This window comes from Neophocaena asiaeorientalis, unplaced genomic scaffold, assembly GCF_003031525.2.
Source record: "Neophocaena asiaeorientalis asiaeorientalis breed wild unplaced genomic scaffold, Neophocaena_asiaeorientalis_V1.1 scaffold26, whole genome shotgun sequence".
NCBI lineage: Eukaryota > Metazoa > Chordata > Mammalia > Artiodactyla > Phocoenidae > Neophocaena > Neophocaena asiaeorientalis.
Window position 1 is genome coordinate 5,497,181 of NW_020173108.1, and position 72,089 is coordinate 5,569,269.

Sequence of the window (72,089 nt, forward strand, 5' to 3'; positions counted from 1 at the left end):
ATCATAAAACTCATCCTTTTAAGATGTACAATTCAGTAGTTTTAAGTATATTCAAAAGATTGTGTAACCATGACATTTTATGTAGATCCAGAACATGGTAATCACCCATATTCGTTAGCAGTCACTCTCCATTCTCTCCTTCCTCAGCCCCTGGCAACTTCTAATCTACTCTCCACTTCTATGGATTTGCCTATTTTGGACATTTACTATAAATAAGATCAGGCGATATACGACTTTATGTGACTGGCTTCTTTCACTAGGCATAAGGTTTTCAAGGTTCATCCACGTTGCAGATGTATCAGTGTCTCATTGCTTTTTTATTGCTGCACAGTATTACATTGTGTGGCTATTTATCAGTTGATGGACACTTAAGCCATTTCTTCTTTTTGGCTAATATGAATAATGCTGCCATATACGTGTGTTTTGTGTACACATATTTTCAGTTCTTTGGCTGTACACCTAGGCATGGAATTGATGAGCAACACGCTAAGTCTACGTTTAACACCGTGTTGCATCCCCAAAAGCCACGTAAGAGTGTATAGGAAATGTAAAGGTTAAGGAAAAGGCTCTGCCATCTTAGACAAGCTATTCCACTCCGGGCTACTAATTATCCCTCAGCCGAGCTAATGATTCTGACCTGTATCACTGCAGAGGGGCCATATGTGAAGTGATATAAGTGGCAGCTCCTCAAGTGTCCTACACAGACAATGAGCAAGAGGCTATTTTTCACACTTCCCAGGAGCTGCTACCACACTTTTTAAATGTCCCTCTGAGCTAGCCCTCCTCAAGAACTCACATCAAATGCTCCTTCATTATCACATCTGACAAAGCAGATCCTAGCTGTTAATGACAAATTAGAGTATCCCAGTTACCCCTCTCTCCAAGAAAGCCGTGCCCCTTAGCTCTGCAGGGAACATTTGCTTTTCAGAAGCTAGCTTTGGGATTTGAAGGAGCGAGCCAGGGAAGCAGCCTCCGAAGAGGCCTGAGTGGCTACCCTTGCTTGCTCCCCTCTCCCAGTTCTCCAGAACCTTAGGTACAAACAGCCCAGGGAGACGAGGGAGGAGGAGGTCTAGGGCCTCTGAGAAAAGACGTGACTGTCTTCCTCCTTCTCAGGGGCACTGGGAACGACACTATGGTGAGGGGCGTACGGAGACTTGGCTCGGGACTGGGGCTGCCCCAAGTGTCAGGGAGCAGAGGGCAAGGGGCTCTACAGCAGCTGTAGGGACAGTAACGGGACCCCTGCTCCCTCAGCTTAGCTACGTCACAGGACACCCCGATGGCCAGCGAGCCATATAATGTGTCCCTGGTGTAAGCCTCCGCCCTTGATCCTTCCCAGACCTCGGCTATCATTTTTAAAAAAGAGCTGGGTCAGCCACAAACAAGGGTTCTTGTAAAAGGGCAATAGGGGCTTGAAAGCTCCAGAAAACAGATCACAGGGGAACTGGCTAAAGGAACTAAGGCAGTTCTGCCTGGAGGAGAAAAAGGTGAGGGAGCAGGACACGAAAGGCTGTTGTGTGGAAGAAAGAGCCCACTTAACCTCTGTAGCTCTGAGAACTCAGCTAGGACCAAAGGGTGGGTGGAAAGTAATACAAGCGTTAGGCTCATAAAGGTTCCAAGTAATAATTAAAGCTGCCTAACTTGAAGGATCAGCAAATTAATGCATTCTTAAGATTCTCTATTCCATGAGGCTTTCACGTTAGCTGCATGGGTCTCCCAGGGAAATAGCTAAGCTATGTGTTAATGGCACTGTGTACTGTGAGAGGGAATAGATCAATTTCACATTATTTCTATGTAGTTATGCTCAGAGGTAAGCCTAATGGACACACACACAATAAAAGAAGATGACCCCCTTTTTCTGCCCTGATGCCCATGCTGCCTGCCGCTCTATGGGCTTTTCTTCAGCAGTGCTGGGGTCCCAAGGACTCAAGGATTGGGAGCCTGCTGTATAACCCCACCTCTCACTGACCTGGGCCCCCTTCTCCTGTGACCACTGACCACCACCCCCGCCTTTTGGATATGCTAGATAGAGCTATAACAAAGTGTTTAAAAGAATTTGGAAGAAAAGGATTAGCAGTAAAGAGATTTGACCTTGTAAGGAAATGAAGTAAAGGCTCTGAGAAGAATTACCGACTTACTGAATTCGAAGCCCAGGAACACTGATCTCTGAGATCTTCCTCCTGCCATTTCCCTGTGCAGTAGGGCCTCGGTGGACCATGCACTGACAGGTAGTCTGGATCTTTCTTTCCCTTTGCCATCAAAATTCATTCCTGCTGTGTTCCCTGGGAGTCTTGTTCCCTGCAGTGCACTAAGTTCATGGCCAGCAAACTTCAAGGCTTCTTCATTCGGAAGACTAATGGGGGAATTCAGGCACTGGGGCTGGGTGAGAAGTATTTCTGGCCAAGAGTGAGTTCCTCAAAGCCCAGTGGATAGGTGGTTATCTAGCTCAGAGATCTTAAAACATTTTTATTCTAAAAATAGAGAATCTTAATAGAGTATTTCCATCATGCAATTTTTAAGTTAATAGTAAAGTTTTTCATCGTAAATTTAAATACTTTCAAAGGTTATAATTTGGAGTATATTGTAAATGTTTCTGTTTTAACATAAAAGTTGAATTTCTTTCATAAATGTATACAATAAAATCCAAGCACCATGCAATTGATAATCCATAATTTTATTTTTAAAAACAAACAATTCTTTAACTTGCAGAAATTTGACGTTTTCTTTCATGAACTTAAATTTCTATTCCAGTTCCCTCTAAGAATCTTATATTAATAAATATTGATCACCCTATCACATTTATCTGCAATAAAAAATGTATCTAAATTTTAAAACTTTTATCTTCTGTGACCATAAAACTGTAAGCATTAAAGAAATCTGTGTGGATGAATTAGCATTATTAGCAATTCACTACTAATTAAAACTACATGCATATATTATATTAATTATTAAACACAAAAATTGAAATTATAATGAAAATGCACCTCAATGAGACGATGAATTTTTTCGGTTAGTTCTAGTATCCGTGGATGAATATTACTTATTGCTAAAATGAGACAGGGGTTGTCATCAATTCTATTTCTTTTGTTTGTTTGTTTTTAAGCTATGAACTGTAGGAATTGAAAGTGTTTTATTATAGCAATGTAATTCAACTCTTTGATCTCCTTCCATGTTATATGCCAAAATTCATATAATGATCTATTATAAAAAAGTATTTCTAATCTCCTGTCACCTGACAACTTGATTAGGTCCTTCTGCATTTTTCTTACAAGCAACGAATTGGAAAGCACCCTGACTTGCAAAGAGATTTCTTCTCGTCATTAGAATCTAATTCACTTTCTCAATTTCTGGGGAGAAAGATCTTTGCTACGATTTACCAAATGATTGTTAATTATGCTGTAACGCTTTCACCTAGACCCACCTTTTTAAATCCCATGTCTTCAGAAATGAAAGGAAAACCAGATATATTACTAATTTCATTATACTTTTGGAAAATAATGCTTTTGGATAAACTATTTTGATCTTATTTCTTCCCTTAACCATATTACTGTTACCTTAGAGTTGCAGATTCAGCCCATTTACGGAACATGTCCATCACAAACCTCATTGGCAGAGCCAGTCTTCACTGTTAAACCAATTAGTCAAATCAGATTCACTTTCTGTCAGAAAAAAAACCTGTGACTTCATTTTTCAATTCAAATAGCTATTTTGGGGATTATTATAAAAATCAATGAGAATTAAAAGCATATCTTGTGAAACTGATCACTAAAACCAATCAGAATGAAAATGATATAGAGCTAATATAATTTATTGCATGCTTAAATAAGTTATAAAAACAAAATGATCCATACACTTTCTCAGTCAAGAAGAATGATGAAAGGCATGATGTCTCTCTAGTAAAGCTGTGTGAGGTTACTGAATGCTGCTGACTGACTTTGGAGAATAAGTAAGAACTAGTGTAAAAATCAGAAACACCACAAATAATAGAAAGGTTCTAGGCTGCTAAGCAGTCTAGCAGCACGTAATATTTTTTGTTGTTATGAAAAAGATATTAAACATTTTATAAGACAGGATATGATGAGAATTGACTATAATTGAAACAAATATTTCATGCTATGCTTTGATACCACAGATTTTTGATAATTTTATTAACTAATGCACATCAAGTCTGAAAGAATCCATATGAAAAGTTTTTATTCTTGAGTTTTATCCATTTTATCGTGTAAAAATGGAGTATTTTCAAAAGGCATCCTAATTGCATTGAAAATAATCAGCATTGCAAACCTATACTGCTTTAGCCGTTCTAAGTTACTTTCCTCCCAGGTAAGAAATATCCTAGGGATAAGTATGGAGAATAGTGGAAAAAAATTGCTTACAATCACATGAACAAGCCATTTTGGGTAGTTGATGTCTCCTACTGATTTTCTCTTTGCTTCACTCTCTCAGGACTCTCCCTCAAGTGCAAGGCATTCTTTGACAAGAGTCAGGAGGAGAAAGAGGAAAAAGCATTAAATAAAAATTGTCATTATTTCCATTACGCCACTTTACCAGTATTATCTGAGTTCTGAAAATCCAAATGAGTCCAAACACCTCACTTGCATATTTTCTAATCTATCAGTTTGTGTGTATAAGAAGGGAAAGCCCAGAGCACTATGGATTTATGATTAATCATTAAAGGAACCTTTCTCTTTGTTTGCCACATCTGGGGTTTTTGTGTCATATTAAGGCAATCTGTTATATTAAGAGTTGGGATGTATGAGAGCTGTATCTTTTTTTATATAATGTGGGGAGAGGACTATTGTGAATACAGACTCATTCTCAGCAGAACAATCTTAGGAACACGTCTAGTTTGCCTAGAGGATCTAGAAATGAGTTCCTTAAAACTATCCATGAGCATGTATGTACTCCCTGGAAAGACTTCACATACTCTGAGTTACACATACCCCGGCTTGAAAACCATGCATTTATCAGACCCGTATGTAGCCTAACCTAACCCAGTCCAAGATGTTATAGCCTGGGGATCTCAGTCACTGGAGGAGAGTAACTGAAAAGTTGAAAAGAGGGCCCAGAGGTGCAGAGGGAACTGCAGCAGCCCCTGTTTGGGGACCAGTAATGAGGAGCCTCTGTTTCCAGTCTGGTGTTCACAGACATGCATGTGCTCCAGCTATCAAACAAAAATTAGAAGATCCCCTGGCTCTTTGTTGGTGCAAATAAGCACATCACCATCTTCTGAAACTAGAAGTTTCATGTTGCAAACTCACAGGCCAACAGAGGGAGGCAGGTGATGTAAACGAACAAAGCAGATGGGGTCTGAGATTAGCGGTGTGAGACTGGATAATGGAGGAGCCAGGCCTCACCAGAGATGGAGGCTGCTACTCAGCTTCCATTTTTCAAGGGAAGCCAAAAACCTGAATTTTCATGTGAAATCTTCCAATTTGTAAATGTTGGCAATTAAATCAACATTTTTATAAAACACATTGCAGGCCAAACAGAACAAGTCTACAGGTCATATCTGGTCTGTGGTTGTTAGTTACCAATCTCTGTCCGCCCAAAGGCAACTGGGTGATATTTTTACCTCTAGAGAGAGAACAAAGCAGTCTTTAACTAAAGTTTGGGTCTCCCGCTCTGACTCCAGCTACTGCTCCAGTTTCTTAGCTCCAGATCCGCTTCAGCAGTTTATTAACCCTGAACAAGTCGTAGCTGATTCACACGTGGGTCCTGCAAGTTCAGAGTGAAGTGCATGGTCAATTATCTAGTATTTCAAGCTTCATGGGGACAGAGGGAGTTGTCATCATCAAACCCAAGCCATTTAGTTGGATGGACTTTTAAACATCATTTATTTCAGCTTCCCTGTTTTTACAGCTTCCATTAACATTTTCTATATATTCCTTTCAGGTCTGATAGCACTTGTATTAGTAAATAGTATTATAGTTCCTGGATGCTCTCCTCATTTGCCTTCAGTCTCTGGAGCTTCAAGGACTGTAAAACCTTCTTCAATCAAAGAAATAGCTATAGGTCTGCTCTCATCCGTTCTCACTTCCAGCCCCTGGCCTACAATTACCCTGAGGCTTTAACTTCAGATAGTGTGCTGGTTTTCCAATGTGTCCACAAATTCTTTGATACTCCTCCCTTCAGGAGGTAGAGCTTAATTCCCTCCCTGTGAATGTGAGCTATACTTAGTGACTTGTTTCTAATGAATAGAATATGATGGATGATAGTGATTCTGAGAATAGGTCACAGGCATTATGGCTTGCTCCCAGCTCTCTCTTGAATTACTCACTGCGGGGGAAGCCAGAGGTCATAAGGACACTTAAGTGGCCCTGTGGAGAAGCCCATGCATGGGGGAACTGAGTTCTCCTGCCAAGAGCCATGTGAGCAAGCCATACTGGGAGCAGATTCTCCAGCCCTGTTTAAGCCTTCAGATGACTGCAGCCTGCTCACCTCTTGACTGCAAACCCAGGACAGATCCTGTGCCATAAACACCAGCTCAACTGCTCCTGAATTCCTGACCAATGGAATCTGTGAGACAAGCAAATTTTGTTGTTCCAAGATGTCAAGTATGGCTGTAATTTGCTATGTGGCAATAGATTAACACAGAGGGGCATAAAGCAACCCAGCCTACCGTCCTCCTGGCCTGGCCTCATCACCTTTCCTGTTCCAGTTTAACCAGGGCAAGAAGACAAGATGTAACTCCTCCCAGCTGTGATGTTAGCTTATCATTTGCTAGATTCCAGGTAGCTGGCTATATATGAATTCATAATTTAAAATCCTATCTCAAATTTTTATCCACCTACAAGTGGATAAAGCCTTTTGTCTTATACATTTGTACACTTTTGTGTGTGTGTGTAAATATTCCATGAAGCAGCAAGGTCAGGTATCTTTTGAGATGGGTAAAGAATACCACAGAGTAGGTCTTTATGGCAAGGGGTAAAAAAGAATGTTTTGAGGTGTGTGGGAGTGCCCTGAAAGAGAAAAAATATAGAAATAAAAGGGTCTCGGTTTAATTCTCCTTTGTACCCAGAGGCAGCTCTGCAAATACCATCCTAATGAGCCACTGCCTAGCACCTAATCTCATAAAACCCTCAGAAGGGAAAATGCATGAAAGGCAGAGCTGATTCTATCTCTTTTGATATTTGTCCTTGGGTCTACTTTTGGGGCTCTGAGAGCACATGAATTAACATGAACAAGTGAAAGCATTCAAAAGTAGGCCTTTCCAATGACGAGCCAAGCCAGTTACCATACAGCTTGCATATTTATTGAATACTACTAAAATAGCTAAAATACATTGGGTACTTGTTGTGAGTGCATCAGTAAAGATCACATTGCTACAAAAGCCTGCATATTCAGCAGTACACAACTGCAACTCTACGGAAATGCCACAGATGCAAAATACTGTTTTCTTGCTCTATTTACACAGCGGATATACCTATTCTAACAAAGGAGGGTGGGGGGTAAATGCACAGGAAACTCAGGCCAATGGGGGAGCGAGAAGAGAACGAAGAAGTGCAGTGCATGCGTCGGTTGATGTGTAACAGTCAGAAGCGGGACAGTTCAGAACAAAGCCTGCCCTGTCAAAGGAAGAGCTAAAAGACAGTTATATAAAAATTAAGGTGGGCTTTCAGACTGGCTAACACAACAACATTCCATGAGTGGATGGTATTGTCTGATTGTATTTTTGTTTATCCATTTCATTGGGAGCAAGGACAAAAATGTAAAATCTACACCTTGCTTATCAGAACTGCCGAAAGAGAGTGCTCTGCCTTTAAAAAAAAAAAAAATTTTGTAAAAACATTTTTTTCCAACCTAATTTTTGGGAAAGGTCTAATTTTCATGTTCCTACTGAGATGTCAGTTTTTTAGATTTTTTTCAGAGGGCATTTGTTAAAAAAAAAAGTTTGCCCTTTCTTCCCCAAATATTCTTTCAAATGAAAAGAACCAAAAGAGACACCTAAAAATGCCTGTCAAATTATTGCTTTTCGTTCTCTAAGTGAGGCAGGCGAGGCTATGGAAAGGAAGAGATTTGGTAAGGAAATTACAGTTTTGTGATTGCTCCCGCTACAGTGACTGCGTGTCCAGGAGTGCCAGCCCATGAGACATGGGTCTCTACCGCTCTGTGGTGGCACTCACTCAACCTACAACGCTGAAGAAGAAAGCCACACTGAAGACACAAGGAGAACAAGTCAATCCAGTCTAGAGAACAACATTCGGGGAAACAGAGTACCAACACCTTCTTAGAACATGAAAATAAAAAATAACTCCATCAGAGCTACCTTGCCAAGGAGCATGTTGAAAGTCCAAAATAGCACCATTCATCAGTGTCTCAGGTCCTGTGGCAGCATCTCGGTCACTTACCACAAGGAAACAATGAGTTTCAAACTACTTCTATACATCGAAAGAGTACATGGATAAAATATAGAGATATACAGACAATTGATGAACATAAACTACTAGGCTTGTTACATCTAAATGAAAAAAAAAAAAAAAAATGGGGACTCTCAGCCTCTGCAAGAAGCAGTCGGGAGCTGTGTGAGTGAAAAGGCAGAAGTGGACCAGTTGTGTGAGAGCAGAGGGGGTTTGAGTTGTGGAAGACATCGTCGTAGCAAACCAGGCCTGAAGGCCCACCTGTAAGGGTTGTAAACGTGGATTCACAGTGTGAAATTCTGAGCGTTTTCACTTGAGTCAGAATGATTAAAAACTGGTTTGATGATACCTATTTGTCCACTGTAAATTCTCTAAAGCAAGGCTCAGAGTCCCATAGTTTCTTCTTATACTTGATGATTTACACAGAAAAAAATCCCATATATGATACCATGACCTCATCAATACCCATACACCATGTGTAATACAAATGGAGGTGATTAAAAAGAGAGGAGGTAACTGATTCCCGGGGAGTGGAGCTCACTGCTGCCAAGTGGATGCAGGGAGGCAGCCTCGGTCTGGCCATCCTTCTTGCGGCTCACTTCCTTTGGGACAGGAAGTCTTCCCTGAAGAGCACACAGACAGACACACACAGAAAAGAGACACACTGAGTCACGCTCCTAAAACCATTTGAAAACTTGCTTCTCTCTCCTGCCTTTTATCCCTGAACTCCTGGTGTTTTGCAGAGTTTACATATTAAGCACAGTTCACCTGAATGTAAATATTAGGTCTGTCGGGGCATGAAGTAATTAAACACTAGCCGCCGTGGCTGCAGTGCCATCAAGTGCGTCCCTAATGGCTGGGCCCAGCCATGTAGGAGACAGCATTCCCCAGAGTCAGGTTCCTGAAGACAGTTTCCAGGATCTGATAGGACCCCCGACAAAAGACTGGGTGAGAGGTGTTCCTAGGAGTGCTAACACTTTTTTTAAAAAGAGTTCAGCGGCCGTGGTGGGGATATTTGTTTTCTAATACATAATAAAAATATTTAAATCATGCCACAACTGCAATTTATGTACAGTTTATTCTAGAAGCAACTGGGACAGTCCCTATGGGCCTTACAGTAAGAACCAGAAGTAGGTACCAAAGGCAGGGGAATGTTTGGGAGGGAAATCATGTGGGCTGGGGGTGGGAAGGTGGTGGCTGCAGAAAAGAGGAGACTAGTGGGAAACCAAGGCGAGAAGAGAGTGAGATTCAGCTAGATTGGACTGACTGGGTCTTTTCTAGTCTCTCCTCACGATCCTGATGAGTGAGGGTTTCGTGTTTCTGACTAGGAGAATCCAAATGCACTGTGACTGATGATCCTTTGAGTACCCACAGGGAGAAGCTCCCTATCACAACCAAACAGCAAGAGGACAGGACAATGAAGCCCATTTGCCCAAACGATGATGCAAAATAAAGGTCTTATCACAACTAGACTTTATGCCTCATTCAGAAGTGAATACAGTGAACATTTGACAAGAGTCTCTTTTAGCCTAACACTTAATTACTGGAGTTGTCTTAAAAAAAATTATCCACTATGGTTTTAAAAGATCTGTTTTTTGTTTTCTTTTCCTTTTTGTTCAGGTCGCATGTTCTAACAGGATCGTTATAATAAGCCAATTTGACTGGATATAAGTACTTGGGTTAAAGTGATAAACTTGCTTTGTGATCTGCAAATTACTTTATTCGAATTTTTAAAATTCGGAAGTCAGGGCCTTCCAAGCCAACTTGAAACCAAATAAATGTTTTCAGCAGCCGCCAGAGTGAACTAAATGTAACAGATAATTCAACTTTAAGAAGTCTTATTTACTGTATAGGGTTCCCATATTAAACATCTGTTATACCTAAATATGCTTTAAAAATCTCAGACTTTGAGAGCATGTGACATTTTTAGAATGTACATGAAATCCAGTCAGTACGTACTTTAATGCTCCAGTCTCAGTTTGTGATTTAGAGGTTGTTTTGGTATTATTAAATACCAACAGGACCAAACCAGAAAATTAAATTAAAATATAATTCATCATTTGCACACACTTAAGGATCTAGATAAATATCCAAAAGCATTGTATTGGGCAGTTCCCTTCACTTGTGAAAATAATTTCAATCCTGAAATGTTGGCATGCAATCCCACTACTTAAAAAAAGAAATCCACTGTAATCCTGATGTCTTTAATGTCTGTTTCTCCTCCCCTATCAACCAGTTAGCATCATGGTTCAGGATATGACAAGCTTAAGTTTTGGACAAATGAAGAATTCAATGGCTGTTAACTGTCATAGGCCTAGAAAGGGAAATCAAAAGTTCATAACACATTTCACTCAACAGCTATACTCTTTGCATGGCTGGCCTTAACACTGCCTCCTTCAGACTTACTGTGAAGTGAATATATAGAACATCAGTTGGTCCTTATATAAGTCTCAGTTTTACTAATCTCTTATCTCCACAAAAAATATACAACAAAATGAAATAAAGAGCTGGGTGGGATCTGGGTAATGGGTAATTGGGAAAGAAGTCCTTTCAGGAAAAAAAATGTGAAGGAGATTATTTCAGATTTGAATTTATCATGTTTACTATTTTTTTCTCTTTCAAGGACCCAAAATGTTCACGCATGTCTTCCCTTCATTATTCATGTTTTGTGTGCCTACTATATGGATTGAGCACTCTATTGGATTTTAAGTCAACGGAGACAAAAGCAGTCCCTCCAGCCTGCCCTTAATTAACTTGCTGTATGGGAGACACCTAAATAACTGGAGGATAACAAGGCAGTGGTGGTAAACCATGCAGGGAGTTCTGCTATGAGGCACCCTGGGGAGCTCCTGGGGAGATAAAGTTCTGTGTATACTCTCTTTGGAGGCTGGAATTTACTAGATTTCAGTCCCTACCTCCTGTCCTTCATTAACAACAAAAAAAGATATTTCTGCCCCCATTAAAGGAATTTCAAGCTTCTGCAGCAAGGGGAGGAGGTATTTTGAAGAGGAGACACAAAGATGTCTTACTCCCCACAAGTAAGGCCTTGTAAGAATTCATACACACAGTGTCATATCTTCTTCCTCTATCATCCACCATATAATGGTCCCTACAGGACTGAGGAACTTGAGTAATCCAGAAGGCTGGAGGAGGGGGTGTGCTCCTAGATGTCCCTTCGCTGATGTACCTCAGGTAGGATGGCCCTCTCTGCTGATGACTGTTAGTACATGAATCCCCCAGTTACTCAATAATATGCTTTGGGCCAAGTAAGCCAAGATTGTTTTCCATATGATTATGCAAAGACGTGCTTTTCCAGAAGGCAACAGCTAGGAAAAGGACAAATATATTATGCTTGAAATACTATTCATATATTTAGAGAGGAAAGAACTCAAAATAACAGAAGACCTGAATTCCAGGATCCACTATGCCAGCCCCCTGGAGCATACCTCAATGCAGGGAAGGCCTAGGACACAGACTGGCCTTCCAGGAGGAAAGGGAGGCACTGTTGACCTCACTGAGGAACTTGCCCAGTCTTGCCCCTCTGGTTGATGCCACCAGTATCAAAGAGAGGACCTCTGGATGCCTCAATGGGGCAGGAACTAATGAAAAGACTATACTCTCCCCCTGCTCTTCCATAATCACATCTTCCCCTCAGCTACTCAGGGGAATTATGCCTTGAGGTGGCCCAGTAAAGAATGTCTAGACTACACAGCACCCCCGGTGGTGTGGTCCTGCTGAGGAGGTGGGGTGTGGGTGTGTTTTAAGTAAAGCTCCAGTGTTTTAGCGCAGCTCCACCCCAACTCTACAAGATCAGAACAACTCTAGGTCAGGCAGGGCCCAAATCATTTGGTTCACCTACTTTGCTGCCAATGATTTCGACCTTGACCTTCAGAAATTCTCTGGAAGATTAAAAGTGATTTAGAATTGTTTTCTTCCAGTGCAAACTGCCAGTAGACATAATCTCTTTAACTAATGTCTGCCTGTTAATAAAAGATAAGAAATTGCTGAAACCATTAAGGGTAAGTAAGATAGTTTCCCAAAGTTGAAATGACAGTAGTAGCTGGGGAGTCCTCTCCATTGGTCAATTACACTTAAGAAATTTTTAAATGGAAATTTTATTTTCAATGGACTCTATTTTTTTTTTTAATTGCAAAATCAATAGGTCAGTGGTAAAAAGTACAGTCCTCCTTGCTTAAGGTCAAATTGATATTTACCCTAACAGGAAAGTCCAAAGGTATCTACAGTAAAAACTGGTAAATGTTTTTGTTGTTGTTGTTGCTGTTCTGAAATGTTGCTAAAATCTAAAATGTAAATTTTACAAATTTTCTTAAGGCAGAGAATTGTCACGCCTTAAGATGTCTGAACGATGAAAGCATGTTTATAGAAAATATTTTTAGGCTAAAAATTAGAAGAAAAAATATAACATCTTTTTTATATTCTTTCTGTTTTGTTTCATGGGTAATCTTATCAGATAGTCAGGTATTATTACCAGACAAAACTATCACCATCTTATACTCTTAAGATATCTTTTAGTTAGATATCTTCATATTTGAGTTTATCCACCCAGGAATGGAACGGACAAATTAAAAACCTGTAAAAGGTACATTTGACAAATTGGTTCCATGATTCTTAAATGAAAATTTGCTTTGGACTTTGGACTTGTCAAGAAAGAAAGATACTATGAACTGTAAGAGTCACAGGACTTTAGGATATTCTTTTTCTTTTTGTAGTATATGTTATTTCCAAGGTCATAATAGTATCAGGTTAATGGATTATTATAGTAGACAATAATGAGTATTAAAATTAGAAATAATTGGGTTTTGAAATTGTTTCTAAATGGAAAAAAACCAAAAACCAAAAAAACCTTAACCAAATGTCAGCTAGAGATCTTACCTTAGGAAGCCTTCCCTCCATTTCCTTGTTTGGAAATGGTTCTTGACTGACCCAGACAGAAAGCTCTGGGTAATAAACCTAGAGAGACATAAAAGTACACACATTCAGATTAAAAACTGGATCCACTCTGAAACCACTTGGGAACAGCTTAATGAGCTCAATTTTCCTCAATGGTCACTTATTTGCCAATTGCAACTTAGAGTGCTGGGGAAGCCTGTCAGTTCTTCAGACTGTCCGTGTGCTTCTCAATGTACACTGCACTCAGGAGAGTTTTAGCTCCATGTCTTCCAAGACCAAGTCCAGCAGAGCAGAGATATCAATCAGTGCTATCTTTTAGCATGCAAAGTGGTAGCTTCATGGCTTACTGCCTGAGCAAACTAAGGCACTGGGGAGGCCTAATTTTCAAAGCAACCTGTGATAAGCATCCTTGCAAAACTCCATGTTTATGAGATAAATGTGTCATGTACCCACCAAACACTGTTAAATCCTGATTCATTTATTAGAAGGCTCAATTATGCACAAAACATATGGAGGAAAGGAAGAAGCAGCCTGTATCCTCCCCAGATCCACACGTCCGCTGACAACATACTCTGCCCAGCTGCCTGAAAGTAGCCAAGTGTCTCAGAGGGGCAGGGCAGGGGACTGGTGGCATCGCCATGAATGATTCAGAGAACGCTAGCTGTTGCATATGGGGGTGGGGCAGGGGTGGGACGAGGTGGAGAGAGTGAGTCCCACTGAGCAACTCTTCTTTTAATATTAAAAAGGGTTATGACCATCCTAAGAAGGTTGCTGACTAGCTGTTCTCCATCTCTGGTAAAGGCAGGAGAGGGGATAAGGACTTAAATTACAACTACAGATTTAGGTCAGCTGTAAGGAAGAACTTGGCATAAGAATTGTTAAATTACTAAAAGAATTTAGAGAGGAAAACTGTGAAATCTTCTTTAAGAAATTTAGAAACCGAATCCAACAACCATCTGTCAGGGCTAATTTACATTTGATACAGCCCTGCTTGAAGGGAGGGGAGAAAATTAGGTAAGATTCCCTCCAGATCTGATTCTCTAGATGCTGTAAATGAGCTTCACATTTAATAAATAATATTAAGAATTACACCTCATTAATTGGTTAACAGACTTGTATGTCTTTTTTTGTTTATTTTTGAAAGCACTAGATGTGGTAGCCTAATCATCAGGCTGACTGCAATGTTTTCAATGTCCCCATCAGTCACTTTAGTCAGGGGGTCTGAGGCACAAAATGTGACGGCTGTGCCTGTTTTGTGGGAGAGTCTAACAGAAACTATCTTTGCTCAATCCCAGGGACGTTTATGGCACATCCCACTGTACGAAGCAATCTTACATGCATTACCTAATTTATCCTGAAGATAGGTTGCAAATAGGTCTTATCATTACACAGAAGAGGAAACTGAAACTCAGAAAGGTCACATGACTTGCCCAAAGTCACACAGTGTAGGATAGGACTCAAACTCAAGCCAGGCTCCCAGGTTCTGAAGCTGGGTTCTTTCCGCCATCCTGATGCCCTCGAATTATCCCAGAATGCAAATTGCCTACCACCTCTCTTTCAAAATTACACCAGTCCACAGCCACCACACACATTTAGGTCTTAAATATTTGAGAGCTCATGCTGCAAGAACTGGGCCTGTTTTCTGACTTTGGACTGGGTCTGCTTTCTGGGCCATGCGGTTCCCCCAACCCCAAACTCCTGCCTCTTGCTCAGCTTTCCCTGCTCTGCTCAGCTCCTTCTAGGAGAACACCACCATCTGCCTTGTCTGGGACAAACAGCCACCACTGACATTCCCCTGAACCAGGAATGGGTGAAAAGAACAAAATTGCAATCTTAGATACACAAGCTTTGTTTAAGGTTTAAAAGAAGGTCACAGCACACAGGATCCCACTTTGGGAAATTATAGGAGATCTCAAATTGGGACCTACTGTAAATTCACTCAAATAAATAGATAAAAGACGATGACATCTCTACATTACTGCTTTTCAAGGCATGCTTTAAGTATAATTAAAAACATGACACGCATCAGCAAGAAATAATATTCTACTGTAAACCAAAAACATTGATAGAAATACATGTAGAAACATAGTAGGCACATGGATGCAATGAAAAGCAAAATCAAGTAAATGTTGTATCTGTTTTCTTATGCTTTTTTATGATATTCTACTTTAACAAAATGACACTACATTAGCATTTAACTTCTAGGTCTGAAACATGAATACTGAAGCCACCCAAGTCTGATCTGTAGGGAAAAATAGCTTACCCCTCAGAAATTATTATACTTACTGTTACAATACTTATTACAAGTTTTTTTCCAAGAACTTTCCTTTTTTTAAAGAAAAACAGCCAGCGACTGTATGCCAATGAGTATCTGCCAGCAAATCCATGACTAAGGAAACTTCCTTCCCTACTTCAAATTTGTTCTTTTGAAACATATTAATTCAGCTACAGATTGACCAAGGGCATTTCTAATTAGGCATTTTCTTAGTGTGTGAATCATAAAGTAATCAGTGTATATGTTAGGAAAAATAAATGTCACTTTGGCCTTGTGGTAAATTCATCTTGTCTCCTTCTGAGTCAGAATTTTAAGCCAAAAATGGCAGGGACATATAAGAATCTCAATTACATTCTTAACACCTGTCTGGCTGGTCTCTAAGAACTCAGTATATCCCTGGACACAGAATCTAAAGGGGAGTAGTTAAACTTTTATTTTTGGGCTTGGGGAAAAGGTGGTAGATTATTAGAAATATATGCTACCTACATTACAGCTTTGTTCATTCCTATTCCTGTGGTGTTTTGAAGACTCTTAACATGAAGGACTTAAGAGGAAAAAAATCAATGACAATCATTATTCTTACTCTCAAATAACTTAGAATACCTTTGTCCATGTGGGTATTCACCATGAGTTTGTGAAATACCCACAGCATGCTGCACACAGATAGACTCTGGATATCACAAGAAGAGAAATACAGTTCCTGACTCCTAGGAACTCAAATCAAGGGGCAGGGGAGGCAAACAGCAGGGGCGATAGATCCTCTAAAAGATCATTTTAAAGCATGTGCTATGGGCTGAACTGTGTTTCCCCCCAAATCCATACGTTGAAGTCTTAACCCCCAATACTTCAGAATGTAACTGTATTTGGAGATAGGGTAATAAAGAGGTAATTAAGTTAAAATGTGGTCATATGGGTGGGCCCTAATCCATTATGACTGGTGTACCTATAAAAGGAGGAAATCAGGACACATCTACACAGATGGAAGACCATGTGAAGACACAGGGAGAAGACAGCCATCTACAAGTCAAGGTGAGAGGCCTCAGAAGAAACCAACCCTGCTGACACCTTGACCTCAGATCTTGAGACTCCAGAATTGTGAGAAAACAAATTTCTGTTGTTTAAGCCACCTAGTCTGGGGTACTCTGTTTTGACAGCCCTAGGAAACTAACACAGTGTGTTTTAAGTGCAATTTTTAAAAATGCATAGGTTATGTCAACTGTAATAGTGGTTGGAATATCCATCAACAGATTTAAAAAAACAAACAAAACCAACATTTAGCAAGACATCCACTAGTGCTGTCAAGAGAGGAAGTATGGGTGGCAGCGAGGGATCTCGGAGGGTATGTGATGGCTGCCAGATGCAAGCCAAGGAAGACAGAAGGCTGAGGGGTAAGGATGTAATGAACTCTGTGGGGGGAGGCGCCTCCACGGCCAGATCTCGCTACAGCTCTCAGTGGCCACAATAGTAACGACACAGATGCAACCCCACAGGCTGCTTCTTACCTAGTTCAGAATATCAGAAGCTGACAATGATCCTGTGATAGAGGCTTCTGAGTGCTGATAATATGTGGGTCAGAAAAGAGGGTAAGTTGATCTATCTTTCCGGAAAGCATCTGTTCTTGCTGGACCCCAAAGCTGTTCATTCTTCTTGGTATTAGTCAACTGATGCTCCGAAAGTGGACACATGGTTTAAATTGTATCCCTTGCATTCAGGTTTCTGGATTCAAGTTTGTGTTTTTCATGAAGACCGGTTAAACTAACTTCTCCTCTCTTAAACTTCACCAAGTTCTCTCTTGGTGGTGGTGGTGTGAGCACCTCAGAAATGTAAGCACATGGGAATCCCTCACAACTGTTGTTTTATTAAACAAGTAAACCAAAGTTTGTCTCAGTCTTCACAAGAGAAGTGTGTTCTCTTAAAACTGTCTTCCATATATAAAATAAACAACTGTTTGTTTTTGCTCAAGTAAAATCCTCAAACCCTCTCGAATACTGCTCTTCCAGATGTCAGGAATCAGAGAAGCAAGCTATAGCCTCAGCAATTAAGAAAACATCAGTATTTGTGAAAATACAGAGGGGATGAAATATTTTAATGTTTTAAATTGGAGAACATGCAAAGGTTTTGCTTGAATTCGGGGGAAGGTTGAGTGTTTATGCTCATTGAATATGTTAGTCAATGCATCTTTTTTTTATAATGCCACATTTATCTCATTGATGACTATGTTTAAAAACAACAGAACACGAAGAATCATGTTGGTTTAAATACACTAATCATGATAGATATGTATTTAGATATCCATGAGCAATTCTTAGTTAAAACCAATATTTTTTGCTTTCAAGTATACTTAATATATTTTAACCCACTAATATAGTTTTATGGAGAAAAGGTACTATGTCTTCCTGATTCCCTTAAATGTATTTGATGGTTGGGCATTTAAGTTTCAATTGTCTATCACTGCATACAAGTTTAGAAGAAAATGCTCATGGTTTTTGCCTTTTGTAATCTTTATTTCCTTCTTTCTTTCCAGGCTTGTTCTATTCTCAGGGCAATGCATAGTGAAAAATAACTTCATTTTTTAAAGTCTATAAGACAATTAGCTTGTGATGATTATTGCCAAATTAGAATTTGTCCAAATTAGAAAAATAAAATGTGGAGGAATCAGAGACCACTCAGGCAAGGTACCCCGGCCCCTCAAAATGCCAACTAGATTATCAATCAAATTATTTTTTCTAACCTCTCAAGCTTTTCATGGCAAAACTTGCTATTTATTTTCCAACAGTATAGTCCACATACAGAATCAATCTAATTGACATGCTTCCTATCACTTCTACCAAACTGCATGTAAATTTTGAACTATATCTATTTAGTACCTGTTTCTAAATTTGTATTTTCCTCTGCTCATTTACTGTCTTTATCAATATTTCTTTGGGGAGACTGTTATATGAGAACAATCTTCAAAGCAGGGTCATAGCTTTATTCGGAGCCTAAATATACCACAGACATACATGCTGCTTATTTCGCTGGTTAACGTAACTTCTCAGAAACCTGCTATGAAGATGTTGCATGGCTTGCTTGTTAATGACCATAATTATAATATTATTTTCTACCCTTAGTGGGATTCTATGTGCTTAAACAATGGCCTTTTTATGACTTACCAAGGATAGGTGCCCACCCCCAGCAATTAGGAGAGGGAACTAGAGCGGCAGATGTCCAACCTGCATAATTAATTCTTTGAGCAGCAAAGGAGTATATTTTATCATCTCTCTGCCAATGTGTGTGTGTGTGTGTGTGTGTGTGTGTGTGTGTGCGTGCGCGCGCGCACGCACGTGGAGCCATGTTCTATTCTGCCTAATTGGCTGGGAGGTTGTGAAACCCAGTACTGTAATACAAGGAGAATTTATGTGCACATACATGCTCTTCATTTCTGCAAATACCCTTTGAAGTGGTGCTATTAAGAATCTCCCTCAAAAGTCAGTCTTCTCCCAGGTGTTACTGGTCATGGGAGAGGGCAGAATGTAAACTGAAACCATAAATGAGTTACAAGGTCATTTTCTCTGAACAGCATTACATCAAAGATTAGATGGTACCAAAAGATGATGCACTGAGCTGTCTCTCTAGAGACCTACTCTTAGAGATCTGCCTAACCCTGTGAATGCTGCTTGGAGATGGAGTACACAGTGGGGGAAATGACCTGCAATTAGAAGACCAAAAGATAAATATGCAGAACACTGGGTCATTCAGATAGTGTACGTCACCTCTGCAGATTCTGGAAAGTAAAATAAAAGTGTTAGTTGGTCCCTAAGTTGGCCAACATTCTGGTTCGAGAATTAAGTGAAACATCCAGCGACCTAACTTAAATACACACACACACACACACACACACACACACACACACACACACACACACACACAGGCTGTGGTAACAATGGGTAATCACAGAGAAAGACTTACAAACACCTGACTGTTGCACTCAACCACAAATGCCCTCCTGCTAGAAAGGAAGGCATGGCCTTTTAGGGCACTGCTGTATTACAACACTTGCTGACACTCCCGGTTTTTCCATGGCTTGGTAAGTTCTTAATCTGTAGAAATGAGGGTGGGAGAGACAACCGGGTTCATCGCTCACAAACTGGTTAAGCCCACTGGTATTAACTTTGCTTTGGGTGCATATGTTTACTATGGGCACAGAAATTGTCCACATTTTATTACTATCATGCAGCAGATTATGTTACTGCCCGTGATTACAGGCCAGGCAGGCAAAGGATTCATATCTCTTTACTTTGTGAGTTGCGGTGTTTGAAACAAGCTGTGTAGAGTTTAATAGTGGAATCCTCTCGATTCCCTCTGCTGGTTGTGAAGCCATCTTGAGAGGCCGCTGATGAATATGTGGGAGCCTGACAGCTGTGGAATTTCATTTCTAGATTTCAACTAGGCAGAGAAAGGAAAAGGAAGTCTCCTCACTGGCAACAAAATGAAAGTGTTTACATGTGAAATTAATCGTCAGCACAAAGAGCTTTCACAGTCACTCTGTTCCACAATATAATATTCTGCTTGTTTGGCTGCTGAGTCTTTTAAAATTTGATTTCTATGAATAAGAACAAAGACTTAGTTAGAGGAGCCAGGAATCAAGTCAGGAGCAAGTCACAAAAGGTTAACAACATTACCCAACTCTGCTCCGTCACCCTTCTCTGAAACCATGCGCTATGTGAGTTTGGGGGGTTTGGATGGCGTGTGGTTCAAGGCAGGGGTGAAGCAGTAGCTGGCGAACTCAGTGTGCTGAACCCGAGGTCAGTTGCAAACGTTTGTATTGTGCAAACTCCTCTCATCCCAGCCTCATTCCTTTCCAACAGGAACGTGCCTAACACAAAGCAATCCACCTAAAGGCTCCATAAATCCAAAAAAGGGAGTTACTGATCGAGGAATTCTCAGATTTCTGCCAAGGCACCCTCCCCTGGGCTGGAGGTCAGCCTGGTACAGGAATCAGAGCCAAAATGTGGACTGGACTCCGGGAATTAAGTTCAACACTTCAAATCTAGACTTTTAATGGGCGACTTTTCTTTTCAGTGATGAAGACAAAACAAAGTACAAAAAGCTGATAACAGCCCAAAGTAAACCAGGAGAAAAAGTACAAGAAGAAAGCTTGGAAACAAATCTCATAAGGGATATCTAAGAAGAGATTTTTTGAACAAAGGGAAAAAATAAAGCAGCTTTTAAAAACTCTAGTTTGAGATTAAGCAGTTTGTGAGTGAACAATAAGAAAGTGCAGGCCACAAAACAAGACATTTGCTCTTTTCAGCAGAAAAAAAATACTGGCCTTTGTTAACTAGCAAGAAAAAAAAAAGGCCCCTCAGGCATTTAAGCACAGCATAAGCTTCTCCTCGCCCCATGACCTCAACAAATATGTTAATAAAATCTTTACCTCCCTGGAGTGGAACCAGAATAAATATTTACTTAACACGTCTGAGTTCTAAGTCTGGACCACCTTATTCCCTTATATAAATTGGTTTTCATTTGTAACCAAGAAATCAGAAAAACACCACATCTTGCAATGTTTCTCCTACTTTTAAGGTAATAGAAAAGAAGAAGGAAGGATGAAAGGGAATGAAGGGAGGGAAGAGAGGAAGAAAGAAAGAGAGAGAGCAAAAGACTGAAAAACAGGAAAACAAAGGAAGGAAGGACGGAAGGAAGGAAAGAAAGAAAACCATATTGGGCCCCAGTGCACCAAACTGCACTTAGGAATTTTTGAACTGTATTCTCTGCCACAAATGAGAGTTACGCTGTTGATATGCTTTCCAATACTAGACATCTGGAACTAGCAGGACTTTTTCCAAGCACATTCCAAGGTTAATAGGAAACATCTAGACTTGCTTTTATTAGCTGGTTTGAATAATTTTAGGTATGCTGGGTTTCAAACAACTATAAGAAGTCTGATTTCTACTCACCAAGAATACTGATTTTTCTTTCCTCTTGTCCTGAAGTTACTGCACCATCCACTAAAATCTTATAAAACTTTTCACCAACAACATGGAAGAATAAGTCCTCAAAACTCAGATTTCTTTCGCTAAAGCCCTCAATCAAAGGCTAGTGCAATAGGTATTTATTTATCTGGACATAAGGATTTGGGGTTCTTCTTGATCTGGATGAATGATGAGATAGCCAGTTGCTTTTGATGAGCTTGTGGACATTTCAAAGCATTCCTATTGATGACATGAGCAAGACTGACTTTTCCAGAAAGTGTGTATTTTCTCCCAAAGTGCTCATTCCGAAAGAAGTTATTCTTGCTTTCCATCAATGCACCCTCTTCTGCTGGCAGCTGCAAACCGCTCAGCATTTAGCAAAACACATTTCACACTTCAGTGCTTGTCTTGCACCGTCTTGGTCATTCAAAGACTGATAACTCTTTAACAGCAAACAGCATCATAACAGATCACCAAATTTGGAGGGAAAATGGTTTCTGTTGTGGAGAGGGTGTAATTAAAACTGGTTTAAATCAGAAGCTAGTTGATTATCTTATAAGAAGTTTGGCTTTAAAAAGGGGGAAAATATAGCCAGATCCGTGTCTGCATGCTGTAAGTGTTTAGGTCACAAACAGGGCACTAAGAGGCTTCCAGTAACCTGTCCTCTATGAAAACTGGCAAAAAACTAAAAGTACAAGAGGAATAGAATAAGGTTAGGATGGATGTGCCCCTGTACACCACCTGGATTTTCAGCCCCACTGAGTACAGCTTGGTCTGATTCAGTAGAAGTTTTCTCCCTGACAAAGGCTCAGTCAGGCAGTACCATGGGAAGCAGAGAAGACCTACGGGGGCGGCCACCAACCCAAATAGACAAGGTGTTTCGGTACTGGGAGTCACCCCAAAAATACTTCAAGAGTTGTGAAGATAACTGCAAAAGGAATGCCAAATTAGGAGGCTAAATTCCCTGGGAAAGGGATCACATATTCCAACTGACGCAAAAAAGCCAGCTTTGGAAACTCAGAACTTCATTCCAAGTCCTGACTGCATTCTGCGACAACAGAATACATTGACATTGACATCTTCTGGGCTTTTCCCCCTCAGTCCTTCTTCCATTGCAAACCAATCAGCAAAACTATACTACTCCAAAGGAAGAGAACTGTGAGCAATGCATGAGGGTCGTTGGAACCCACACGGGCAGAGTATGTAAATTTGGAGACCCACAGTTTTCCATGGCAATGCATATTAGGGTTCATTGTAATTTTTTTTTTTTAATTTTAGGCATGTTTTCCAGGCACACTCATTTAATCCTCAGGGTGCTGTTGCAAGGACGAAGTGCATCAATACCTGTAAAGCCCTGGCAACAGGGTCCAGCACACAAGGACTAAGTGGATCTGGGGTAGCTGTTATTATCATCACCCTCACAGTCTGACAGATGAGAATGCTGAGGGGGAGCAGTCAGGGAGCCTGCCCAAGATCACACACCCAAGAAATGGAAAAGACAGGATGCAAACCCAGTCTCTCTTCTCGGAGAACACGGTCTCTCAATATTGATCTTCTCTGCTATTTCCCCAGAGCTACCTGCAGTGGCGTCATGAGGCTCCTGAGAGCTGGGGCCTGTTTTCAACCCCCAAGTAGGTGCTGAGCACCTACACTTAGTGCCCTTGTGATGAAATTTAGATAGATTTCTGACACCTACTATCAAGAGTAGTTTTCTCAGAAATATCTGTTACTCTGCCAGCTGTGTTTCTGATAAATAGCTGCCCTCAAAAATAACTTACCTAAAAAAATCAGCACTGTCTGAGGGCACAGAGGGTGTGCTCGTCCACATGTCACTACAGTAGTTGGGGAAAGACTACTCTTAGAGCAGCAACTCTCGCTTGGCTACATGAGGGCTGCGGATCTAATTAAACCCCAGCAACACCTATCACCACAGTTTTGTCTTTTTCAGTTTTCCCTGGAAGGAAATGTTCAGCACAATATAAATATCTAGCAAACACTGCAGCTAATTACAAAGGGCATTTGCTGAGAAACCAAATGGTTTTCATATGACCCCTAAATGAACTCTCAAATGACTTCTTCTCTGATGGCCTAGTAACGGACAGTCTAATCCAGAATATTTTTCTTTCATCAGATGCCTTTGAAATCATGTTCACTGTAACTTTGCTTTTCAAAATTTCAATTTCAGAACAAACTGTTTAGTCAAAGGAGAATTAAACTCTTATCTTTACCAATGATATACAGATATACAAGCCATACACTACATATAAAGTAATCCTAGTTGAAGAGGAAGAAAATAAACACTTATTAGACCAGAGAGGCAGTGTGGAAACTACTAAGAATGGTAATTCAGAAAGAAAAAAAAATTTAACCCGATTCCATTTGGAAACTTTTAATTAATGTAGTAGAAATGCAGTCAGTACTAAAGACAGAAAAATGGAAAAATAGAGATCAGGGAACAAGCCAATTATTAGTTATTTCTATCATGAAGGTAACAAATAGAAAATAACAAGGAAAGTAGTATCTGATCCTCAGACTACAGGCAGAGTACTGTATTCAATCAGTCAAAGACATAGTGCCCCTCTGGGTTTGTCTGAACAACGTAAGAATACTGATCAATTTGGTAAAAATTCACATTAACTATCAGATGAGTTGTTTATATGATGCCAAAGAAACAAATTTAATTGAATTTCTGATTGAATTGATTGTGACAGTGTAGACAATTAATCCTGTAAAAGAAAATTAAAGTTTCAAAAGGAGTCCTCATGAAAAAAAAGCATAGGCTTAATGAAGATGAAATGAAAAGATATGGAGACTTGACTCCCAGACCTTGATAACAAGATCAGAACAATTTGAGATTCTATTATCAAGAAATGAACAAAATATCCAAAGGCCAGAGGCATTCTGTGATGTATAATTAGACCTAAGTCTCCACAGGGCACATGAAATGGAGCCTTAGTTGCAGTCCAGAGCACCTAGGCTTTGGAAACAGTCAAATCCAGGTGACTAAGGATCAAAATTACAAAGATGAGAAGGGCTCCAAGAAGATGTAGGCAGAATTTTTGATGCTCTATTAACTGAATTGGTTGAGTAGATATATTAATTGATTATCCAATCAATAAATCAAGAACTAGTTACCAAGTACTTACTTTCTGTGAAGCATTTAATATTTAGTAGGTAGCTTTCAGCTCTAGAGAATGAACATATTATCAAAGAAAATGTCCCATGACCTTGGGCTAGAAGTGCCAAAGTAGCAAAGAAAACCCTTTTTTTTTTTTTTCTCAAAAAAGTTTTTCAGAGCTAAGCCACCAAATCCTGGATATCTATTCAGGAAAGGAGAGGGCTAGTTAATGAATTCATCTTTTCAAATTCTAATTCTCTTAGCCATGCAACCACAGAAAGTACATGAGATCGCATCTTTCAAACAGTGGGTCCATTCCCTGCCCAGTATTCATTCTCTCAGCCAGTGTTAACTGAGTCCCTACAACGCAGCAGGCACTAGGCTAAATGTTCAACCATGTGCTGCCAACAGTGCACGCAGGTTCAGCAACCACCTGGCAAAGGTGCACAAGAACAGACTCTCCCCTCATGGTCTCAGTAAGCCTTTTGGTAACTTTCACTATGACGACAATGAAGGACAAGAAACAGTCCTTCTTAGTAAAGTGCTTGATAACAATCCCTTACTTGGGTCATGTTTATAAGTATCTTAGTCAATAAGTTTTATTCATCTAACTACAGACGCTAGTTTTTCCTTGACAGTTCTTAACGCTGGCTGCCAAACACGCAGTATCTTCTAATTTCTACTCTTTCCTGTCCAAGAATGGGTTCTATATCTGACACTGACTTTATCCAATAAAAGTGACCTCAAAATGCCTGGACCCATTTTAAACACAACTTTTGTAGATTTCTCCCTGTTCAGCCACTGGACTGCAGTATTTTTCCCTGCTGGAATTGTATCAAATACAATTCAGACAGGAAGGCTGTTACCTGCCCCAGTAATCAAAGGACACTGGTGTGTGATGGTGATCTGAGTAAGGGCTGGAGTGGAGAAGGGAGAAGAGCTAGAACCGGGCAACGACACCAAAACTTCTGTGCACGTTATGAATCTCCCTCTTGTTTTAATTGCCTATTGGTATGAGTCTCTGGCTCATATTTTCACTGGCAACAACTATTCAGCCATTCTCCCTTTCTTTCCAGTCAATGGCTCTGGTTCCCAATTTCAGCTTAAAAGGGGCAAAGAGACCTTCCTTTCATCAAGCACATTCTCTTAAATATCTTCTCCTTCTCCTTTTCAAACACGAATTATGTTTGTATTTTAGTCTATGAAAGTGAGGATAAACAAGGATAGTGTAAAATCAAGGGTTTAAAAATACTTCCAGCGAGATAATCCTAACACTTTTCAGGCACAAAGCTTAGACTGGAAACCATTCTAAGGTAATAAGAGGCAATCATTTCACTTATGAAGATTTCATTACCTTGTGAAACCAGAGCAGATGATGCTCTACCGTCATGATTGCCTTAGTCAGACTGCTGAGAGGCAAACTGGGACCCCTGGCAAAACACCACTGATAACCTGGAGCACAACGGCACCCCACAGCCAGTGTTCTGGATGGATGTGTGACTCCACCCTAAAGATGAGAGTCCTCTTCCAGCAGACCACACTGAACTGACCTTCTGGACACTCTCGGGGCCTCTTCTGTCTAAAGAAGTGTAGAGGAAGGGAGCACAGAACTACAGAGCTGGTTTTGTATTGTGCTTAGACTTCACTTAACTCTCCCCTTTTACCTCCCTAACAAACACTGAGCCTTCTTTATTCAGCGAGAGGGGTTTTCAGCAGCAAATTCATCACCCGTCCACGGTGATCTCATTTCCTGGGTCATACATTCTACAATCTGCACTGTCGCGACCCTGCGAAGTGTTGGGCTATTACTAGTTGTAAATCTCAAGGTGAACCACCCGGTTCTGCCCAGAAATAACAGATCTCCACGTATCCCTGAGCTCTGACTCATTCATTTATTCCACAGACATGTATCGATCACTAAGAGTGTGCCAGTTCCTACACAGGTACTGGAGCAGTGGTCAGAGTGGTTCATGGAGGTGCAATCTATTCTAAGGTCCATGAAGGTTAGGGGTTCCTTCTACTTTGTAGGAAAAGAATGCCAATCAACTTCACTAGCTGTTCTAGAGTTCCCTCTAAATGATGAAACTTTCCCACATCTGAACTCACCATCCTGGTAGAGGAAAAGGAAAAAAATGAGGCATCGCAGCCTCAACTGCTATCATGAAAAGAGGCCTGATGTTCACTTACTAGTGGTCAGTGTTCGTGTTTCAAGTTTACAATCTTGGAGGGTAGAAAAGCATGCAGAAAGAAGCCAGCTACAAGTAGACTGTTGTGTGATGAGTGTACAGAGGAGCATGAGATCATTCCTGCTGGATGTCCTGGGGTGAGTTTCATGGAGGAGTTGTCATTTAAATTCAGTCTGGAAGAAGAGCTTTATTTTGTCAGGAGGAGCATTCTTTCTAGGACTGAGTAAGCAAAGGCACAGAGGGAGGGCCTCCTGAGGCATGTTCAGAATAACAAGTGGCCTGGTCCCTCTAAGAAAACATATGCTATAGTAGCTAGAAATAAAGGATGAGTTCACATAGTTCCTGGCATGGCTGCCCAGCCACAGGAATTAAACTTATGAAGGTTTAAACACCGAAGTTGAAAAAAAATACTTGAAAGTATGAGGTGGGAGTAGGCTTAAGGAATTCAAGGAACAGTGCTTACCTATGTCACTTACTGAGAGACTTAAGGGATGAGTCCAAACTCATCTGAAGGGGCCAAAGGAGCCGGTAAAATCGTTTCATATTGAAAACCTTGCAGCTGATGCCTTCTGAGTCTGTGCTGTTTCCAGAAGAGGTTCCAGAAAAATCCTTCTTGGTCTTGGCTTTCCCCAACTTTTGTGTATCATGTGACAAGATTCCCTTATGATGGTCACTAGACTACTGACTAAATTAGTAACAGCCTGTAGGCCTCAAATTGTAAACAATTTTATTATGGTGATGTAAGTGTTGGCTTGAACTCTGAATACGTACATCTGGCTAATCAGGAAGAAGGAGAGAGAGAGAACCAGCTGGGTGTGTGTGGTTACAACTGATTAGCACATGGCTACACCCAGTTAGCCTCACAGAAGGGACGCATGGGGCCTCCTTTCATGCAGCTGGCACGGCAGCAACACCCTCTCTGGCCAAGTGGACACTGACGAACCCTCTGGCATTTACCAGTGGAAGTGTTGCCACCTTCTCCCAAGAAAGAGGTTAAGCGTATGCTCCCTTCCCAATTCCTTCCAGCTAGGGACCTTCTTTCTTTTCCACCACTCCATCCTGACCCAAAGAGAGTGAGAGGCAGCAGTAAATTAAGCTTACAATCAATCAGAAGGTGTATGTGAGTGTGTGTGCCCTTTTCTGTTGGGCACAATCAAAACGCAAAGAACCTGAGACAGGCTGGAACCTGAGTGAGAGCCTCGGGCCATCTCCAAGATGCCCGCTCAGTGGCTTCCTCTGGCTCAGCACATCAAGTCCTCAACCTCTAGGTCGAGTGTGTGAGGTCTGTCTTTGAGAGCATAGAGGCCCTAAACAGGGAGGAGGACATTCCCTACTGTAGTAAAAATGCATTATGCTCACTCCTGTAAGCATACTTTTCTTTTATGAGAAATATGCTTTTCTCTCAACTAAATCTACCGGAATATTCTTAATTCTTCATTCACTCAATACTTATTAAGGATTGATGCTAAGCCCTAAAAATCTTAAGAAGGCATAGTACCTGCTCTCAAGGAGCTTCTGAGTTTCAAATTTTGTGCCCACACTCCAATCAGTTGTTAACAGAACAAGATTGTGAGGATTGGGAAATCATATTCAGGGTGAATAATAATAATGAGCGTCAAGACACTGATTAGCAATGTCTGCCACAGGTATATAGCAGGAGTCAGTGGTGGCACACATGCCATACATTTGTCATCTCTGGGTCTAGCTGAATTTCTACCTCCTTAAAAAAAAGTTTTTGCCTATAATCCCCAGTCCCCAATGATACCACTCTTCTGCATTTTACAATTTAGCACTAGATTATACCGCAAGACAATGTTTAAGTTTGTCATGCATATTAGTCTTCTTGCCACAACTAAAATATAAATCCACTGAGGCCACTGGCCAACTGTGCACTTTCCATAATGCAAAGAACTAAGCGTAAAGAAAATGCTCAACAACAACAACAAAAACTTGTCCAGCTGACATGGGAATATATGCATAACCCTACTGCTAACTCTTCTCATTTTCTTTTTTTTTTTTTCACTCTTCTCATTTTCTTCAGTACTTTCAGACATGGCATCTTTGTTTTCTTGGGACCACTTTCATAATATCACAGAATGAGATTATCCTGGAAATAAGTACCAGTGGAAGTGTACTGGGAGCAAAGTACAAAACTGGGAGCAAAGGTCCTCCTGGATCCCAGAGGGGATTTTTAGGACTGCAGGAGAAGCTGCTGTGAGTTTTGAGTACCACAGCTAGATCAAACCTGGAGAGCTAGCATCGTACCAGGTTGTTCAGAGTGTGGTTCTAAATGCTGGTAAAGGTGAGCAATTGCAAGCCATTCTTTTTGGGTAAGTGGCTTTATGGCTTAAGCACATTTTTTTTCTCCTGTTAATAAATAATGGATGATTTCCCTGGTGGTGCAGTGGTTAAGAATCCGCCTGCTAATGCAGGGGACACGGGTTCAAGCCCCAGTCTGGGAAGATCCCACATGCCGCGAAGCAACTAAGCCCATGCGCCACAACTACTGAGCCTGTGTGCCACAACTACTGAAGCTCGCGTGCCTAGAGCCCATGCTCCGCAACAAGAGAAGCCACTGCAGTGATAAGCCTGCACACCACAACAAATAGTAGCCCCCGCTCCCTGCAACTAGAGAAAGCCCACCTGCAGCAACGAAGACCCAACGTGGCCAAAAAAAATAAAATAAATTTATTAAAAACAATCAATATGCCATTGAGGTACATTAAAAAAGAAAAGGGGGGGGGAAGGAAAATAATTTCCTGTGGAAACTAAAATTACACTCACTTCAACTTCCTAGCTCTTTAGAGGAATGGAAGGATACAAATTACTTCTAGTCCACGAAAACCAAACAAGATTAAGTCATTAACGATTAATTTTTTGAAAGTCCAACTTAATAGGTATTAGCATGTATAGACCAAATATTTACTGAGCTTCTAACATATATTTAATACTTTATTAAGCACTATATATGACGTTTATAAACCCTCTGGGAGCCTATAATTTAGCTGGTCAGTGAAAGAAATGTATGGATCCAACTAACAAATAATGCAAGAGAGTATAATCTAGTGTTACACTAGGTTAATACCATGTCACTGCTACAAATAACTGAATTGATATTTAGAATTTAGTTGAGAGCCACGCTAATGCTTAAGTCCCAAACCATTAGAGCTGCTAATACTGTCATGTGCTAATAGATCAGTTTCAGGATCACTGCTGTTTTTTAAACCACTGAGATGAGAGATTCTTGAAGCTGTCCTTAGGTGCAAAACATGTCCAGAAATACCCATTTCAGATAAATTTAGAACCAATAAGTAATATTTTTAGTAACCATAATTTCTACAGCTGTGGGCTGAGATTTATGGTTAACCTGTTTTCCAGTACAAAGCAAAGGAGTGGTTTAAAATTAGAATTTTAAAAATATATCTTGATCAACTATGATGACACAGTCCATGTACATGCAATATATTTTCTGGTATACTCAAATTGGATTTGCTGGTAAGATTTCCTTATTGCTAGTTTTTTCCTGTATAAGAAAGGAATTATTCAGATAATTCAGGCAAATCCCTCCCACTCCTACCTCACTCCAGCAACATTTTGAATAGCCAAGATGAATCAGACAAAAATCAACTTTTTTTTTTGTTTTAAGCATAATTATTCAGATAATTAACTCAACCCTCCATTTCACTTTGGTTGTGAGAATAAGACCTTAAAAGACTTTCCAGCCAGAAACAGCATTTAAAAAAATATGTGCAAGAGCAAGGAGGCCACAGTACTTCACTCCAAGGCTCCCAGTCGGTCCAATGTAAGTGAACAGGATGTATAAGACTCATAATCTGGAGGTTACTCATTTGGCTTACTAAAGTATTCATATTTTAGAAGTGTATTTTCTTATTTCAAAGTATTCATCTTAGGGTTTAAAATAAAGTGAATTCCTTCAGTGTATTTATGAAGATCTGATTTACATGCCAGTTTTTAAGGATTGCATCAGGTTAAAATAGAAGAAACAAACAAACAAAAAAATAGAATGGTGCTTTAAATAACTGTTTATTCCAAGATTTCTGCTTAAATATCTTCTCCTGCCTGAAATATCTATTTAGTTCAAGAGGAAGCAGGACTGGGGCTAAACCCAGATAGACCATCCCTACTGTCCTCATTCCCTAAACAATTCCCAATTCTCCCCTCACAGTGTGCTAGAAGACCTGGTGAAAGAGAAAATACCATCTAAAATTACCCTCCTAGGTACTTTTCAGCATCTCCACAATCAAGAATCACTAAGCAACTTGTAAATTTACATTCCAAAACCCAACGGCACAGCTACCAACAGGACCTCATCCCTCCGCAATCTTTGTATTTTTCTTCAAACAAGGAAACCTTATGTTAATGGAGAGATTATTGAAAGAGTCTCCTTGTAAGCCCATGAATGCCACTTCACAGACTGTACAGAAAGCAGAGCTCTATGAATGGTACAATGGAGTCAACTCATCTTTTTGAAAAGCTCAGCATCGGTCTTAGAGAGAATCTAAAATTGTTCCAATTCCTAGGTCTCTGTTAAAACATAATGAGCCCATGCTTATGCCACTGTGAATCCATGGCACATCCATACTTGGAGGCAAGTTTACAGCACAGAGGGTAGTCATGTTGAAAATAGGGACTTACTCTTGACATTGAATTAAATAATTTAGTTTTTCAAACTATTCAATAAGACCCATCTGCTCATTCTGAAGTATTTTCTTCTCAGTGATGTACCTGAAGCAAGTACCTTTAAAATAAAACAGCTAAGTAAAAACCAAGGACCCATATAAAATATAATCTTAGAAATTAAATTTAACAAAAAGCCAAATATAAATTAAAGAAATGCTGAAGATTTCTGCAGACTCACAATATCTTGTTAATTGCAAAGAAGGGGGTGGGGTGGGGACTAGAAAAACGTATGTTTACTAGAAAACTGAAAAGGCTGAGGGATGAGTTATTAAAAAAAAAATTCTAGAAAACTAAGATAAGGCAAACCACACTCAAAATTAAAACTTTTAACAGTCCTCCTAAAATGCACAACCCCAGATGAACTGTAGTCTATGTAAATGGTGCCCCCTGGAGTTGTGCCCAAAGGGTCCCCTACACAGAATACAATGTGATTAAAGCCTTGTAGTGTTAACAAAGCAGTTGTATTTTTTTGGTAATGCAAAAGGCACATTAGTATTCTTTAGTGCCTTCAAATTATCGTTGTGAAACATCACTTTAGGGTATGTCAAATGTCTAAATATTGAATCACTCTGTTTTGAATTCTGGAGTCTACTAGTTAATTTCTTACTCTGGAATGAGCTGACTATAAATTTGTATTTGGAATAGGCCCTTTACTAAGCAGCTCAAATACACTGAAACTAGATCCTCTTTAATGTTTTAAATTATGTAAATGGAAATACACATTTAACAGAAAAGGCATGTTTGTATATTTTCTAGAGGTGGCCAGGTGTTAACTCTATTGCTTCCCTAGTACTAGTTTCTACTGTATACAGGCTAAGTCTTTAAAAAGACAGTTACAGAGATCAGCAAAGTAATCTGTTTTAATCAAGGAAAGAAAATAACTTCATTTTTCCAAAAAGGAGAAAAGGAGGTATAAGACCCCTCTAATATCAGTTTTAAAAAAAAACACAATCGAAACTTTTTTTTTTACATTAGAATGTGAAAAGACTTTGAAGACCTCAGACCTCCTGGAATAAGAGAATTGCTAGAAAGTTACTTGGAATCACCCACGGACAATAACTGTCGGTGGTTTCATTTCAGGCAATGGGCTTGTGCCAAAAGGGACTGACATCTTGATGAAAGGATCACCAAAAAGTTGTGAGAATTTTTCCATGACTCAAAATCCTTCCAAGAGCAACAAATTGTGATTTCTCTTTCTGCCACCATACATAAACGACAACTGTGAGAAATTGACAACATGTAGTAATAACTCGAATTTGCTCTTCGGCATGCAAATCGTTCCAACTTTCATTCTCGGCTTTGGCACACATGCTTGCCTTCCACAAAGCTCACTCTGCTCACTACTATGGAAACATGATATTTACTCTTTGAGTCTGATCTATAGGGCTAGTTTTGGCAGAGTCAGTGGTCAAATTGATGTTCAACCAAACTGGTCACCTGACGTATCACAACACACATGAATCTTCATGGTCTATCTATGGTGACACAAAGGGTAAGGTTCTGGGATAAAGAGCTATAAGACATGATGATGTGGCCAGTCACAGTAAAAGATAATTAAATAAACAAAAATACTTTGCAGCAGTTTATTTTATTACCATCCTAGAACTCTATGACAATGGCTAGTTAGGAATTTAATATGGAGTTAGGAACCATTTGCACAAAACCTACTGATTAGTTTAATTTTCTGTTCATCCCTTTTGCCTCCAACCTTAAGTTCCTTAATTTGGTCATTATCAATCTATGTCCAAACAAGATCTATTTGATTAGGTGCTTTGACACCCACCTGTTGAAATTACAGGTGAGGCACATACAAAAAATAAGAGCTTACTTATTAACAGAATTCAAACAGAATTCATTTAACTGCTTCTGATTCATTTTTCTCGTTGGAAGCTTATACTTGGATTGTTCTCAAAGAAAACATCAAGTACATCGGATTCAATTTTGATTCATTAAATTCCTCCCTCGTTTAAAAGAAAAAATGAAAACTAAATTTGGAAATCACACACTCTAAGTGGCAAAGAGGTGTTTTAAAGAGCATAAACATCTGCAGGAGGACATGCTGTACTTAAGTGAAAAGTTTCATGACATTTCTGTTCTATTTTTCAGTTCAACTTTATTTCCATAGAGGAAATTTTTCAAAGAAAATTAATACACTTATTCAACTGTTTATAACGTGTATTTCATCTATTTCTTTAATCAGTCATCAAACACTTAACTTCCTCCTCTGTGGATCATAATGCTTGTCAGAAATAGTTACACTTTCATTTAGAGGATAACATGCTTATCTTCTAAAACTGAGCAGATATCTCTCATAAATGAAGTTATAAATCAACAACAACAAAAAAACACTAATTATGTTTGAGATACAATAGACAGTGTATTAATATAAAAGTCCATGCTCTATGTATATATTGCTTTTAAAGACAGAAGATTCTATAGCTGTTGGATTAGCTGGACACAGACTCCTATTTTGGGGGATAAGTTCTGGCTATCTCTAATAGAAGACTCATTGCTTTGTTTGAGCCCTACTGCTGCCACCTCTTCCACGCATGTCACAACATATCACTCTTCTTAAAGAACAGAATGGTTTCTGTTGTTGGAGTTAAATAAATCGCCACTTCTGAAAGAGGAATTTCAGTTTTCTATTCAAAATGATTGGAAATCAAAAGACCTAATCCCTAATTCACCACATCCAGTTCATATAAATTGTTGTACTGCAAAGCTCCCCAGGCTAGAGACAGAACCTTTGAAAGGTCAGATGGGGTAGGAACAATGGAGGGTTCAAGCAGGATGAAGGTGGGTGGTTGATATTTATATGGAATAAAGACTGATAAGAAGCAACTGAGAATCTCCTCTGATGACCAATGCTTACCATTTTGAGAATCCTTAACAGTCTTGGCCTTGCACCCTCCCTCTCTTCAGTCCAAGGAGACCAACCAACCTGCAAAATATGTTTAAATACAGTAGACAAATTGCCACACCACAGGTCAGCAAATGAGAAAGCCTGTTTAGAGGCTACAGACAAATAACCATTTTCTGTGGTTAAGCTAAGTTACATGCAAATTATTGTAACCACTGGGGCTTCTGAAAGAGCTTTTCAATCGGCTGTAGGCTTAAATAGGGGACAAAGGAATCCCTGGTACCTAGCTTCCCAGAGTCCTGGGCTATTCTTATTGTTGGGTTCATCTTTAAATTGCAGGAGTTCAAACTTAAAAGTAGAACCAAGTGATAAAAATAGATTGTTTTCTGGCTGCTCTTTGTTCCCAGACATACTACTGGCAGTATATTTGCAATCAAGACAGCAGAATAGGAATCAGCCTTCCACCGCGTAGTGTAATGCCTCAGAGTGGATATTTTTGGAAATGGCACTGCATTACATAACCTTCCGTGCTTAAAAAAAAAAAAAAAAAAAACTACACTGAGGGGGAAAAGTCAGGAATATACACCATTATGCCCTTCTCCCTAAACCAAATAAACATTAATGTACATGCTGCAGTGATTTTCCTCTCAACCTTTGTGTCATCAGAACACAGTTCTTTTGTTAACATAAGTTAAGACAAAAATTAAGATGAATGGAGAAAAACTAAAAGTTCTCTAACAGGGTATCTTAAGCTCTTCGAGTTTTCCTATAATGGTATTACAGATACATATAAATGCAAATGAGATTATTATCATCATCAAGCAAAAAGCAGTCAGTTATTTTTAAGCCCTCCCTCCCCTGAAGTTCAACTGCTTTATAAGAAAATGCAGGGAAAAAAAGTGTTGCAAGATCGAATGCCTGGAAAGACCCCAGGAGGCGACAGCAGCTTTGAAAGAGTAATAAAGTCTAAGGATGGAGGGACACAAATTCATTTTATAAGAGGCGCGGGGGTGGGGGAGGCTTGCATGCACCAAAGTGCATCTCATGAAAAGAAACAAAACAGTTCCTAACAATGCTTTATGAGCAAGAAGAACAAAAATTAACCACACCAACAAGCAAAAAACCCCACCCCTTCGCAAAAGAATTCTCCCTCTTAACTTGTGCATTTTTTAAAAAAAAGCCCAAGTTAAATTCCAGCCTTAATGCAGTAGGACCCAAAATGCCATAATTTCTCCAAGTACACGCTTCAGCTCTTTAAAATTAAGAGGGAAGAAGCATGAACTCTGCAGGGTTGAAGGGTCCAGCTAAGAGCAACGGCAAGAAATCGACACAAAAGAGAAAGCAGCGCTCCCGGCCGGGGATGGGAATGGCATATACTTACAGACAAAAGCCCCGCTCCCTGTTCACTCTCTCCTCTCTACACCTGAAACACAAATGTGGATGAAAAAGGGTATCATGCTAGAAAGACAGCTGGGGAGGCCAGGGCGCTGCATAGCCCGGCGGCTGGCCAAGGCCGCGGGGAGAGGCGGCGCGGCCCGTACTGTAATAATAAACCTGCAGCAGAGGGCATCTGAGGGAAAGAGGACGGCGACGGGCGGCAGCCGCCTTCCCTTTTATGTGCCTGTCCCGAGCCGAGCAGAAAATGGTGCCCGCGGCGGCGCGGAGCCACACAGACACACAAAGAGCCGGCGTTGCATGCGTTTGCGCACGACCCGGGTCTGCCCAGCCGGGGACGCGCGCCCCGCTCCCGGCCGCGAGGAAGCCCGCGGCCCGAGCACCCCAGCGGCCCTGTGGCTGCGCGCGCGCACACACGCAGGCACACACATACACACACACGCGTGCGTGCACACAGTCACACGCGTGCACAGGCAGCAAGAGCTGAGCTCTGATGTGATCAGCACCCTCCCCAGGTGCTCCCTTCTCCTTCCCCGAAGGATTTAGTAGGTTCCCCACTCTCAGCCCCACTGAAATCATACTTCTGAAAATTGGAGATTGCGTTTTAAAAGCGGTTCTTTGCATTTCTGATTTTTTTTTAAACCTCATCTTTCTAATTTAAAATCTGACTGTCTTTTCACAGTAATGTAAAAGCTCAAAATTTTGCTACAAATTCGAACAAACTGGTTTCGTTGCCAACCAAGTGGGATATAATTTTATGGTAATTGTCAGATGTTAGAGGACAAGATTATTTCCTAATTAAATTGCTTTGCCAAGAGAAAAAAGATATAAAGGATCGTAATGTCTTTTAAATTTGCCATCAACATTTTACTTCTAATCACTGAAAGCAATGTTTTCCATTATAACAATCAAAAGGAAAGGGGGGGTGGACTCACAAAACTAAGTTATTAAACATATATTTATAGAATGTCTTGTTTTCTAGTCTTAAGTTTTTTTGACTAAGAAAAGCACACCTTAAAAAGCAATGTTTTACACTCAACTATAAAGAATAAATTCTCTGTAAGCTTATTGCCAGGACTATAGATGTCCTTGCACACTACCAAAGCAGCCAGTACTGATTAGGCTGCCAGTGGGTGCCATGTTTAAGGGGTCCACTAGGAGCTTCCCTGAATTAATCTAAAACATCACAGTCGTTTTCCTGCCAAAAAAACTTACCTTGGAACCATTACTAGGAACAAAGGGAAAAAACAAGTCTCAGTGAACTTCCCTAATGCCTTCAGGGCCAGTGTTCACCAGCCAGGAAAGTGATGGAAGGCAGGTCTGCCGAGTAAACGGGGCAGTGGGATAGGGCAGAAGCCTGGGGGCTGCCTCTGCAGGTCTGAAGCCCCAGGAAGCTGGTAAAGGGTACCCCAACATTGAGATCTTGGGCATTCACCTCAGAGTCAGACTCGAAACCCAACAGGGCACTGCTACATGTACCAAAAATCTATCCCAAGAAAGTATGTTCAAAAGGTACTTCTACAAGAAAACATTTCTACACACATACACACACACACACACACACACACACACACACACACACACAAACTGCCTTTAGTGTTTATGCAAAATTTACCTAAGATGATGTCCTTTCAAAACACAGGGAAATTTGGAATTTATTAAACGTTATTTTTTCTCCACGTGTAATCACAGACATCTAGGTGACACAGATTTTTTAAGTAATAAGAACACTGGGTCAGAATCATAATCTATTTATTGTGTTCCAGAAAACAGTTGCAAACCAACTATTCAAGAAACATTCTTGAGTCCCTCTGGGTGTAGGAGACTACAATAACCACTAGGGACCTAAATAGGACCACCCACCATGTCACCTCACTCAGGAAATGTAACAATAGCTGGCTCAGGGGCTCCTGGCTGTCATGCTCCGTCCCACTCCCATCTATCCTGCGGGTGACATGGTAGACCTACTCTCCTGAAATACTTTTCAATCATGGTACTTACTCCCTGCTCCATTACAGTACAAAGACCATACTTAGTCTTCCACTTAAAATTCGCCATAATGTAACCACAATCCAGCTTTCCAGCTTTATCATCCCATCTTTTTTTCATTCATGGTATATCAGTCCCTTGCATCCGTATGGTTCATATTCATCCCTAGACCATTAACTATCAGGAAACAAAGTCACACAAACACTGACTTAAACCAGAGTGCCTCAACCTCAGTAGTATTTTGTTGTTTGGGGCCAGATGACTCTTTGATGGGGACAAGGGGCCCAGTGGGGAGGGGATAGGGGGCCGCCCAGTTCATTGTAGGATGTTTAGCAGCATCTCTGGCCTCTACCAAGTGGATGCCTGTAGCAAGCCTTGGCTGTGCCAACCAAATATGTGTCCACACATTGTCAAATGTTCCTTGGAGGGGAAAACTTACCTCTGGTTGAGAATCACTGGCTTAAACAACCAGATCCATTCGTGAGAGGAAAGAGGTAGCCTTTCTTGAGCTATGTGGACCACATGCAGGAGGGACAGAGACCTGAACAAAACTGAGGTTTTCTTAGGAAAGAGGAAAAAGAAGAACGCAATGTCCTTATCTTAGACTTTACAGACTGCAGTGAGGGGGTAGGGAAACAATCAAAGCCAAAGTTACAGTGCATTGTGATAAGGACAGTTGTAGAGTTCTACACAGGGTACACTGTGAACACAAAGCCTCCTTTCTTAACCAGACCAGGGGTTCAGAGAAAGTTTCCTAAAGGAAGTGATGCTTAAACTGAATCTGTGAAGAATGAACAAAAGGCAGCAAATTGAAGAAGGGGGAAAGAGACATTCCAGCAGAGACGGGGGCAGATCATGAGCTAAGAAATGTGATTGCTGACTGGTGACAGCCAGGTGACAGAAGAACCCTGCGTCAGAAACTGACCGTTGTGTTCTATCCCTGACATGTATGCCAAAGAATAGTCCATCAGAGGACTTGGTCAAAAAGAGAAGTTGTACTTTAGAAACAGGGTTTTCCTTCAATCTCTCTTAGAGATCTGGTTCTCAAATATATCCAAATGTATATTCCTACAATTCTATTTGTTTTCAGCCTATGTCATTGCTTGAGGTAACAAGTTTCATGAGGTTGAATTCTAAGTGAAAAGTTGTGTATAAAAGTGGTTAGAGCCAGGTCTATATGACCCTGTATAAGTTCTTTAGCCTTTTAGTCTGAGTTTCTTCATCTTTCGGTTGGGGTTTACATTCTAACCCCAGAGTGCTGTATTTAGTGGAATTGCATACCGTGTTTGGCCTTTAGTTAGCAGTACATACACAGTAGCTTTATAGAATACAACAGAAGTATTATCGGAAACTTTATAGAATAAAACTTATATGACATATATAGTTCCTCTCTGGTCAACCCAAATGATGTGTGGCTCCCCAGTGACTCTTGCATGACTCCTGGGCCTTTTCACTTGCTGTTCCTGCTGCCACAATGCCTCTTTCCTCTTCTTCAATGTGTTAACTCTTGCTCATTTTTCACAAATTTGGGTTGTGTATCACCTCCTTTAGGAAACTTTCTTCGAAGCCCTGGTCTAATTTACAAAGGAGCCTTCATGCTTACTATGCACCCTGCGCAAAACTCTACAATTGTCCTTATCACACTGCACTGTGACTTTGCCTTTATTTTTCTGTCTTCACCACTAGGCTGCGAATTCCATGAAGGAACAGACTGAAGACATTACTGGTTACCTGCCTGACACCCACTGTCTCTTTCCTCCTCCACATTCTTAGTGAAACCCTGATTTTGTCCTGGGCCCCATCTTTCCCCCATCCAGCCCATGATTCCAGGGAAGATGACCCTAAGGAGTAGATCCTAATTATTTTAGCCAATCAGCGTATTGGATTGCCTGGGTCTAATAATGCTCACCCAGAAATAAGCATGTGACCATCAGACTGAAGGGAAAGAATTATATTGCATGTTAGAGCTAAGAAATTTGAATTCTATGCTTAAAGCAATGTGGAACCATTAAAGAAATTCAATCTGAAAGTGACATGACCAGATTTTTTTTTCCTAGAAAGACTACTCTTAGAGTAGTTTGGAGGATGAATTTTAGTAGGGAGAAAGGGCAGAATTGAGGAAATAAGATGAATTAGGGGATTATTACAGTAATCCAGGTGAGTAATTATAAATAGCCCAAATTAAGGTAGAGACCATGGGAAAGGAGATGAGGGAAGGAGTCAAGATACGTTCCAAGGTAGAATTGCAGGACTCATTAGGGGTTTAATAGAGTAACAGGGATTAGCTGGAGAAAAGAGCCCAAGAGGATTCCAGGTTTCTGGCTCTGTGACTGCTTAGATGACGATGGTCCCTCCTGAAATAGAAAACACAAGAAGAGTGGATTTGGGAGGAGAAGGAGGTGATGATAAGTTCAGTTCTGTACCTGTTGAGTGTAGAACTCATACACTCAATACTCCAACAGCAAGCTTTGAGTAATTTTCTTATCACTACCTCCCTTTTCCTCCTGCTTCCTTCCTATGATAGGCTGAATTGTGTCCCCTCCAAAATTCATATATTCAAGTCCTGACCCCCAGTATTTCAGAATGTGACTATATTTGGAGATAGGGTCTTTAAAGAGATGATTAAGGTAAGATGACTCATGAGGGTAGGCCCTAATCCAATGTGACTGGTGTCCTTATAAGAAGGAGATTAAGACACAGGCACACACAAAGGAAAGACCCCGTGAAGATGATGGGAGAAGATGGATATCTACCAGCCAAGGAGATAAGCTTGAAAGAAACCAACTCTGCTGACACCCCAATCTCCAGATTTGTGAGAAAATAAATTTCTGTTGTTTAAGCCACCCAGTCTGTGGTATTTTGTTATGGGAACCCTAGTAGGCTAATACACCTGCCTTACCCCAAACATCCAGAAGACTAAAGGATCTGTAATGTTTCTGTTTGTCATGAGTTTTAGGATATTGTAAAATAAAAAGTCCAAGAAGGAGCCTAAGCCTAAAGAAGTAACATGTCCACTAAGGGCAAGGCTTTGCCCAAACCCAGAAAGTAATATTAAATATGTATATGAAAGTTGTAGCGATGGAAACTCATCTGAAATTCAGGGTTCATGGTTCTCAGAACAGCATTCCAAAACACATAAGGAAACCAATTTACAATCAACGCTGTCCACTTGCAAGTTTCCAGCTGTATTTACACAGCTGCTGAAGGCAGCACAGATGAGGATTCTCTACTCCACCACTGAGAAACCCACACTGAGAATATGTTCAGAAAAGTGTCTTCATATCTGAGAATTCAGTAAGTCTCAGGAAGTAACACAAAACATCAAGAACTGAGCCATTGATGTTGGGGACATTGGCAATGAAAGGAGGAAAAATAGGTTTATATTTAGCAAACTGTGAAATCTGAACATAAAAGTGAATATAGGATAACTTCCAACTTACGTCACTCTATCAAACATAATGATGAACATAGCATTTGAAAGATAAAGGACAAATGTAAGAGATGAGGAACTTTTGAAAATCATGGTGATCTCAGTCTTGTATTTTGCCCAACATCTAGAAATAATTGAAAGTCCCTGGAAAAGTCAAGTTAGCCCTCCTGTAGGTGAAGAACAAGCTGGCTGTTGTAGAAACAAAGAGATAAATGGAAGGAATGTCTCAAAGGAAGATTTATTCAGATGATCCTACTATGCAAAACAGACCCATATGAAACATATTTTAAAATTAGCCTTCTGCTTGCCTTAAGACTTATCTGAATGGTGGTGCAAAACTTTAAAAATAATACGAGTGGTAAATGCTGTTCCAAAACAAGTATATGGAATTTAAAAATCCCATTGTGTGTGTGCCCATGTATGTATGTGTGTGTGTGTGTGTGTGTGTGTTACCTAATTGGTCTTAACAAAGAAGAAGGGGAAATTGTGAATTTTTAAAAACTGATTAAAGTAATCAATGAATATTCTCCATAACACTGGGAAAATGCAGAAACATGCTCTAAGAAGCTGACAGAACGTACACCATTCTATTATATGAAGGTAGTGCTCACCTTATTGAGGACATGGAGTAACAAAAAAAGTCTCCAGATTTAAACATCCCTTGATACTGTGCCATGGTTAAAACAAAATTTTATACATACTAAATCTATTTTTGAAATTAACTCAAGCACCTTGACAGCTGAGCTAAGTTCTGTCCCCTTACAGTGGGATTTGTCACCCTCAGACTTCAGGATTTAATAGGTAGATACCTGAGATACCCAGGGTTATAGTTTGGGGAACCCTCGTTAGGCACTTTCTTCACCTCATCACCCTTCTCATCTGACCACTTAGTCGAGAATGGAGATGGAAGGAGGAGGCTGACCAAAGAGAGAAACAGCTGATTGGAAGCCAGAAGGCTTTTTGCCTTTAGTATGAAGTGCTCCTTTTAAAAAATTGAAGTGATTTACTTCCTCTCCTTGTGGAGATACTCAAGAAAGTAAACCCTTGCCAGAAACTTCAGACATCAGATGTTGTAGTTCCCTGGAACTCATGGGAATACACATGCAAAGAATGATGAAAGTGTTTGAATTTAAAAATAATAATACTTTCACATATTTTTGTTGTACTTTCTTTTTATCTTGTAAAAATCTTCCAGTATATATCTCATAAGCTTCAAGAAACAGATTTCCTTATTTTATTTAACAAATGAGGAAAAAGGCAAAAAAATTAAAAGAAGTCACTTAGGATCACAACTCTAGCTAGTAACACTGATTGGACTATCTAAACCATGACTAGACTGCATTAATTTTCACCAAAAGCCCTCAATTCCCCAGAAAATAGCATTTGAAACAAGCATTCCAGGACTTCCCTGGTGGCGCAGTGGTTAAGAGTCCGCCTGCAGGGCTTCCCTGGTGGCACAGTGGTTGAGAATCTGCCTGCCAATGCAGGGGACACGGGTTCGAGCCCTGGTCTGGGAAGATCCCACGTGCCACGGAGCAGCTAAGCCCGTGTGTCACAACTACTGAGCCTGTGCTCTAGCGCCTGCGACCCACAACTACAGAGCCCGTGACCCACAACTCCTGAGCCCGTGACCCACACTACTGAGCCCACGTGCCGCAACTACTGAAGCCCATAGAAGCCCGTGCACCACAATGAAGAGTAGCCCCCCACTTGCCACAACTAGAGAAAGCCTGCGTGCAGCAACAGAGACCGAACCCAACCAAAATTAATAAATAAATTTTATTTATTAAATAAATAAAATAAATAAATTTATTTAAAAGAAAGAAAAGAATTCCTCCTGGGCTGAAAGTTAGCTTATAGAGTCCTTGTATCAGTTCTGTTACATCTGTATCCTCATTTCACAGATGGAAAACTGAGGTGAAGAGAAAGCCACTCAATTACTTCATACAGCGTAAAGAGTGGAGCTGAGACTTGAACTCAGGAAGTCTGACTCCAGAATCCTGTCTCTTAATCATCATGCTGTTGTACCCACCCTGCTGTGCCCTGAGGCCTAGAAATTCCCAGATCCAATGGACACTGGTTAGTCCTTCACTCCTTGGCTCCCCTTAATTTCTTAGCCTTTACTCTCTGGCTTCTTTGACCTTTTCACCGACTCATCTTCCGTCTTCTACCCCATAAATTCTGGCAATTTACAGAAAAGAGATGGTTCTGCAGGCGGAACAGTTTGTAAACTTGAGATTCTTTGAAGAGATTAACTTATTTCACAAATGGTTTTGAATGACACCATGTGCCAGTTACTCCACCAAATACTGGTAATGACGTATTGTCAGAAAACAGAACTGAAAAACTAAGGTTCTCTTCCCCGCCCCGCGCACCACACATATCTATTCATCTACATACCTATCCTTACGGTTCCTTTTAAAAGGGCAAAGATTTCATAACCTCAGGTTCATCTTACTTTTGGAGTTGCGTGTTTTTGGTGTTGGCCCTAAATTAGACATCTTTCTAGAGTTGAAAAATGTGTCCTAAGCATTTTTTAAGAGAGGGTAAAGTTTTATTTTTGTTGATTCTCAAAGGCATCATAATAAAACAGTGAGAATTTGACTCTGTGATTGGAAAGTCCCATGAGACTTTCCTGAGAATGCTGAGAATGTGCACATTAAGAAGCTGAAATCAGAAGAGTCCAAGAAAAACTGCCAGGTCTTCATTTGCATGGATTTGCCTCATTTTGCACCGAAAGATCAGAGCCTTAAAGCATCCAGCTGTAATCCCTTAACTATGCCCTGAAAAGGTTAAACACTGCTCCTTAGTAGAGAGAAAATTCTTAGGTTTAGACAGTCAAGATCACAAGTGCAGAGAGTGCTGCAAGGTGGTTCTCCATTATGCATCTTCAGTCGCCTCCTACACACTGAGTCCACCCGGATGGACATCTGAAAGCTTCTCTCCTTGAGTCTCCCTCCCTTCCATTGTCTACTAGGCATTCTTAGCCCTTTGCCTCCCCCACTCCTCTTTTCATCCTCCCTGGAGTTCTGTTGCTTCCTCCTCACAATCTCAAATTCAAATAGCAGCCCATTGATTTCTCCTCCAGGGAGTCGGGTGTCCTTCCGGTTCTGGTGGGAGAAGGGCTGAAGGCCCAGGAGAGGGGTTGGTGAGAGCTTTTTCCCCAGAAGAGCTGGACAAGAGGAGAAAATTTCTGTCGTAAATCATACGAATGGTAATTTTTCATTGGTTGCTAAGTTCAGAACCTTCTTTGTTCCTTCTGTCAACAAATTTATTTTTTATAGTTTTGCAGTTTAAAATGTCCTGAGTTCTTTTTCATAAGTTGCAATTTACTTTAACTTCTCCCTCATCCCAGGGATTTAAGGACACACATGAACAAAGCCTAAATTGGTGATATATAAATAGAATCCATGCAGTCAATGCTTCAACTTGAGTTAGGCTAAACTGAGATTAGACAAAGGTGTATTTTGGGGACATATATGAAGGAAGATTTTATGAGATAAACAAAATTTAAGCTTTTAAAGTCTAGCTTTATGTTTCAAAGTCTGGCTTCAGCACATTTTCAGTAATTTTCACAAAATGTGCTGCAAATTAAAAAAAAAAAAATTATTAAAGCAGTCCCTGAAGGATCTATGCTTAGGAGTAGTTCACTGGCAACTCTCCTGAGTGGCTTTACAAGGTAAAAAAGTAGTGGAAATCTCTGTCTCCAAGACAGACCTTTTTCCCTTTGTCTAAGTGTCCATGACACATCCCTACCTGAATGACTCACAGGCATCATAAACTCACCTTATCCAAAACTGAAGTTATCATCTCCCTTGGAAGTATGGGGCCATCTTCTGTTCTCTGTTTATGCAAATCGTCACACTTCCACATACTCATTCACATATGGTGGAAACCTTCCTTAAATCCTTCTAAACAGTCTGCAGTTTGGGTGTTAATCCCATATCTCAAATATGGTCCTTCAAGCCTCAAGTTCAGCATTACCCTCTGTGTGAAGTTTTCCTGATGGCCCCAGTTACTCCTCATGGCACCATTCATTCAATTCAACAAATATTTATTGAGCATCTGCTTACTGTGTGCAAGGCAAAGGGCTAGGCACTGGAGATAGAGCCATGAACACGACAGATCCAGGCACTATCTTAATGGAACGTAATTCTACAATCACAATCACATATTCAAGATACAAGTAAAAAATTAGTAAGCAAGGGCTTCCCTGGTGGCGCAGTGGTTGAAAGTCCGCCTGCCAATGCAGGGGACACGGGTTCGTGCCCCGGTCTGGGAAGATTCCCACATGCCGCGGAGCGGCTGGCCTGTGAGCCATGGCCGCTGAGCCTGCGCGTCCGGAGCCTGTGCTCCGCAACGGGAGAGGCCACAAGAGTGAGAGGGCCCGCGTAATGCAAAAAAAAAAAAAAAAAAAAAAAAATTAGTAAGCAAGGCATTTTTAGATAAAGAATTTTTCTAAATGATGTGGCAAAGATTGACCCGGGGCAAGATGAGGCAAGGGGTATTCAGGGATGGCCTCTTTGAGTTGACACTTGAGCTAAGATCTGAATAATGAGATGGAGCCAGCTATTGAAAGATATGGGGGATAAGCATCCCTATCAGAGGGAAGGGGGAAAGCAAGTACAAAGGTACTGAGGCACGAATCAGTGGGGGTGTTCAAGGATAGGAAAAGTGTGATTGAGATAATGTGACTAGAGTGTAATGAGGAAGAGAAAAGAGTACCAAGGATGAGATCAGAAAGGTAGCATTCTTCTAATTTAGGATGTGTTATGTTGTATTGTAAGACTTCACTGTGTCTGCTTGTCTTATCACCAGACTTTGGGATTACTTTTGATTTTTGGATCCCTGATGTCTGACATAAAACCTGGCACTAAGTAGATAAAATATCTGCTTAATGTATAAGTATAAAAGAACAAGTTTTTCTTCAAAAATAGAGTTTTAAGTGGTCAAATGGTTCAAGATAATGAAGTTTTATGAAATGTTTAATAAATTATCAATATTCAACTTCAAATACGCACAGAACTTGTGGAGGATTATAAAAGCAAACTATAGTTTTTCTCTTTAGGCTGTAAAGGCAGCTCTTAGCTTTAGAATTCATTTGAGGTGTTAAAATTATTTTTCTTAATCCTTAACCACATCAAGCTCAAGTTTGATTTAGTGCCAAAGTTGAAATGAAGTTGATGCTAACTGGACTAGACTTCAGGAAGGAAAAATAACAAGTTATTCCCAATTATTCCCTCTCCCTGGGTAAGCAAGAGAAAAAAGCGCTACATCGTGATTTGAATGAGTAGTTTCAAAGTATTTTCCAAAGCTCATGCATGGAACCTTTTTTTCTCCCAGGAAAGAAACGTTCAATATAGAAAATTCTGCTTTCACCTAAAGAACAAAAGTGTTTACATTTATTTTTCTCATCCATGTTAATGTTAAAAAAAATTTTCCTACAGCTATTAGGAGAATAGTAGTAATACTTCATTTACAAATAATGAAATGATGCAGAATGTGTTTAAGTAGTAGGTAAAGACAGATGAGTACTGGTGGAAGGAAGGAATGAAAGAAGCTATTGAGCTGATATGGGTTTTTGTAAAATTTTTTAAAATTTATTTATTTATTTTATTTTTGGCTGCGTTGGGTCTTGGTTGCTACACACGGGCTTTCTCTAGTTGTGGCGAGCGGGGGCTACTCTTCGTTGCGGTGCACGGGCTTCTCATTGCGGTGGCTTCTCTTGTTGCAGAGCACAGGCTCTAGGAGCGTGGGCTTCAGTAGTTGCAGCACGTGGGCTCAGTAGCTGTGGCTCACGGGCTCTAGAGCGCAGGCTCAGTACTAGTGGCGTGCGGGCTTAGTTGCTCCGCTGCATGTGGGATCTTCCTGGACCAGGGTTCAAAGCCGTGTCCCCTGCCTTGGCAGGTAGATTCTTAACCACTGCACCACCAGCATGTGGGATCTTCCCGGACCGGGGCACGAACCCGTGTCCCCTGCGTCGGCAGGCGGACTCTCAGTCACTGCGCCACCAGGGAAGCCCCCGGCAGGTAGATTCTTAACCACTGTGCCACCAAGGAAGCCCTGAGCTGATATGTTTTGAGATGTATTGTGTTAGGCACATTCATCTGCATAATCCCCCTTAAACTTCACAAAATTCTTTGAGTTAGGCATTTTTAAACTCATTTTAACAGATCTGGGATTACTGAGTAAATAATTGCCTGAGATCACACACAGTTACTAAATGACAGAGATAGCATTTGAAAGCAGGACTGTCTGACTAGATGCTTCATATTCTTTTATGTGTATATGTAATACATACATATTTATATATATAAAACAATTGAACATGCATTCCATATATATTACACATCCAATAGAAAACTTAGAGGCAGGATTTTATTGCACCATCAAAATTTAGTATTTCCCTAACCTTCTACTATAAACCAAAAATTATATCAAAATCCCTAAGAACATTCTTCATGACCACAGTTTTAGCTAAAAAACTGAAGCAAAAGAATCGTGATTACAGAATGATTTAAAAATATATATCAGCTGTTAAAATAGCTTAGTTTATAGGTTGTTATAAATGCCACTATAAAAAAACTGTAATTAGAAAAAGTTTTAGAGGAAATTGACTTACTGGAATTCCATGATCTATAAGACAAGGGAACAGGACTGGAAATTTCTCCAAATCCCTTCCAGTTCTAACACTCTAAAATCCTTTGACTTTAAAGCTTAGAATGGAATTATTATATGAAAATCTCTAAGTGTGGTCTTCTGTTTAAATGAAATTCTTTAGTTGCCCTCAAACTGTGATGATTTGTAAAATTATTTCAATCACACTCTATTTGCTCACTTCCTCACTTTTGCATTCCTGATAAGCAATCAGAAATGACAGGATGGAGGGTTTTTTTTTTTTAATTTTTCAGTCGTTTTGAAATACTCTTCCTTTGTCAGTGCTTGTTTCACTATATTTTAGAAATGATTCAGAGATGTCCATCATTAATATGCAAAGCTTTATTTTAAAGGGCAATCTCATTTCTACCTAAGAACTATTCTAGTTTCTGAAAGTCTGGAAGTTCAGCTGCCATAAGCAAATCATCATTTGGTTTGGGAAAACTTCTTTATGCACTTGGTGAGCATACTTAGTCTGGTCCCACATAGAGGAACAGGCGTAAGGCGTGAGAGCTGCAAAACCAAGTCGTCTCATCCAGCTTCTCACTAAACACTAACACAGATGCCTCTGGTTCTTTATGGGAACTATAATCATACCCTCTGAGTAGGGGGTTGCTTTGTTTCCCATGAAGAACGTAACTGGAATAACTTTTGACTCAACTTGAAAGATGTTATTTTCCTGAAATGTTCCTTTTCATGAATCTTTCTTATTACATATTATTAATCATGGAGGTATAATACAAATGATGTTGAGTTTCATAGCACGGCAGTTTTGGATTAGGTAATGTTATCTTGTTACTAATGGTTACTGCTGCTTAGTTTCTCTTCGGTAGCAGAGTAATGATATTCAGATGATCTATTTTAGGTTCCATGTTTATCTGTATTCAACTAAAGTCAACATAGTATTGATAATTCCAGAATTTTATGGCACAGAAACACATTTTCTTTCAACTATTAATTATGTTTATACATCATCCATATGTCTCTGGTTGAGGGATCCAACAGATCCAACTGTGCAAGTTACAGTGCAAATAACTTTCATTTGATTCTCTGAGCCTTTATTTTTTAAAAATTAAGGAACTATTATATGCTCAACACTGTACTATGTCCTTGGATTAAAGATCAATCCTTTGCTCAAGGAAGGTGCAGCCTAAGGGGAGACTGAGTTGTAAACATACATAAAAACTCTAGTAAATATCTAACTCTCTAAAACAAATATAATAAGTAGTATTTGAAGGTAACTAATTAGTCCTTGACCATTGCAAAAAAACAATAATGATATAGTGCTTTTATTTCACTCAAACCAAGCCATCGGAGCTAAAGTATTAGTCAAAATCTCTTTGCTCAAGAAATTTGGAGATGTTTATTCCACTGAGAATATTTAACCATAAGGATTTATCTTTAGTGAAATTTGCTGGGGAACGGTGAGAATTTGTCTTTCTCAGTTGTCTCTGGGTAGATTGTGATCAAAATTCTCATGCAAAGATGTCTCTGCTTTCTGCCAAGAAGAGCCCAGAACCAAAGATAAGGTTACAGTGATCTAAAGTTCTTCCTCTACCACAGTATTTCTTTGTTCCAAAACAGATTGCCTTCTCTCGAGTGCCTAATATTCTTCTCTGTTTTTCTAAAAATCCCAGAGAGTCCAAATTTGGCTTGTGTTATCACAGAGTTTTACCTGTTCTGTCCCCAGAGCCCTGCATGCATGGCACAGCAGCCCTGAGGTGCTTAGGACAACCCCAAGTGTTTGCTCAGACTAAGAAACACAAAGCCACACTCTTGGACCAGACAGGCCCTTCATCCGAGGTTGCAGGAGAAAGGTGATGAGAAGCCCCTTGTGTTTTTTCTACTCTGATCTTCTGGCGGTTCATAAACCACCTGACAAAGTCTGGATTAAATATACATTCTGAGAATTTAGACTAAAGCCTCAAGATGAAGAACTCTAAAAAGATCATTCAACTCATCAATGTTCATTCTCCTTACATTACAAACTCAGCATTGTGCCAGATGCTGTGAATAAAGAAGAAAGAGGAGGAAAGAGAGAAATAAAGAGGGAAGGAGGGAGAGAGGAAGAAAAAAAAAATAGGTACAGTAGGCATCTTAATGGCCTCCCAAAGATGCCTGTGTCCTACCTCCAAAATCTCTGAATATGTGAACTTATGGGGCAAAAGGGACTTTGCAGACATAATTAAAGTTACAGACCTTAAAAGGGAAGATGATTTTAGATTATCCAGTTGTGTCCAGCTAGTCACATAGGCCTTTAAAAGCAGAGAACCTCTTTTAGCTGCAGCAAGATGTCACAGAAGGGGAAATTCAGAGAGATTCCAAATGTGAGAATGAGCCGATGCTGTGCTGAGGGTTTGAAAATGGGGTGGTGTGCGGTGGCAATAAAACAGGAAGGCAGGTGGCCTTAAGGAGCTGAGAGGAGCTCCTGGCTGACAGCCAGCAAGGAAACAGGAACCTCAGCTCTACAGTCTCAAGGAACTGAATTCTGCCAGCCACCTGAATGAGCTTGGAAACTGATTCACGTCCAGAGCCTCCGGAAAAAAACACAGCCCTGCTGACCCCCTGATTTCTGTCTTACAACACTAAGCAGAGGATTCAGCCAAGCTATGGTGACCTGGGCTTTTAACCTGCAGAACTATGAGATTTTTAAAAATGGGTGTTGTTTTAATTGCTAAATGTGTGGCAGTTTGTTATGGAGGCAATAGGAAGCAGATACAAATAATACGTGGTACTTGGCCGCAAAGAATCTAGTGGAGAAGAAAGTGACTGAATGTTAGGTTATAACACTATGATTTTAATGGAGGAGGTCAGTGCGTGAGGAGAAATCATCTTGAAGAATGAGACCAACTGTTTTAAGCATCTCAGTGATATCGCTATTTAGAATACGCCTCATTTTGAGGGCATTTTGTGAGATACTCCAAGTTGACCAAGGATTTGGGAACAGTGTGCCGTGCCTGCCAATCTCTCTCTGACTTGTGGACTGCCCTAGGGAAGCATGAGGCATCTGATTACCCATATAAACACTTTTCAAAGCTGAACAAATAACCCTAACACAGAATCTTACGAAGATTGCAACTTGTCTTTTGCTTTCTTGAGAAAATTGTTAAGTTAGCAGCCATACTCACGTTCTGTGTGTCTGCCAATTCCTTTTTTATAAGCAGGCTTACTTTCAATTCTCTGGAGTGTGCATTAGGGCAAGATTATTTCTAATAATCCAGAGAATGCATTTAGAGCATACATGAGAATAAACTTTTTACTCACTAATAATATCAAGACCCATCTTGTGGGTGGCGGAAGAAAGGGCAGACTAAGGCTTTGTAAAATATGCTTTAGAAACCTGATGTAAAGGATATTTCAAATTACTCTTTCAATTATTAACAGAGGTAGTAGACGAGCAACAAGCTGGGGAAGAATATTTGGAACTCATAACACAGAGAAAGGACTAATTTCTTTAATGTAAAGAGAGCGCCCCTAAATCAATAAAAGACCAACAACCCCAAAGAATAATTGGTAAAGTATGTTTTAAAAGAAGTCGCAGATGAGGAAATACTAATGCTTTTTAAACTTATAAAAGATACTCAATATCACTTATCATAAGAGACATTCAAATTAAAACCACAAATAAATATAATTTATACCTGTTGGACAGAGAAGTTCAAAACATTTTATGATATACTGTGTCTGGAGTATGAGGTGAGACAGTGTCCAACAGCTGAAACACTTTGGAGAAAATTTGTTCATATTTACTAAAATTAAAAATGCACAAATCCTTGAATCCAGCAAATTCACCTCTTACACTTTTTCCTATAGATAAACTTGTATTTGTAAAAATGATTTATATAAAAGGACAATATTTGAAACACATTTTGTAATAGCAAATGTTTGGAAACAACTTATATTTCTATTAAGAGTGAGCTAGTTTAAAGACATCATGGAAAAATCATATAATATTATTCATCTGTTAAAAAGAATGAACGAAGTTGGAACAACCACTTTGTTAAACTGTTTGGTAATGTTTACTAAAGCTAAACATAGGGCTACCTTATGACCCAGTCTTCTCTCAGGTATATCCCCAAGAGAAATGAGTGCATGTAGCCACCAAAAGACATGTGTAAGTCTGTCCCTAGCAGGTGTATTCAAAATGTCCCCAAACTGGAAACAACCCAGATGTCCATCAACAGGCAAATCTATTCATAAAATGGAATAATACTGGGCAATAAAAATAATAGCTGCTATACACAACAACATGGAAAATCTCTCTGATGTGTTGAAGGAAAGAAGGAAAATACAAATACAGTTTCATTTATATGAAGTTTCAAAACAGGCAGAACTAAATGTAGTGACTGACATGAGACTAGAGGTTGACTCTGGGGGCATGAGGAACATTTTAAAGTGATGAAAATGCTCTATATCATGATCTGAATGGTGTTTACATGGGTGTACACATATACAAAAACTCTTCATGCTATATACTGAAGATTGACACACTTTACACACTTTCCAATTTATGTTATACCTCAGTAAAAAAAGTAAAAGAGGAAGAACATGGAAATGGATGAGGATGAGTAGGAGGATGTGTAGGAGGAAGACAGCAGCTCTACATGTATCCATGTGTATAATCTGCAAGCTAGATTGTTAAGTGAAAGCATTTCTCATCTAGAGTTCCTCATCTGAACCACAGCACACAGAAAATTATTTGTAATTATTCCTTCAATTCTCCCAAGAATGGTACATAATACCCATCCTGATGCCAAAGAGAAAAGTTAATTTATCACATACAACTGATGTCTTAGGGTTTGAGAGATTAATTCTCTCCAGGAAACTTAGCCGAGAATATTTATGTATGCTACATTTTGTGTGCTTAAGTATATATTTATCACAAGAAACTAACAGTGATTGTCTCTGACAGGGAACTGTGTAGCTCACTTTTAATTGTATGACCTATTAAACAATTCGAATTGTGTACTATGTGATGGAAACACACACACATTTTTCTTTAAATGGGAAAGTGGGAGTGTAAGAGAGGTGGGACGCTCAGGAATAAATGAAATGATGCTTCACTATAGTTGCACATTAACCAAAACATGTATGCTAGTGGTATTTAGCAACAAAAAATGTTTTAACCTCGGTTTTTAAGTCCAAAAATGCTGACTGTATTACTTTGAGTAATCTAAAAAAGAAAAAGTAAACATATTGAGGGCAAGGTGCATGATTTAAGACTGTCAAAGTTCCAAAACTCTCAGGGACATAGTTAAAGTATGGCAAGGCTCCAAAAATATTCTGCTAGCTGGTTGGGTCACTTTTTCCCATCTAGTCCAATTGTCATCTGATTGCCTGTGTGAGGGCTCACGTGAGAGGCTGATAACTGAGACAAATAGGCTAAGGGAGGTCCAGGAATATGATTGTTTTGTGGGTAATTTTAAAGGTTAGACAGAAAAATATCAAAACAGTTTTCCTGTTTTGCCCATGAATAAAGCAAGCTAAAGAAAGCCAAAGAAACTGAAGCCTGATGGCAGAAACTACAGGATTTAGCACGGATCAATTTAGCGTGTGTGCAAGCACATACACACACACATACAAACACACATCAGAAACTGAGTGGTCTGGGTGAGGAGAGGCAAGTTGCTTGCCAGTCTCCAGCCAGCACATCAGGCTCTCCATATACCGGGAAAATTGCACCAGAATTTCCAGATAGAGTTGTAATGATGAAGATAACAACTACTATGCAAGTATTATGAGATTTATTGAGCACATCAACGCATGTGCCAAGTGCTCTACATGCACTGTATTGTTAAACCCTCACAATATCCCACTGAAGTAAATAATGCTGTTATCCTCATGTTACAAATGGGGAAACAGGCTCAATGAGCTTAAATAGCTTGCTTAACAGTTAGTGACTGTACAGCCTACTTCCTTTCCTCCGAACCATGTCCTGTTTGTGCATTACATGGCCCATTGTCAGTCAGTGGTAGGAATTTCTTACATAAAGAATTATACATGCAGCTTCATACAGAGTCCAGCTCCAATTGTGACTTAGGCTTTCCCCAAATCCATTCCATTTCTTAATTTACTAATGCATTTGACCCCATTTCTTGAAATAGGCACACATTTCTCAGAAATGCTTTACAGGTTTGTTTTTATTTGTTTGCTTGCTTGTTTATTTTTGCTGTGATGCTTACCCCAAGGAGCTGATAGAGATTTCTTGAGAAAACTGTCGAGTAGCATATTCTTTAGCATCTTGCAAAGCCCTGCTATGGAGGCTCCTTAAAGTTCACTGTCTAAGGGTTAATTCATGCAAAATATCTTTAGAGATACTTCAGTAGCATACCATTTCTTGAGAAATTTCTTTGATTACCTAGGATAAGTTCATAATGACATTTCATTCAGTATTAAAGTATGTTCTATCCTTTTAACACTCCTAGAGTACCAGAGAGGAACATCAGCCATACTTTACTGAAACTCCTTGATTTATAATTCTTCACTACTTACAATATATATGCCCAGAAGACAGTAGGTAAGTAAATTAATGAAAATAAAAATATCTCTCCATTTTCTTTCTAATATTCCATGTAGAATAATCTGTTTGCTTGGTTACAAAGTGATTGAAGCAATAAGGGTCAGCTTATTGTTTCATTTTGGGGATAGCTCAGCCAACCCAGGGGCGAGAGGAAGAGTCAGACCCCTCAAGGGGCTGGAAGCAGGAACTAGGTGCCTTTGGGGAACTAGATTTCTTTCTCCAGTTCTGGAAGCCAAATGGTTTGCATCCATGTCAAATTTCTCAGCATCTGCTTTGTGCTCCGCTGTTGCTGAGAGGTTTGCTCTGCTTTGCTCAGACTATGTTAGCTACTAACCTTTAGTCCTATCCCATTGTCCTAGGAAAACCATCTGATTGGATGAGTTTGAGCCAGTCGTCCACCATAAACTATTTCTCTGTAGGCAAGTGTGTGGAATCATGTGGTGCACTCCCTCTCAGCATGGCTGTGGGAATGGAGAGGAGAGAGTTTGGGTAGATTTGCTAAGAAGAGGGTTATGGGAGTAGTGAGGACATGACTATGGAGAAAATAGTTGGAATTTGTGTTATAGTTGCCATATGGGAAGCAATATTCTTCCAGAATCTGGCTATTTAGGAACTAGTCAGAAAGCATCTCCATCGTATTTAGATATTTCCTCTCCTGAGTCAATCTAATTCTAAAAGTTCCTAAGATCAAAGGATAGACTTTGGAAAGGGAACCCAAACAGAACCAGAATTGTGCAACAGAACCAGAATTGTGCTATAGGAGAGAGGACAAAAGTGAAGTTTACCTATTTGGTTTCATTATAAATGGGGACTTGGAGGCTCTCTCTTGATTGAATGGTGATTTTTGCCTCAGAAGATCTGTTCTGAAGCATATTCATAAAGTCTGAGGCTGAAGCTTTCCCTGAATGTTATGGAAATTAGAGATGGAAAACTTAAGTGGATAGTGCTGGCTGCAATTCAATGCATGCTAGTGCAATGCAGAGGGGGAAAATGTTATTTAAAACCACAAATGAATGTAGCAACTTCTGCCTTTTCCATGGAGAAGCTAGGGGTGAAAACAGGGAACAATTCATACAAATGAAGGACTAAATCTCTTCGCTTTTCCTTTTGCAGAAAGAGGTGGAGGAGGGAGCAAGGGTGAGGCTTAGATTTAGATAGGCTGTGTGGTTTAGCAGAATACACTAGTGGGTCTTTGTACACAAGAGAGAGTCTACGTGCTGAGTATAGGGTTTGGAGATTCAGCGGAGCTAATGTGAGTTAATTTTTATAAGAAAATGGAAGGCATTTAAAGTTATTACTCCTGAGAGAGAAGGGATAGATAAGAAAACAGAGGAAACCAGGGAGGAGAGCCCTGGAACATAGGAAAGGATCCAGAGGGCTTTTCATGTTAGGGTTTTCCAATATTCTATTTTAAGTTGTTTGGCTGCAATGTAAATACCATCCATTGCTGCAAGCCTCAGTCAAGTCTGCTACACAGAAAAGACTTTAATGAGTGTTTTTGCTTGTGAGTGTTTATTTGGTAGGGAGTGTATTTCTTTGTGTGTGTAAATTATGGAAGCAGGCTTGATTTCAAGTCTTATTGTATGTGGTAGAGAATAGAGAGAGGACATAAAAAACAGACAATTTATTAGTGGGACTAACTCAGTAAAAGCAGGAGCTAAGGGTCATCAGTGACTTGGAAAATTTTAAAATTTCTCATTCTTGCTTCCTGTTGCAAGTTACTTTGCAAACAAGTCCACACCAACATATACCTAATCCCTCATGCTCTTTTTACAATGTGATGTTGATACATATCCATCAAGAACTGGAGTCTGTGTTCCTTCTCCTCGAACCTGGTAGATCCTTATAAATGCCTCACCCACTAGAACACGGGGGAAGGAATGCCACATGACTTCTGAGGCTAGGTCCAAAAAGGCAATATGGCTTCCACTTGGCTCTTGCTTTCTCACAGGGGGTCTCCCTTAGAACCACACCACCATTTTGGAAGGAAGCTCATGCACCATAGAAAGGCCATGTGTGGGTATATTCTGACCAACAGCCTCAGCTAAGCAACGAGCAAGCATCAACTCTTAAAACTGTGGGCATACAGCCTGATGATTCCTGTTCTCAATCTCCCCATTTTCCAGCATAGAGTCCAGACATTGTGCAGCAGAGTCAGGCCATCTCCACCGTTTCCTAACTGACTCAAAGAAAGTTTGGGAAATAATCAATAATTATTATTGTTTTAAGCCACTAATTTTGAGAAAATTTGGTATGCTGCAATAGATAAAACAGCCTCACTCCCAGGATCCTCAGAAAAAAATTAAAGAACTTTGTAATGAAATTTGGACTAATTCTCTCTGAAGCTTAAAGAATTGGGTCATATCTGTTTTCACGGCACTTGTTAGAACTCAAGTACTATTCTTTGAACTTCAAGAGTTCTGTAGACTGAAAGACTAAGGCTACCAGTGCAAGGAAGGATGAGATGCGATATGGTCTGAATGTCTGAGTGCCCACAAAATTCATATGTTGAAATCCCAGCCCCTAAAGGTGATGATATTAGGAGTTGGGACATTTGGGAGGCGCTGAAATCATGAAGGTGGAGCCCTCATGAATGGGATTAGTGCCTTATGAATGAGGATCCAGAGAGATCCCTGGCCACTTCCACTATATGACAGTAAGAAGTCTACTTCCCAGAAGAGGGCCCCCACCCAATCATGCTGGCTTCCTGACCTCACACTTCCAGACTCCAGGACTGTGAGAAATAAATTCCTGTTGTTTATAAGTCCACGGTATTTTGTTATAGCAGCCAAAACAGACTGAGACAGGAGAGGCATTGGTTCACGTTTCAGGAATAAAAAGGAAGATCCCAAGGATAGCCAAGGAGAAAACAAGTAGCTTGGAATTAATCCCTCTGGACTCAGCTATTAATCCCTCTAGACTAACCATGTGACTGGAAAATTTCTGGTTTTTGTCTCAGTTTCTTCATTTTAAATGAGGCTTGTCCATGTTTATAATTGTAAGGATCAATAGTGAAAATGCACGTAAAGTGTTCATCATAGTGCCCGGTACAGAATAAGCATGCTTTGAATATTAGCTATTGTTATTAATATTACGCTGAGCACAGCACCTAACACTAGGTAATTGCTTAATAAGTGGTATCTGCAACTACTGAGTACCCCAAATATTTACTCTAACATGCCAGTCCATATTACTAAATTCTGCATTCCTATTTCCAGGGCTATGTCCCTGGATTTCCATAAGGAGAGGACAGAAAGTTCTGTAGTCTATGGAACTGTCAGCTTATCAGTGTGACTAGTAAGCTCACCATAAAATTGAACTCATTCAAAATGTCCTCACCTAAAGCAATTTATTAGCTATCAGGCTAAAAAGGCATTAATTCACCTCTGCTTGTGTTGGAGTATATATGGCAATCCTTAGAGATGTGATCATATATTCTGCCAACCTTGGAACATTTTCATAACTTGGAGAATCTGTGTTTCAAATTAGACTCTCTTACATTTTGAGTGCTTAATTTCATTTACACTTAACTATATGAAACTTTTGACTCTTCTGTAAAATAGAGCTGAAAATAGATTTTCTGGGCATCTGAGAGTTCTAAATTACCTCTAAAAATAACACTTTGATGAGTAAAGCAGAGAAAAACCAGAAATTTCCCACAATATACACAGTAAGTGGAAAATTCAAGTAAGTGGGTGTAGGAAAACAAAGAACCACATGGTATTTTTTTAAATGGATACTTTTTTTCACGCTTTGCATGAACTTGTGGTAGAAAGGTCTAATTGTTCTGCAATATCAGCAGGAGACAACCCCCAAACTATAGATGACACTTCCAATAGACTTACAAACTATATAATTGGTCACAATATCTCCACTTTAAATCTCTGTGCTAACTGCCCCCATGAGAGATGGAGCAAGGAAGAGGCAGTAAGGTAGGTATCCTATGTAAATTCTTGTCTTACTGCTTTATAATCTGAAATTTTAATTTTCTTAAAAGGTAAAAAATCTTTCCAATATTACCTCATATATTCTATATGTTGGGGAAAGGAGATTATTTGGCTCAAATATTCAACTCAATTGGTCATTGTTATCCTTAACTTTGTCAGCCAGGTAGATGCAAACTAAAAGATTTAATTAAGATGTCTGTTGGGTGCTATTTAAGGTCGGGTACTGGGCTATATATATGCTGTACCAGCTTTGGTTTGTTATAATGTAGCATTTCTCATCTATATCCAGCAGAAGAATAGTGTCCTGTACCACTAATGGTCTTTGAAAAAATGGTTTTGCACGGCCAAATAAGTTGAGGAAATGTTAGTTTAAACATATTAAAACAATTTTCCCTCCTGTAGGACTTCTCAGGGTTTTAAATATATTAATGTGCATTTTGACTCTCCAAGAATAATAGAAGATGAAGCATTTCCAAACCTTATTTAGTTGCAAATCATCTGTGAAAACTACAGGGCTTGCTTTGAGAACTGTTAGGGCAATGGATACTCAGTGATGGCAATTAAACAAAAAGTTACACTTTTCAAGGCTCCTAATCATCACTCATTCCACTTATTTTTTTTAATAGATCTTTATTGGAGTATAATTGTTTAACAATACCATGTTAGTTTCTGTTGCACAACAAAGACAATCAGCCATATGCATACACAAGTCCCCATATCCCTGCCCTCTTGAGCCTCCCTCCCATCCTCCCTATCCCACCCCTCTCGGTGGTCACAAGGCAACGAGCCGATCTCCCTGTGCTATGCGGCTGCTTCCCACCAGCCAACTATTTTACATTCGGTAGTGTATATATGTCGAGGCTACTCTCACTTCACCCCAGCTTTGCCCTCCCACCCCATGTCATCAAGTCCATTCTCTATGTCTACCTCTTTATTCCTGCCCTGCAACTACGTTCATCAGTACCATTTTTTTTTGATTCCATATATATGTGCTAGCATATGGTATTTGTTTTTCTCTTTCTGATTTACTTCATTCTGTATGACAGACTGTAGGTCCACCCACCTCACCACAAATAACTCAATTTCATTTCCTTTTATGGCTGAGTAATATTCCATTGTATATGTGTGCCACATCTTCTTTATCCATTCATCTGTCGATGGGCATTTAGGTTGCTTCCATGTCATGGCTATTGTAAATAGTGCTGCAATGAACATTGTGGTGCATGTCTCTTTTTGAATTATGGTTTTCTCAGGGTATATGCCCAGTAGTGGGATTGCTGGGTCATATGGTAGTTCTATTTTTAGTTTTTAAAGGAATCTCCATACTGTTTTCCATAGTGGTTGCACCAATTTACATTCTCACCAACTGTGCAAGAGGGTGAGAATGTAAACTTAAAGTCACCTTTTCTCCACACCCTCTCCAGCATTTATTGTTTGTAGATTTGTCGATGATGGCCATTCTGACTGGTGTGATACCTCATTGTAGTTTTGATTTGCATTTCTCTAATAATTAGTGATGTTGAGCATCTTTTCATGTGCCTCTTGGCCATCTGTATGTCTTCCTTGGTGAAATGACTATTTAGGTCTTCCACCCATTTTTTAACTGGATTGTTTCTTTTTTTTGATATTGAGCTCCATGAGCTGTTTGTATATTTTGGAGATTACTCCTTTGTCTGTTGTTTCATTGGCAAATATTTTCTCCCATTGTGACGGTTGTCCTTTTGTCTTGTTTATGGTTTCCTTTGCTGTGCAAAAGCTTTTAAGTTTAATTAGGTCCCATTTGTTTATTTTTGTTTTTATTTCTGTTACTTTACGAGGTGGGTCAAAAAAGATCTTGCTGTGGTTTATGTCAAAGAATATTTTTCCTATGATTTCCTCTAAAAGTTTAATACTGTCTGGTCTTACATTTAAGTCTTTAATCCATTTGGAGTTTATTTTTGTGTATGGTGTTAGGAAGTGTTCTAATTTCATTCTTTTACATGTAGCTGTCCAGTATTCCCAGCACCACTTATTGAAGAGGCTGTCTTTTCTCCATTGTATGTTCTTGCCTCCTTTGTCATAAATTAGGTGTCCATATGTGTGTGGGTTTATCTCTGGGCATTCTATCCTGTACCATTGATCTATATTTCTGTTTTTGTGCCAGTACCATACTGTCTTGATTACTGTAGCTTTGTGGTATAGTTTGAAGTCAGGGAGCCTGATTCCTCCAACTCTGTTTTTCATTCTCAAGATTGCTTTGGCTCTTCAGGGTCTTTTGTGTTTCTATACGAATTGTAAGGTTTTTTGTTCTAATTCTGTGAAGAATGCCATTGGCAGTTTGATAGGGATCACATTGACTCTGTAGATTGCTTTGGGTAGTATAGTCATTTTCACAATGTTGATTCTTCCAATCCAAGAACATGGTATATTTCTCCATCTGTTTATGTCATCTTTGATTTCTTTCATCAGTGTTTTATAGTTTTCTGAGTACAAGTCTTTCGCCTCCTTAGGCAGGTTTATTCCTAGGTATTTTATCCTTTTTGTTGCAATGGTAAATGGGAATGTTTCCTTAATTTCTCTTTCTGATTTTTCATTGTTGGTGTATAGGAATGCCAGAGATTTCTGTGCATTAATTTTGTGTCCTGCAACCTTACCAAATTCATTGATTAGTTCTAGTAGTTTTCTGGTGGCATCTTTAGGATTTTCTATGGATAGTATCATGTCATTGGCAAACAGTGACAGTTTTACTTCTTCATTTCTGATTTGTATTCCTTTTATTTCTTTTTTTTTCTCTTAGTGCTGTGGCTAGGACTTCCAAAACTATGCTAAGTAAGAGTGGTGAGAGTGGACATCCTTTTCTTGTTCCTGACCTTCGGGGAAATGCTTTCAGTTTTTCACCATTGAGTATGATGCTTACTGTGGATTTGTCATATATGGCCTTTATTATGTTGAGGTAGTTTCCCTCTATGCCAATTTTCTGGAGAGTTTTTATCATAGATGCGTGTTGAATTTTGTCAAAAGCTTTTTCTGCATCTATTGAGATGATTGTATGGTTTTTATTCCTTAATTTGTTAATGTGGTGTATCACATTGATTGATTTGTGCATACTGAAGAATCCTTGCATCCCTGGGATAAACCCCAGTTGATCATGGTGTATGATCCTTTTAATGTGCTGTTGGATTCTGTTTGAAAGTATTTTGTTCAGGATTTTTACATCTATGTTCATCAGTGATATTGGTCTGTAATTTTCTTTTTTTATGATATCTTTGTCTGGTTTTGCTATCAGGGTGATGGTGGCTTTGTAGAATGAGTTTGGGAGTGTTTCTCCCTCTGCAATTTTTTGGAAGAGTTTGAGAAGGATCGGTGTTAGCTCTTTTCTAAATGTTTGATAGAATTCGCCTGTGAAGCCATCTGGTCCTGGACTTTTGTTTGTTGGAAGATTTTAAATTACAGTTTCAATTTCGTTACTTGTGATAGGTCTGTTTATATTTTCTAATTCTTCCTGGTTCAGTCTTGGAAAATTGTACGTTTCCAAGAATTTGTCCATTTCTTCGTGGTTGTCCATTTTATTGGCATATAGTTGTTTGTAGCAATCTCTCATAATCCTTTGTATTTCTGCAGTGTCAGTTGGGATTTCTCCTTTTTCATTTCGAATTTTATTGATTTGCGTCTTCTCCCTTTTTTTCTTGATGAGTCTGGCTAAGGGTTTATCAATTTTGTTTATCTTCTCAAAGAACCAGCTTTTAGTTTTATTGATTTTTGCTATTGTTCTCTTCGTTTCTATTTCAGTTATTTCTGCTCAATCTTTATGATTTCTTTCCTTCTGCTGACTTTGGGTTTTCTTTTTTCTTCTTTCTCTAGTTGTTGTAAGTGTAGGGTTAGATTGTTTATTTGAGATTTTTCTTGTTTCCTGAGATGAGATTGAATTGCTATAAACTTCCCTCTTAGAACTGCTTTTGCTGCATCCCACAGGTTTTGGGTCATACTGTTTTCATTGCCATTTGTTTCTTTGTATTTTTTATTTCTTCTTTGATTTCTTCAGTGATTTCTTGGTTATTTAGTGGCACACTGTTTAGCCTCCATGTATTTGTGCTTTTTACAGTTTTTTTTTCCTGTAATTGATTTCCAATCTCATAGTGTTGTGGTCAGAAAAGATGCTGGATACAATTTCAATTTTCTTAAATTTTCCCAGGCTTGATTTGTGACCCAAGATGTCATCTATCTTGGAGAATGTTCTGTGTGCACTTGAGAAGAAAGTGTATTCTTGTATTCTGCCACTTTTGGGTGGAATGTTCTATAAATATCAGTTAGATCTATCTGGTCTATTGTGTCATTTAAAGCTTGTGTTTCCTTATTTACTTTCTGTTTGGATGATCTGTCCAGTGGTGTAAGTGGGGTGTTAAAGTCCCCTACTGTTATTGTGTTACCGTCAGTGTCTCATTTTGTGGTTGCTAGCATTTGCCTTATGTATTAAAGTGCTCCTATGTTGGGTGCATAAACATTTATAATTGTTATATGTTCTTGGATTGATCCTTTGATCATTATGTAGTGTCCTTCCTTATCTCTTGTAACAGTCTTTATTTTAAAGTCTATTTTATCTGATACGAGTATTGCTACTCCAGCTTTCTTTTGATTTCCATTTGCATGGAATATCTTTTTCCATCCCTTCACTTTCAGTCTGTATGCATCCCTAGGTCCGAAGTGGGTCTCTTGTAGACAGCATATAGATGGGTCTTGTTTTTGTATCCATTCAGCCAATCTGTGTCTTTAGGTTGGAGCACTTAGTCTGTTTACATTCAAGGTTATTATTGATATGTATGTTCCTATTACCATTTTCTTAATTGTTTTGGGTTTGATTTGTGGGTTTTTTTCTTCTCTTGTGTTTCCCTCAGAGAAGTTTATTTAGCATTGTTGTAAAGCTGGTTTGGTGGTGCTGAATTCTCTTAGCTTTTGCTTGTCTGAAAAGCTTTTGACTTCTCTGCCAAATCTGAATGAGATCCTTGCTGGGTAGAGTAATCTTGGTTGTAGGTTTTCCTCTTTCATAACTTAAAGTATATCCTGCCAGTCCATTCTGGTCTGCAGAGTTTCCACTGAAAATTCAGCTGATAACCTTATGTGGATTCCTTTGTATGTTATTTTTTGCTTTTCCCTTGCTGCTTTTAATAGTTTTTCATTGTATTTGATTTTTGATAGTTTGATTAACATGTGTCTTGGCATGTTTCTTTTTGGGTTTATCCTGTATGGTACTCTCTGTGCTTCCTGGATTCGACTGACTATTTCCTTTCCCATGTTAGGGAAGTTTTCCACTATAATCTCTTCAAATATTTTCTCAGACCCTTTCTTTTTCTCTTCTTCTTCTGGGACCCCTATAATTCGAATGTTGTTGCATTTAGTATTGTCCCAGACGTCTCTGAGATTGTCTTCAATTCTTTTCATTCTTTTTTCTTTATTCTGCTCCTTGGCAGTTATTTCCACCATTTTGTCTTCCAGCTCACTTATTCATTCTTCTGCCTCAGTTATTCTGTTATTGAGTCCTTCTAGTGTATTTTTTTTTTTAAACATCTTTATTGGGGTATAATTGCTTTACAATGGTGTGTTAGTTTCTGCTTTATAACAAAGTGAATCAGCTATACATATACATATGTTCCCATATGTCTTCCCTCTTGCGTCTCCCTCCCTCCCACTGTCCCCATCCCACCCTTCCAGGCTGTCACAAAGCACCGAGCTAATATCCCTGTGCTCTAGTGTATTTTTAATTTCAGTTATTGTGTTGTTCATCTCTGTTTGTTTATTCTTTAGTTCTTCTAGATCTTTGTTAAACATTTCTTGTATTTTCTCAATCCATGCTTCCATTCTATTTCCGAGATTCTGGATCATCTTTACTATCATTACTCTGAATTCTTTTTCAGGTAGATTGCCCATTTCCTCTTCATTTATTTGGTCTTGTAGGTTTTTACCTTGCTCCTTCATCTGTGACATACTTTTATTGCCGTCTCATTTTCTATTTTTTTTTTTTTTTTATGAATGGGATTGTGTTCCTGTTTTGCTCGTTGTTTGTCCTGAGGCTTCCAACACTGGAGTTTGTAGGCTATTGGGTAGAGCTGGGTCTTGGTGCTGAGATGAGGACCTCTGTGAGACCTCACTCCGATGAATATTCCCTGCGTTCTGAGGTTCTCTGTTAGTCTAATGGTTTGGACTTGGAGCTCCCACCGCAGGAGCTTCTGCCTGACCCCAGACTCATGAACCAAGATCCCGCAAGCCACGTGAGGTGGCAGAAAAAAAACACAAGAGAACAATGATAAAGTAAAAAATAAAATTAGACTAGGAAACTAACAGATATGTTAGAAAACATGTAAAAATAAAAATATAGATGAATCAAAAAGTGGAAGGTACATCAGTACCACAAGAGTAAAAAAGAGAAGGAGGGAAAAGAAAAAAAAAGAAATAAAAAAGGGCAGGGGGTGGGGGAAGGCCTTGGCTGTGAAGGGTGGGGCCTAAGCATGGGCAACGCTTGGGCAGTGGGTGGGGCCAATGCTCAGGACCCACAGGGCTGCAAAAGGCCCTGGGGGCTGTGGGGGGTGGGGCTTAGGCTCAAGGACCAGAAGGGGCTCAGGTGTGCCCCCCACCCCTGGTCTCAGAGGGCAGGGGATCTCACCTGGGAGCTCAGCAGGCTTCCTGGGCTTGAGTGGGCTGGGCAAGCGCCCTCCTCGCCTCTCCTGCTCCTCTGGTCTGGGGTCTGTGAGGGCCCCTGCCACCTGCCTCTCCTGATCTCCCCAGCCTCCCTCCTATGCCCCCAGGACCAATGCGGTGGGAGGGGGTGGGTGTGCCTTGGAGAGCAGGGGACTGGCCTGGGAGCTCAGCAGGTTCCCCTAGCCTGAGTGGGAGGGGCAAACACCCTCCACTCCTCTCCTGCTCCTCTGGCAGGGCCCCTCCCGCCTGCCTCTCCTGGTCTCCCCTTGGCTTCCCTCCTGTGCCCCCAAGGACCCACGTGGCCTTGATGCAGCTTTGGAGGTGGGGAGCCGGCTTGGGAGCTCAGCAGGCTCCCTGGACCAAGTGGGCCAGGTGATCGCCCTTCACTCCTCTCTGGCTCTTCCAGGAGAGTCCCTCCCACCTGCCTCTCCTAATCTCCCCGGCCTCAGGGGTGCCGATCCTGTCTGGCCTCCACTTCTCCAACCCGCTTAGTTCCCCTATGTCCTACTGGTTCACTCTGGGGTTCCTCCTGTCTCCTTGGGCGTCAGAGTCCGCCACCAGTGGCCGGCAGGCACCCTGGTTGTGGGGAGACGCTAACTCTGCATCTTCCCACACCGCCATCTTGACTCCGCCTCCCCCACTTATTTTTATAGAGAAAATACAATGATACTATCTGGGAACAAAATTACTTTCCATAAAGTCAGGCTGGGTGTGCCTGGAAAAGGGAGAAACTGTTCCAGCCAAGGGAAGGCTTATATTCTCAGGGATCCCTTGGTGCCATCCTCAAGCTTGGAGTTATAGAGTCACTGAGTATCTTGCCCAGAGAGAACATCAGATATGTATATGAACTGCAGGCCAGAATCTGTATCCTATCTTCCTGGAGAGAAATAAGAGGAAGTGTTCCTAGCAATAACCCATCACTGAGATTCCTGTTTCCTTTCTTCCTTTGATACAGATTCTTTGGACCACAAAATATCCATCATGATTTTCTTCATTAACAAGAAGCATGACTTTGTTAAACATAGAAATGTTGTACTCAGACATGACTCATTTCTATCTTAAAGTGACTAATCATTACTCCAAGTTTTGGAAGCTACTGTTGGTAAAAATAGGTGCATGCCATAATGACTCCAGAATTTATACATAAGAAGTGGCTTGAGGTGGTGAGCTGGTGGAAGGGAAAAGAAAGAGGACTTGAAGCTGTTCTTGCCCCCCACATGTTTTATTAGACTGGGGAAAACATGGATTATCAATAGCAATGAATGGGAATGGAGGGAGTGAGAGAGGCAACACTGGGGCAGGAGTGAGGTCTAAAGCACTCATACGTCTTCCCGAGTCCCCTTGGTTCTCATGTGTAAACTACAAGAAGGAGACGGAGAAGTAAAGGGAAGGAGATGTAGAGGGAGGATGGGGGCAAGAGCAAGAGCTAGAAAAAAAATGAAAAGAGATCTCTACTTTTCCATCAAAGTGCTGGGGAGCTGGCAAGGGCCTTAAAGGCCACCTTGTCCAATTTTCTCTGAAAGAGCCTCTATCTTTCATTAATGTTCCTTCACCTTCTGATCTTTTGCTTCCAATGACAGGGTGCTTGTGCAGTTCTCAAAGCAGCTCATTTAATTTTCAAACAACTCTAATTACTAGAGGGTTCTTTCTTACATTTGTTAAAATATCTGTCCTTGGTGCTTACTTCCGTTTCTTGGTTCTAGTTCTGCTTCCTTCCTGGCCTCCTAAATTATACAGAAAATGTCTTCAACATGACTGTCTTAAATATTTAGAGATAGTTAGCATGAACTCACTAAGTGTTTCTTTTTCTTCTCCAAATATCACCAAGCCTGTCACATGTTCCTCAGATATGATAATTTGAGAAACCTCCTCCATTCTTGTTACTTGCCTCTGGATACATGTCAGGTATCCAATGCCCTTCTTAAAATTTGGTATGAAGTAAATGCAATCAATATACAACACATAACTAATGCTGTTGTATCTGAAGATAGCACTTTTGGGGAACTAGGATCTTTGGAAATTTGGTAACGTTAATCTCCTTACAGGGAAAAAATGATTCGAATTTTGTATATTGGAGTGGACCACATGGAACCAGTAGCAGCCACTAGACCTGCTGGCTCAGAACATGTCTCTGTCATATATTCTCAACCCTGCTGGATATTCCCTCACTGTGCTTCTTCCCAAGTCCCAACTGGTAGTATTCTCTGATCAAGGTCCTATAACCACTCCTCATCTGACAATGGTATTCCTCAGTGACCTTAGAAGAAAAACATGCTGAATCTACATACACATTAGCTCCAATGCCCAATAGTTAGTGTGTGTGTGTGTGTGTGTGTGTGTGTGTGTGTGTGTGTGAGAGAGAGAGAGAGAGAGAAAGAGAGAAATATTTTTATTATTAACACAAATATTTGCTTTAGACCCAGGTGTGCAGAAACTACTTGTTTCTCTGAGCAAATATATTATTTTTTAATGGATTGACGATAAGAGGTTCACATTTAATTGATAGCTTAGAGCCCATGTTATGGCCCAGGTTTTACAATTATATAAGCTCTTATGGCTTGCATGAATGCATACTTAACTACCACCCAGACAGTCTCATTCTCCTAGTTAAATTTTTGAGTTTCCAATTTTAATTGTCTTGTTTAAAGTTCTATACACTGCTCTAGATATCCTATATAGAATGAGAGACCATTATTAAGTAACCAACTAATCCAATTTTATGATATTTTTGGAAAAGGTTTAATATATATGTTGTTACCAACATCTTAAAATTAAAAGAAAAATACTGTAAAGATTGTGTAGATTAAACTTTGGTGTACAATAAAAAAATAAATAGCCTAATTTTCCACAGATGATGTGGTTTTAGCAAACTAGATAACAGTTCAGATTCTACTCTAATAGGGACCTTGTGAGAAAAGGGTAAAGCACAGTTTTCTCCTCTTCAAGATACTTTGCTTATATAAGTAATATCTACATAGTTTGAAAAGGAGAGTGGTTAGATGCCACAGAACCAGTAGAAAAAAAATATTTTGGTAACTTTTTGGCACCTGAAAATAAGAGAAAGAAGAGAGAAAAGAAATAAGAAGGGAGGGGAGAAAGTAGGAAGAAATTGTTTGAATGAAATGAACAAATAAAATTCATTTCTGCTAGTGATAACAACTAGTTATAACTTAGCTTATAACTAGGTTATTAAGTTTACTAACTTAGATAATAACTTAGTTTCATGTATGTCATTTGTAATATGGTTGATACTTGGCTAAACTGGCACATGTTAAGGCCACATTAGGATTCGAAAATTCCTTTGTGATAATGTTTATTATTTGGTGGTCCTTTGTGATTTCTCGTTTTTCTAGCTCTTCGCTGTTGAACATCACTGTACAAAGGATACAAATGGGCCTTTGCAAGGGAAAGGGGATGTGTGGTACTGCTTAAAAACTATAACCAGGCATGTCAAATAACAGAGCTCTCCACAAGCCACTCAGTCAAGTGGGTGCTATGAATTCAAAGGAAATATGGGCATTTCCCAACTGAGTTACCTTTTTTTATTTTGAGAAGTGTTAGGTTTTAGCAATCTGCCTCACTCTCTTGCATAATGCTATACACCCAATAATATTAGGGGAAGTTGATGAGTGAGTATCCATTGTAAAAAATTTCTGAAATCAAAGTGATATCTATAGCATCCATCTTTAATAAACAGAAAATAAATTAATTTAATGTGTTCTGTTCAGAATTCAATATAGAAATTTGATGTAAAAAATTGCCTTGTCTTAAAATAGTTAACTGGTATTAAGTATCTTTGATTCAAGTAGCATTATAAAGACATATAAGGAGATATTGATATTCTACCATATTGTGTCTCTATTTTGTTCTCTTTTAATCTTTCCACTTTGTATGACTAGATGTGGAAGCACAGATGGATCATTATTAAATGAACACACAAGAATAAATAAAACGAATATGTCAGCAGCCAGGGAGTGGACTGACTACCTCATGGCTATATTCTATTCAAGACTGCTGATTCCTGTAGGAAACATCAAGGTGATTTTGCTGACGCTGCTTCACAAAGAAGCCCTGCACAGCAGAATGTGGGGGAAACTTAGCTTTCATTTGGCAAATTCAAGCTGTGTAGACAATCAATCTGAATTATTCTGAACTATTTCCCTTGACATCAAAGTTTTTCCACAGTTGCTTGAATCATCCTTTTGATTTGTCTTCACCTGACCTTTACAGTCTATGATTTAAAAAAAAAAAAAATTTCTAAACTGAATAGGAGGTAAAGTTTCTGTTACTATTATTATTAATATTCAAGTCAAAGAATTTATATATATTTAACCCTGAACTCCAGTAACATATATTTTTGTTTAAGAAATGATTCATGTGTTAAGCTATACTAAGTACTCTGAGAGTAGGTTGCTTTGGTAAAATTTAGCTAATTCTTCCAGGAACAGCTAATTAAATAGCTCAAAAATACATAAATGACAGCTACAATTGATATTTTAAAATCAATTGGAAACAGAATACTTGGTGCTTAAATGTCCATTATCTTTCCCTTTCAAAAGAATTTCCTATTTCCTTTTTCCCTGTGAAGGATATTGTAAGTATATGAAAAAATATTAAAATGTATTTATCAAAAAAAAGAATACTTGGTGCAAATAAGTATTTATTAAAAGTCAAGCATAGCTAAGCAATCATCTAAGAGGAATGTGCTTTCATTATTCTCATTTGGAGATAGAATAACTGAGGCAATGCTGTGTTTTTGAACAGTAAAGCCTGAGTTAACAATCACAGTAGTTTCCTATTGCTGCTGTTACAAATTATCACAAACTTAAAACCGTACAAATGTATTATCTTACAGTTATGGAAGTCAGAAGTCCAAAATGACTTTTGCTGAGCTAAAATCAAGAAATCAGCAGGCCTGCTCTCCTTCTGGAGGCTCTAAGGGAGAATCTGTCTCCTTGCCTTTTCCAGCTTCTAGAAGTCAACTGTGTCTCTTGGCTCAGGGCCCTTCCTCCATCTCCAAAGTCACAGAGTAGCATCTTCAAATCCCTTTCTCCCTTTCTCTTTCTCTCTCCTCCTCCCTCCCTCTTTCTCTTTTTCTCTCACCTGTAGCTTCTGTTCCCACACCTCCTTCTCCAATTCTTCTACCTCCTTCTTCCATTGTTTTTAAGGACGCTTGTGATTACATTGGGCCCACCTGGAAAACCCAGGTTACTCTCCCTAACTTAAAATCTTTAATGTAATCAGATGTGCAAAGTGCCTTTGCCATGTAAGTTAATATATTCACAAGTTCTGGGAATTAGATGTGGACATCTTTGAGGGACACTTATTCTGTCTACTACAACCACTATATTAACTGGCATCCCAAAGTCACTGAGTGCAGAAAGCAGAGCCAAGACAAGACTCAGGGCTTCTGCTCCTTTACATAATTCTTATTTTTCATCATATTGTGAGACAGTGATTACAAGGACAGTAATGGCAAAGGAAAATATTTTGAAAGAAATGTCTACTCAAACCTACTGTGGTATCACAGTCTGGCCCAGTAAGTATTTGGGGAATTAATGAATAACTAATAATAGATGACTCACATAATCAAACATTCAGAATATAATAATCACTTATTCATTGACTAATACTTTGATATGACCCATAAGTACAACAACGGGGCTTGTGGCATTTTCCCCTGCTCTCAAGAAGCTTAAAATCACATTGCAGAAATCAAAACTACAATGAGGTATCACCTCACACCTGTCAGAATGGCCATCATCAAAAAGTCTACAAACAAGAAATGCTGAAGAGGGTGTGGAGAAAAAGGGAACCCTCTTACACTGTTGGTGGGAATGTAAATTGATACAGCTACTATGGAAAACAGTATGCAGGTTACTCAAAAAACTAAAAATAGAGTTGCCCTATGATCTAACAATCCCACTCCTGGGAATATATCCAGACAAAACTATAATTCACAAAGATACATGCACCTCTATGTTCATAGCATCACTATTCACAATAGCCAAAACATGGAAACAACCTAAATGTCCATCAACAGATGAGTGGATAAAGAAGATATGGTATTATACATATATATATAATGGAATACTGTTTAGCCATAAAAAAGAATGAAATAATACCATTTGCAGAAACATAGATGGACCTAGAAATTATCATAATAAGTGAAGTAAGTCAGAAAGAGAAAGAAAAATACCATACGATATCACTTATATGTGGAATCTAAAATATGACACAAATGAATCTATCTACGAAACAGAAACAGACCCACAGACATAGAGGACAGACTTGTGGTTGCTGAGGGGAAGCGGGGATGGGAGAGGGATGGATTGGGAGTTTGGAATTAGCAGATGCAAACTACTATATAGAGAATGGATAAAAACAAGGTCCTACTGTATAGCACAGGGAACTGTATTCAATATCTTATGATAAACCATAATGGAAAAGAATATAAAAAAGAATATATATATATATAACTGAATCACTATGCTGTACAGCAGAAATTAACACAACATCATTTATCGCCTGTACTACAATTTAAAAAAATCACATTTCAGAGACAACTTTACCGTGTATAAAACCTTTAAGACAACTACCAAACTGATAAATAAGAACTAAGTTGTATTTAGGGGGTTGCGTTTCCTGCTGTAAAACTGGATAATAATTTTGAAAACTGAAGAATCAGTGAGATCCATACTGCTGAGAGAAACAATGGAGTCTTGGGAATGACAGTGTTTACCAAAGAGATAAAAAACACAATTGTAGTATCTGCAAAAATAAAGAAAGAAAGAAATGAAAGTAAAAAACTTCACTAGTGGTAAATACACATGGACTATGGGACAGCTTAGAGAAGAAAACTGAGATTCAAAAATTCACCCATTCTACAAATATTTATTTTCTGAGCACCTATTATGAGTCAGGCACCATTCAGGTGCCAGAGAAAAAATATTGAAAAGCTCATAACCTGAAGCTAACACAACACTGTAAATTAACTATACTTCAATTTTTAAAAAGCGGTTAAAAAAAAGCTCATAGCTTGTATTTCTACTGTGACATTTTACTTTCTTGCAATTGAATTTTTTTACCTATAGCTTAAAATTAGGTGGAGGAATACTGG

At 39.6% G+C, this 72,089-nt stretch overlaps 1 protein-coding gene across 1 annotated transcript; it reads right to left on the reverse strand.

The window, feature by feature from the left end:
- Positions 1 to 7,230: 7,230 nt before the first annotated feature.
- On the reverse strand, positions 7,231 to 35,838 carry NREP (neuronal regeneration related protein). Its single transcript, XM_024743397.1, has 4 exons — positions 35,744 to 35,838; positions 34,375 to 34,443; positions 13,251 to 13,328; positions 7,231 to 8,980 (listed from the first exon to the last, which is right to left on the reverse strand). Exons 2-4 carry the CDS (start codon positions 34,375 to 34,377, stop codon positions 8,855 to 8,857), a joined length of 207 nt encoding a protein of 68 aa, XP_024599165.1. The 5' UTR covers positions 34,378 to 34,443; positions 35,744 to 35,838; the 3' UTR covers positions 7,231 to 8,854.
- Positions 35,839 to 72,089: the final 36,251 nt, after the last annotated feature.

Excerpts from the sequence above, each read along its gene's own strand:
- NREP (XM_024743397.1), bottom strand. Across the intron at positions 8,981-13,250 it reads TGGAGGGAAGGCTTCCTAAG|GGAAGACTTCCTGTCCCAAA; the intron begins GTAAGATCTCTA and ends TGTGCTCTTCAG.